The following is a 66,450-nucleotide window of genomic DNA, read 5'->3' as shown; positions in this document are numbered from 1 at the left end:
TATTACAATTTAGCGCATTGGCGTGAGTGCGCTGACTGCGCTCCCATGGACGCCGTCTGTCTGTCTGTCTGTCTGTCTGTCTGTCTGTCTGTCTGTCTGTCTGTCTGTCTGTCTGTCTGTATGTCTGTCAAGCTCTTTACTTTGCCAAAAATAGCCGATCTACAAGCTCACAATGGCGCTGCAAGGTGTTGTGAGCTTGTAGATCGGCTACTTTTGGTTCTCTCTCTCTCTCTCTCTCTCTCTCTCTCTCTCTCTCTCTCTCTCTCTCTCTCTCTCGACGCGCTGCGCTGAGCAGCGTTGCCAGATTCTGCGAGAGAATAAGCAACACTGCTAGTGGCTCCAGCGTGGGGGGGGGGGGGGGGGGGGTCCTTGTCATGCCAAGGACCCCCAAAATTTGATGTAGGTTACTTGTCTGCAGAACACAGCATTCCATGCGCTTTCTCTCTCTCTCCCTCTCTCCTCTCTGGGGTCCACGGCCAAATACATATCATTTGTGGGGTTGCTGACATGAAGGTGCCCCCTCCTCCTCTGAGTAGGCTAACATTCTTGGGGGTCTTCTTAGCGTTGTGAGCTTCTATCTATCTATCTTGATAGATAGATAGATAGATAGATAAATAGATAGATAGATAGATACAGATAGATAATCACTTATGTAGCATGCAAGTAAATCCAACGAGCGTCGAGCGTAAAGACGATGCGTAAAGTCCAGCCCCTGTGTGCAAAACTGTTCTTATATTTGAAATATACTGCTCAAGCAATTCATTATTAGTTATAAATTAAGAATGTATTATTAATGATTTAAAAGGGGGGGGGGGTGATCCTCAATGCGCACTCAACCAGGCATTTGATCTTTCACAGAAGTGATGAGAATTTGGAATCCTTCATGAATGAGTCTTTCCACCTATAACATAATAAACCTTGGGCCTATTTAGCGCATGCTGCACATCCCTGCCTGGGTGCACAGTTAGGATCAAAGGCACTTAGTTTGTAGACAGACGCGAGAGAGAGAGAGAGAGAGAGAGAGAGAGAGAGAGAGAGAGAGAGAGAGAGAGAGAGAGAGAGAGAGAGAGAGAGAGAGAGAGAGAGAGAGAGAGAGAGAGAGAGAGAGAGAGAGAGAGAGAGAGAGGGGGGAGAGGGAGGGAGGGAGGGAGGGCGAGAGAGAGAGAGAGAGATCGAAACGGAATAGATTGAAGATAGAAACGGAATAGATTGAAGAGACAGAGAGAGAGACAAGGAAACGGAATAGATTGAAGAGAAAGACATGGAAACGGAATAGATTGAAGAGAGAGAGAGAGCCATGGAAACGGAATAGATTGAGTCATGTTTTTTGCAATTCAACTTAAATGAGTGTGCATCAAGTGAGGCTTGAACCAGCAACCTTGCGGTCGTGAGGCACTCTTAGGTAGCTGCAACACTACCTATAGTGCTATAGCTTTGTCCAGGCTGATATTGTCTGTTGAGGATGACAAACGCTTGCCTTCTGTCATGACCCAAGCCCCTGTTTCACTAACACTAAGATCACTCGTTCACAAACCATTTACCAATGAAGAAATTGTACATCTCCTCAGAAGCAAAACTAGTGAAAGTAGCCGATCTACAAGCTCACAAACCATTAAAAGTTGTCAGATTGTACATCGGCTATTTTCACAATGAAGTATGTTATACATTGAAAAAACATACTCTCATTGCTATCTGAAAAGTTGTGAGATTGTAGATCAGCTGTATGTAAAAAACACTCAATTAAGTATTTCATGTTATCTTTAACAATTGCAGATGTATTCATTGATAGTCATGTTGTGTGAAATGCAACTTAGATGAAGTCTGCACCAAGTGAGGCTTGAACTGGTGACCTTCAGGTTGTGGGGCACACATTTAAGTGAGAGGCCACCAACAGACAAGAACCTGTGAAAGGAGATCACACAGATGATGCAGTTTCACGCAAATAGCTGAAAAATCCTGGGTTTAAGTGTTTTTCAAACTGCTCAAGATTGCGGACAATCTAAGGGCGGTGCTTACTGGTCAACGTGATAGATGTGTTCCTCATTAGTCAAGGCACATGTGTAAGCAGGTCTAATGGCTGTCGGCCAAACGAGGCATGACTTTTGCCTGTTTAAAGTTTGCATTTTCAAAAAATTGCTATAGCGCCCCCGTTTGACCAATTGGAGTAAGATTGGTTTCAGTGATATTTGGAATGGCCCTTTACATTTCTGCAAAGTTTCAAAGAATGGTAAGTCTGCATGTATGTGTTAGGGGCAGATGAATAATTGTCATAAAACTGCAATATTCATTGGCTCATTAAAGCTTCATTTTTTCACTTATGGAAAATATTTTGCAAACGTTTTTTGGCATAGGTCCAAAGTTCATGTGTAAAAAGTTTCGTGCAGATTACTCAAAAATCCCAGGAGGAGATAGGTTTTAACTGTTTTTCATATAATTCAAAATGGTGGGAGATCTAAAGGTCAGAGGTCAAAAGTCAGAGTGTGAAAGTTGTTCAGCATGAGGAGACGCATGTGTGCATCGAAGTTTCATGGCTGTAGGTGAAACAGGGCATGAGTTGTACCTGTTCAAAGTTGGCATTTTTCAATTGAGTGCTATAGCGCCACCTTTTGACGAAAGATTGTGAGAATTATTTCTTGATCGTTTTTCATGACCATCTATCATATGGCCGAGTTTCATAAAAAGCGACTGCACGGTTCAGCCAGAACTGCCAAAAGTGGCAGAAGAAGAAACGGAATAATCAGAATAACAATACGGGTCCATGCTGGAAGCCTGGCCCCGTAAAAATATGTTGAAGCAGCTTTCTGCTGTTATGGGCCAACGGCCTGGAACAAGCTCCCATAGACCAATTATTTGTTTACAAACATTGAGACTGGACGCACATGTAATGAATTCCCAACAGATCCCCAAACCTGCTGTTTTGGGGTTCTGCTGGTTTCAGTTCATTCAACCTCCTCTGTGTGTAGGCTAGTGAGGTGCGCCCTAGCGAGACATATGTACTTCATCGCGCACCGAGAACAGCTGACATACAAGCTCACAACCGCGTCACGGATGCGACTGCTGTGAGCTTGGAGATCTGCTATTCTCGGCCGTTCTCTGCGTGGAAGACCTTCTGGTGTCATGATCACAGAGCGCTCCCTCCGTTCTTATGACAGACACTGGAGGAGGGGTTTGGAGGACAACTGCTTTGAGTTGTTATCATTATTTACACACAACAGAAACCAAGGATTATATATTTCAAGAGGCAGAGATCACAGTAACAATCCTAAGCATTCTTCCTCCATACTGGGAGAAAAACAGCATCTGAAAGTTTGATGGGAAGCATTTTTACACGTGAGGCTGTGACCACTTTAACATTACATCTTATGAGCGGTGGGGTTCTTTTGCTGCTGACCTGTGCGCGCATACTGTTTCATATCAGTGTGACGTCGTCTGATAAGGCGTCTATTACATATAAGACAGACAACGACCACAGATAGCTTTAAAAACAAGTTCAAGACCCACTTTTTTACTCTTGCTTTTAGCTGATTACATTGTATTTGTTGTTTTGTTCCTGGTATTTTCCTGTATTGTTTTAACTCATTCAATGCCATGCTTATTTATGGCAGTTTGGCTCTGAGTGCCACAGGCAAAATTCATTGTAAAAAAAAAAAGTGCTTAGGAAGCGAGATACAGCCTTTTTAAGTTATAGGTTAAACAAGGAGTGGATGGAGCAGCACATCTTCAAATCATCATATTTTGGGTTCTGAACATGTTTTTTTTTTCTTTTTCTTTTTTCCCATGACGTCTTTGACGTCATGTGGCGCACGGGGCGTCAGGCCACGTGACGTCTTAGACGTCATGTGGCACAAAATGAGTTAATTTGATCTTTGCCTCCTTTTAATTTGTTCCTGATCATGTTTTTGGTCTGTTTTTGCTTGCATTTCTCTTTTGTCGTTTTTTTAAATATATAAAGCCCTTTGTGCTGCATGTGATGTCATGAAAGGTGCTTCCTGTATACAAATAAAGTTTATTATTATTATTATTTCCACAGACTAGTCAGGTGATGAGGATCCACCAGACATCAGTGTAAAGCAGAGACAGCAGAACTAGCAGCTGCTACAGACCTCTAACACACCACAGATCAACCAGATGAAGAAACAACCCTCTGTACCCAGAGAGGAGAGACAGCTAGACCACACCGTGTCCACATCCTACAACACATGACTCTGAGGTATACAACCTTATCAACTTGTCCAGTGGGGGGTCTGGACCCAACTAATGATTTAGGGGTTTATCTTTAATGTTGTCACTCAACAGTAAACAAACCAACATACAGTATAAGTGTTTACAGGGTATCTGTATGTTTATATTTAGATTACGTAAGAAAGATATTGTGAAAATAGTAGATCTACAAGCTCACACTGCGAGGCGTTGTGAGCTTGTAGATCTGCTATTTACCCAAATCACTACTCCCAAATACCCAAATCACTACTTTACATAACAGGTTTACAAGTGAGTGTGTAAATGTGTCCTCACTCCTCACATCTATAGGCTACACTATATATATATATATATATATATATATATATATATATATATATATATATATATATATATATATATATATATATATATATATATATATATATATATAAATAAAAAAAGACACAGACCTCACCCCACACACCCCAAAGTGAAATGGATCTTTTTTTGGACCAGAGCCTTTATCTCTCAAGATGAGTTTAACTTTATGTTCACTAACATGTATTATCTGTCTTATCCTGGTCAATCACTAGCATTTACAACTTATTACAACTGAACACAGTCTGTGTCTCTAGAATATAATCTAATGAAACATCAGTATAATATTGATCCAGAGTTAATTAATAACAAAGTGATCATTGTGTAAGAGAGTCTCTTTACATCCTGTTCACTGGTAGAGATTAAACTATAATAAATATGTTGTTTGTTCATAAAGTCTTTAATCTATGATCAGTGAAACATTATGAAAGATCTGTTTACTAAACAATGAACACAATAATATGTAGAATTATTATGTTTATGTTTATCATTAACTGTTCTATATACAGCCATCTAGTTGGAGAAATCACTTCAGTTAGACTGAGAACCTGGTCCATTATATGTTGTTAGACTGCCATCTAGTGACCAAACACAGTAATGACCTAAGTACTTTATGCACATTGAACTAGACATGTAGAGAATGTAGACATAATATAATGTACACTTTAATGATATTAAAGTGTATATTATATAGAGATGAGACATTTAAATTGTGTTCATATTGAGGAGAGACATTGTAATAGTGACAGAGCTGTCATTCAGGGTAACCAGACAGTCATTCAGTTTAATGTTAATATTTATATATGTCCTCTCTCTCTCCTCATCTCATGCAGGACGTTCCAGACCAGAGCCCTCCAGACCTTCAGGTTCTGTTACGTTGACAACACGTGTGGCTTCACCTTTCTTAAGTGTAAGACCCTTCATTTGTTGAGCATGGCACCTCAGACATGCAATGGCTTTGGCAGCTGCTCTTTCCCAACCAGAGAACTTTCTTAGGTCTAGTAATGTCCCTTCTTCCTTAGTGTTTGTGTTGTACACCTGTTCCTTTTCTTCTTTTGCCTCCGTGTTATACCCCTAGCCTGGCATTGTCCAGACTGATAACGTGGATTCACCCTCTCGTTCCTCCCCGGTATCAGTCTGGACTTCAGCCTATAGGGAGTGAGTATGAGAAATAAGAAAATGATCGGGCCAATCAGTGACTGCGTCTCAACTGCTGTCCGTACAACAGTGAAAAGCATCAAAATAATGTTCTGATTTCTCATACTCTCTCCCTATTGAATAGAACGTTTGTATAGACATGTCCTCAGAGACAGAACGTTTATATAGACATGTCCTCACAGACAGAACGAAGCGTCTCTTGTGCTCCTTGTTGTACGAGTGAAGGGACTGGAGTCTGTTTAGCGGGGCTGTTGTCGTCATAGTGTCAACAGGATATACCAGTCATGTATCTGGGCTTTCCTTTTGTCAGGTTGATGGTAAGCTGCCTCTGGCTGGAGACCGGCCGGGGAGATTCCCCACAAGGACTGACAGGTGAGACACAGGCCTCAGGCAGCCGCTTATTATCCAGAGAGCTTTGTTGATGCAGCATCAACCTTCTTTGATTGATTGATGTACTTTATTTAGTAAGACATGACAACAGTACATGGAAGTACAATTCACTATACAAGGTCTACTAAACTGGAAGACTCATTAAGCACTGAGCTTGTTTAAAATGAGTCCCCACACTACTGATGCGACGGTCAGGTTTTTCATACCCCGCCCTGCCCGCCCCGCCACGGAACCGAACCCGCCCCAACCCGCCCCGCAAAACAATATATAAATCAACGACTCGGCCCGCCCCGTGAGTGAGTGTGAGTGAACTGCGGCGTGACACCGTACATCACACATCAGTATAAACACATTAATATATGTTTTGTTTTTTACATCTCATTCACCCTGACAAGCACTTGCAATGTTGTAGTTGAGGCATTACATTTTGTTTGACTCGGTTCCCCACATAAATGTTGTGAAAATAGCAGATCTACAAGCTCACCATGCCTCACGTTGCAAGGCATTGTGAGCTTGTAGATCTGCTAAGTTCACAATTTTTGCTTCTTATAGTATTTGATGATTTGGCCAATGTTTGATTGTTTTTTATAGTATAGTTTGTTAGATACTTTTGATTCCGTAACGGTCTTTTCCCCCTTTCATTTAGGTATTAAAAAGGTCTTAAAAGTCCTTGAATTGTCACTTCACTGTGATCTGGGGAACTCCCCAAAATCATGTCGGGTCCCGACCCAGAGGTTGAGAACCACGTGCTTTGAAAGCATGGCCATAGACATATATGGGCATGGCTTCCTGCTCTGAAACCCTCTCTGCGCATCTCAACCAATCACAGCCACTTTGTGACGCGTAAACCAAGGAAGCTTTTGAACACTCCGCGGTGGCTTGAAAAACAGGATAACGGATACAGGCTTCTAAATAACCAAATTAAACCGTTAATTAAAAACGGCTAGATTAGATACAGTACATATTGTGTCATTAGCAACACAAAGGAATATAAGGCAACGCTTAGCACAAGTTAAGACATGGCTTTTTTTTAACTGTGCACTGCCTTTTATTATGTGGTTAATAGAAGTGGCTTAAACGTATTTGTGGGTGAATTTGGTTAAATGTGTGCTGTTGGCTTTAATAGCCTGTAGATCCTGTGTAGTGGAAATACTGTGACAGTCACAAGTTGACAGGCTGGGAGAGTGTGTTGTTACTGTTGTCCTCAGATTGCTGGTTTTATTGTTGTTTGAGTTAGAGGTAAAACATGCATTATTAGCCTATCTGCCTTAATAACTGCAATATAACCGTTTTGTTTTTTTTAATATTTAAGTTATAGGTAAAACATGCATTATATTAGACGTTTTTAGAGACGTTTTTAACCAGAAAAAAAACTATTAATTTCCCTTAATAACTGCAATTTAACCGAAAAATGTCATTGTAACGTGTGTTTCAGGTGGTCAGAAGAAGATGGAGGAGGATGAGAAACAGACACACATCCATGATGGAGACACCAGCTTCAGGTTGGAACACAATGTTCTCTGAGAGTCTTTTCAGAACCATGAACCTCAGCTCCAGACAAAGCTCCTGGAACACAAACATTCATTTTGTTAAAGAAGTTAAATTGTCTGAGGAGGAAAAGCATCACTTTCATTATTTTTATCAGGTGAAAACAAGTCAGTCAGCTCCATATAATAATCATAATAATAGTAATAATATCTGGAATTTATATAGTGCTTTTCTAAGTACTCAAAGACACTTTTATGGCCACAAAAGGGGGGTTATATCCTACGTGAAAGCTTCCTGTACCCCCTACTTCCTAAAGGACCCCCAGATGGACACAGGTCCATTAGGCAGCTAAACCTTGAACATGATGTGAACATACATGTTACATCATTATCAGAGCTAAAGTTACCCTTCAGTTTGTTTATCTATCACAGGTTCTGTTATAATGTAGCATTTGAAGAAATATTTGGCCTTAAATGTAATTTAGACCCTCATTTGTAAATAGAGAATTAAATATAAGATAAATAAGTATTTCAGTCAGACAACATTTGGATTGGATTAGAATATATTTAAGCAAGCTTGAGCATAGATATAGAAAGCATGAGGAAGCATAGTTTGGCGTCAGGCATCTGAATCCATTCATTCCCTGTAAGAATAACATTCTAATGAATGTTACATGCCAAATAGCATTTACAGGGAATGAATTAAACCCCCATGGGGATCTAGAAACAGAACCTACAGGTGGATGCCGGGGAGGCGGTGGGATGAGATTATTCATGGTAGCAGCATACGTAGCAAGCAAAGGCAGCAGATCCGGCAGGATCTCAGTAACAGATCAGCAGCAGGTACGGCACGTCAGCCCAGCAGAAGAGCGCAACTAGAATGAACAGGTAGGCAGAGCAATGCTTATAACCCACCGACCAGGAGAAAAATGCATGTGACTTAGTCACCTGATCGGTTGGCCCAATCCCTGAGTTGCCTGGCCTGAACTAGCTCCGTAAACTGTGCCTCATTTAATAAAATGGTGGTCAGTGTTGTCAGTGAGCCTCTATTCTGGTTAACCTCCCAGACACTGGTCTTGTCCCAACTGTCTCATCACCTGGGGTGTAATGTATATTGGTTATTGATCATGTTTGTATTCATAGACAAAGAGCTATAGGACAGTTTGTTCTCTAAACTCAAGGCTCATCAGGGCTGAAGACATGTATGAGAGAGTCCATCATGAAAGTCCATGAACAACAAACAGGCTTTTCTCACTGAGAAATGAACATGGAGGCTCTTTGGGTTCAAACATAATCTTTTACAAAAGTTTAAAAAGTGACCAGTGTTGATGATGGTCTGAGGACAAACATCTACTCTCTGTGTCACTTTATTTCACCATGTCACTGGTTGTCACTTTTGTAAGTAAAATACTATTCTTTGCATCCAAAGAGCCTTGATTTTCATTTTTCAGCGCACAAACAAAGCCTTTATGTTGTTTGTGTATTCATAGGCAGCAATGTATTTGTTGATTGATTGATTGATGTACTTTATTTAGTAAGACATGAGAACAACAGTACATGGAAGTACAAATTCACAATACAAGATCTACTAAACTGGAAGACTCATTAAGCACTGAGCTTGTTTAAGATGAGATCCCCATGCACACAAATCATGATGACATATAAGAGACAGACAGATATACACACTACTATACAGAATGTCATACAATCAGTTTACAGGTTACTGGTATGAAGAGTGAGAAATATGTACAAAAGAATAAAGAGAGAGGGGGGGGGTAGGTTAGGACTTGGACAGACAAACACTGACACACACTCTTTTTTTGCTGTGTTTTAGTTTGATGAATGAATTATGAATATATCTTCCAGTGTTTGAATTCCAGGCTCTGAGGTGCATTTCTGAAAAGACAACGTTTAATACTTCACTTGTTACTGTGTGTGTGTGTGTGTGTGTGTGTGTGTGTGTGTGTGTGTGTGTGTGTGTGTGTGTGTGTGTGTGTGTGTGTGTGTGTGTGTGTGTGTGTGTGTGTGTGTGTGTGTGTGTGTCCTCCTACAGAAGAAACAGATGGGTACATCACTACATGACTCTACTCTGACACCATACTCTGTGTGTGTGTGTGTGTGTGTGTGTGTGTGTGTGTGTGTGTGTGTGTGTGTGTGTGTGTGTGTGTGTGTGTGTGTGTGTGTGTGTGACACCATACTGCAGTAGAAAACACATTGTGAGGAACTCTGTATCATCACAGAGACACCATGGACCAGAAGACGCTGAGTTCTACTAAAAGGTGGAGTGAGATTATAAATAATAATGTTTATTTGATTTGATACTTTTAATACAATTCAACGTAGAACCTGAACTTGTTAAAACACCCTCAGAGAGTGGAATAAAAAACTAAATGAATGATAAACTGAATTCCACGAGATATCAGATAAATGTTCAACATTAACACATTCAATCCGGGAACGTGTCCCTTTAGATTTATTGGGCTATTCAAAAATAGCAGATCTACAAGGTCATAGCACAGCACCGAGTGCCACGCTGTGAGCTTGTAGATCTGCTATTTTAAGTGTTTGTGGGGCCCTTGGCACAAAAGGGTTTGAGACCTCAGGTCCTAATCAGGTCCTAAACACTTAAAATAGCAGATCTACAAGCTCACAGCGCGTCACTTTGTGCTGTGCTGTGAGCTTGTATATCTGCTATTTTAAGTGTTTAGTGGGCCTCGCCTCAAGCGCAGTGGTGGAAGAATTACATTCCATTACAGTCATTTAGCAGACGCTTTTATCCATAGTGACTTACAATAAGTGCATTCAACATAGGTAGGAGAACTACTAATCACCAGAAGTATGAAGTGCATTCTCTTCTAAAACAAGCAACTAAGAGTATACCTAGCGCTAAGGTATAAGTGACATATATCAGCTACATACTTACTAACAGATGAGACAAAATAGGAACATCAAATGAGCAAGAGATAAAACAAATAAGTGTATTGAATAAATAACATCCAATAAAACAAGAACATCAGTGAAATGAAGATGTATAAACTCTGTAGACACACCCTGGATTATAAACACTAGACCATACCAGGTAAAGTGTGCAGGCCAAAGTAGTTACAAACGTGGGGTTATCCTGTCCTAATTACTCTAACCAAACAATGTTCAAACATACATAAGTGACAACCCCTCCTTACCTAGTGTGTTAACAAAGGTTCTGCCTACAGTACATGGTGTCTATGTATAGAGGCCTCTGTGTTTCCTGTTCCAAGGCAGCAGCATATACAATACAAGAAGAAGAACAGATATATAATAAATACCTAAAGTTTGCTCTGGGAACATAAATGAGGGTTACACAACAAGGCTACACAACAAGGCTACACGACAAGGCTACACAACAAGGCTACACAACTACACAACAAGGCTACACAACAAGGCTACACAGACAGGGCTACAAACAGATGACAGGCATGACATTCTCATACATGTCTCTACTACTGTAATGTACTTAGTTCTGTCCTTAATAAGAAAAGCACTGACAGAGTCACACTACAACTTGTTCAGAGTTTTAACTAAAACCAAGATGAGAAAACACGTCACTCTAGTTTTAGTATCTTTACACTGACTCCTGGTAACTTTTAGGATTGATTTTAAATGTGTTTTAATAGTTTTTAAGGCACAATTGTTTATCACATTCATACCTTTTAGATTGCCTGTCCAAATATGTTCTAAATCCTCTCCTCAGGTCATCATGCTGACCTCCAAAAATGTATTATTAAAAACATGTTGAAGCAGCTTTCTGCTTACAGTACAGTATAAGACAGACAACCATCATAGATAGCTTTAAAAACAAGCCAAAAACCCACCGTCACTCTTCTTGTTTTTAGTTGATTCCATTGTATTTGTTATTTTGTTCTAGCTATTTTCCTGTATTGTTTTGATTTGATCTTTGTCTCCTTTTCATTTGTTTTTCATCATGTTTTTCATCTGTTTTTGTTTGCATTTCTCTTTTGTCGTTCTTTTTTTTATATAAAGCACTTTGTGATGTCATGAAAGGTCCTTCCTGTATACAAATAAACGTTATTAATATTATTTCCACAGACGATGAGGGTCCACCAGCCATCACTGCAGTGTGTTTTAGAACCACCGTCCTCTAAGTCTCACACAGCAGATGAAGAAAGACAGACCCGTAGAGGAGACAGACCACACCACTCCCAGGTCCTACAACACATGGCTCTGAGGTATACAACCTTATGAATGAATGAATTTTATTTGTATAGCGCTTTTCCAAACAAAGTTACAAAGTGCTTTACATACATGATTAAAAACCGCAAACATCAGCAAGAGAAAGAATAAAATAAGAAAACAAAGAAAAACATAAACAAAACAAAAAACGGCATTTTAAGGTCAGTCCATAAAACAATCCTTAGGAAAAACACTTTATATACAGATGTGTTTTCAGAAGCGATTTAAAAGAGGAAACTGACTCTGCCAACCTAAGGTCCAAGGGTAGGGCATTCCAGAGCACCGGTGCCCGGGCCGAAAAAGCCCGGTCCCCCCGTGTGACAAAGTGTGTTGTGGGAGGATCCAGGAGGGCCCAATCTGAGGATCTAAGCTGGCGAACTGGCTCATGGGGTTTTAGCAAGTCCACACTGTCACTGGGGGCCAGTCCATGTAGGGCTTTAAAAGTGATCAATGAAATCTTAAAATCTTTTCTGTAGCTCACGGGCAGCCAATGTAGGGCAGCCAGGATGGGTGTGATATGTTCTCTTTTCTTTGTATTGGTGAGTAACCTGGCTGCAGAGTTTTGCACCATCTGGAGACGGCATAATGTTTTTTTATTGATACCTGAGTAGAGAGAGTTACAGTAATCTAAACGGGATGAAATAAAGGCATGTATGACGGTTTCCAGGTCTGCAGTGGAGATGAATTATTTAATCTTGGCAATATTCCTAATCTGGTAGTAGCAGGACTGGACTACTCTTGTGACTGTGTGTGAAATGATATGGCTGGGTCAAAAATTACACCTAGGTTACGGGCAGTGAGGGTGATATTTGGAGCTAACGTGCCAAGTTCAGAGTGGAAGGAGTGGGTTGAATTTGGGGGGCCGAATAAAATGATTTCCGATTTTGTGTCATTGAGTTGTAGAAAGTTCTTATCAACTTGTCCAGTGGTTCCAGCTCGTCACGTTGTGCCGCGCTGTGAGCTTGTAGATCTGCTATTTTAAGTGTTTAGGGGACCTCGCCTCAAGCGGGTGCAATACGTTAGTCCGACAGCGCATTCCTCCGACAGTGCAGTGCTCCGACATTAAACAGTAAACCCGAACCAAACCCGCACCCTAACCCTAACCGCACGCGGATGCCACATAGTCGGAGAAAAGGTCTGTCGGATTAACGCATGCCTCCCGCCTCAAGCGCAGTGTTGGAAGATGTACTCAGATATTTTACTTATGCTATTTTAGAAACATCGTGAAAGTTTGTGCAAATCTTTGAATATATATTCTGCAAATGTCTTCTAAATCCTAACAGTTTATATTATCACAATATGTTGTTCCAGGGACCCCCAGAAACACAGATCTGAGTTAAAAATGTTAGCTTTAAAACGGATATATATTTTTTCAAAGATTTGCACACTGATATTTTTTTAATAGCCAAAGAAATATAAAATGACACAGATGCGAGAAGAGTTAAAAGACGCTTATGAGAAACAAATCATTACATTACATTACAGTCATTTAGCAGACACTTTTATCCAAAGAGACTTACAATAAGTGTATTCAACATAGGTAGGAAAACTACTAATCACCAGAAGTCTGAAGTGAATTTTCCTCTAAAACAAGCAAACAAGAGTATACCTAGTGCTAAGGTAAAAGTGTAATATATCAGATACATACTGTCTTAAACAGATGAGACACATAGGAAAATCAAATGAGCAAGAGATAAAACAAATAAGTGTATCAAATAAACAGGATCCAATAAAACAATAAATTCAGTGAAATGAAGATGTATAAACTCTGTAGCCACACCGTGGGTTATAAACATGAGTGTGTTACTCAGGTCATCCACAAACAGCTATAGATCTGTTTGTAACCTCAGCCTCCACCATGGCTCTGAGTTGAGGTTCAGCTTCTTAGGCTGCTGACAGAGTGTTGGACACCGTAGAGCGGTGGTCAACCTTACCGTACCCATTTATACCCTTTTCCACAGATTGTGTCTGTAAAAGCCAAATGGGTGAAACATGTCTAATGGATTTGTGTGACCGTGGGTGGTGCTGTTGTCTATATAGTCGTCAAGTTCACTGTCATGAGCAAGAGGTTTGACCCGGAAGGGCAAAGGTTTTTGACCTTAGGTTACTGCAGGTTACCGCTATTCAAACAGCCTGTGGCACAAATTAATTTATCTGATCAGTGTATGGAACCCCAAAAGATGCTGTTTGCACGGTGAAGTAAATAAATAGTTTTTTGCATGAAGAAATGCCTGCATGGTATCATTAGAACACTGAGTCACAGTGAGCGGTTTGGTATCAGATCAAACATAGTGTCGGCGCGTCAGTCAGGTCCAACCACAGGTTCATCTCCTCAGTAGCTCTGTATGAGACAGGAGCTCCTTTAATAGTATCCATAAAGTAACGCTAGTCCTCCCTGTGCTCAGATGTTTGACATTCTAGTGGTCAATAAACTTTAAGTGACGGGTTGAAACAAGCTTCTTTAGTTCTCTGCCATTTTCCCTCTGCGGACGAAACTGGATCAGTACTGACACCTGCTGGACGGAGGTTGACTGGACACAGGCTGAATAAAAAAGTGATTTAAACTCTTGTTTCACTTACATTTTATTGACCACTAACATGTCAAACATCTGAGAGCAGGAAGAAAGACCTTTACCATTTTGATATGATGTGTGTAAAAAGGTAAAATCTGTACTGTTGGTGGAGGGAGAGGTTCTGATAGGAGCTCAGACGACCACAGACCACAGCACCAGTATCTACAGACCACACTACCAGTATCTACAGACCACACTACCAGTATCTACAGCACAGACAAGAGGGTTTATCAGTGTTAGAAAGCCTGTTGGGTCTACTGTATAGGGATGGATTGGTAACATAATGAAACACAGTTTGTATAACCGGATATTGAGCAATGTTAAAGGGGCTACACCATGAATTAAAAAAAAATATATTATATATAAATATTGCCCCCTAATACGTTTTAAACAGGTTGTAAGCCTGAAAAACATCCAGATATTTTTTCTCACAATCTGACTGTCTGTCATTCCAAGCTTTTTCAGCTGCAATACCAAAACGTCCTATTGGGCAGGGGGGAGCTACTGAGCAATTCTGTCTGGCCATCGTCAATGCAAAATCAGTGCAAGTGACATCACTTGCACAGCCATTCTGAAATGGCCTGTTAAGACACGCCCATTCAGGAAATCCATGAAATGAGCATGAATGACTGAATGTTAAAAAAATATATTTTTTTGGGTACAAGAGACACTGGGGAGCCCAAACAATACTAAAAACCTAAAAAAAAATGAAATTCATGGTGTAGCCCCTTTAAACAAAAAACAACAATGTTACAATTCATACAGTGCAAAAATACCATATAAATACAAGCAGTGATGCATGCATAGCAGAACATAGTGTGGTAGAGACAATAGTTGTGGTGTAACTGTTTAACTGTGTTCAAAGGCCAGGGAAAAGAAGTAGTAGAAGTCTTTAATAGTGATTTAAACATGTCTATGGACTGAGAGGCTCTTATATTAAAAGAAAGGCTATTCCAGAGCCTCAGGGTGGCCGCAGCCAAGGCTCGGTCGCCTCTAGACCTTTTGTTAGTCGTGAGCTCAATTAGTAGCAACTGATCAGCTGACCTTAGGGGTCTGCCTACCTAACTACTCTAACCAACCAATGTTCAAACATACATAAGTGACAACCCCTCCTTACCTAGTGTGTTAACAAAGGTTCTGCCTACGTGGTGTCTATGTATAGAGGCCTCTGTGTTTCCTGTCCCAAGGCAGCAGCATATACAATACAAGAATAACAGATATATAATAAATACCTAAAGTTTGCTCTGGGAACATAAATGAGGGTTACACAACAAGGCTACAACAAGGCTACACAACAAGGTTACAACAAGGCTACACAACAAGGCTACACAACAAGGTTACACAACAAGGCTACACAACAAGGCTACACAGACAGGGCTACAAACAGATGACATGCATGTCATTCTCATATATTTCTCTACTACTGTAATGTACTTAGTTCTGTCCTTCATAAGTAAAGCACTGACAGAGTCACACTACAACTTGTTCAGAGTTTTAACTAAAACCAAGATGAGAAAACATCACTACAGTTTTAACATCTTTACACTGACTCCTGGTAACTTTTAGGATTGATTTTACATTTATTTTAACTATTTTTAAGGCACAACTGTTTATCACATTCATACCTTTTAGATTGCCTGTCCAAATATGTTACAAATCGTCCCCTCAGGTCATCATGCTGACCTCCAAAAATGTATTATTAAAAACATGTTGAAGCAGCTTTCTGCTTACAGTACAGTATAAGACAGGCAACCATCATAGATGTTTGTGTTGTTTAATGTTGTGTTCATGTTCTTTTGCTTACATTTCTCTTGTGTCGTTCTTTTTCTATATAAAGCCCTTTGTGCTGCATGTGATGTGATGAAAGGTGCTTCCTGTATACAAATAAACTTTATTATTATTATAATTATTTCCACAGACTAGTCAGGTGATGAGGATCCACCAGACATCACTGTAAAGCAGAGACAGCAGAACTAGCAGCTGCTACAGACCTCTAACACACCACAGATCAACCAGATGAACAATCAACCCTCTGTACCCAGAGAGGAGAGACAGTTAGACCACACCACTCCCAGGTCCTACAACACATCGGGTCTGAGGTATACAACTTAATCCAGTGGTTCCCAAACTGGGGGTCTGTACACCCAGGGGACCCAACTAATGATTTAGGAGGTTATCTTTAATGTGCAACATATAGTTTTCTCACTCAACAGTAAACAAACAAGTGTTTACAGGGTATCTGCATGTTTATATTTAAATCACGTAAGAAAGAGGCAAATGTTGTGTGAAAATAGTAATGTAAGTAGTTTTTCACAGAACGGGCTGCGTGATTGTAGCCTAATGTATACCGGACGTGACAAAAGAACAGATCTACAAGCGCACAACGTGATGCAGTGTGATGTGTAGTTAGTTAGTACATTTGGCACAATATTTGGAATGGAATTATACCATTCTATGCTTTATTTTTGCTACACTCTTTGGGCATTGCACATAGGAGTAAGAGACTCATTATTCCGCTGAATGATTGTTATATAGGCCTGGAAATTGGCTTAGGGGGTTCCAGGCCTATATAACAATCATTCAGCGCAATAATGAGTCTCTTACTCCTATGTGCAATGCCCAAAGAGTAATTCTCATTTATACTTTGGCTTTTCAAAAATAGCAAATCTACAAGTCTGCAAGTTGAATAAATCACAGATTGAGGCTTTAAACTTAGATGTGATGAAATCTCCCTGCAGAGCCATCAGGGTTTATTATAGAAGATGATTCTGAACATTTATTTTATTGTTACATAAACTTTAATCTGATCTAAATCACTGAAATCACTTCAGTCAGAGTGAGGACTTGGTCCATTATATGTTGTTAGACTGCCATCTAGTGACCAAACACAGTAATGACCTAAGTACCTTATCCACATTGTGAATGTAGACATAATATAATATACACTTTAATGATATTAAAGTGTATATTATTATATAGAGATGAGACATTTACATTGTGTTCATATAGAGGAGAGACATTTACATTGTGTTCATATAGAGGAGAGACATTGTAATAGTGACAGAGCTGTCATTCAGGATAACCAGACAGTCATTCAGTTTAATGACAATATTAATATATGTCCTCTCTCTCCTCATCTCATGCAGGACGTTCCAGACCAGAGCCCTCTGTCCTCCACCGTCCTCCACTGTCCTCCAGCACCGCCCTGTCTGCAGTGTGAACGTGTGAACCTATAGGATACCAGGTAAACATTTACATTACAGTCATTTATCAGACGCTTTTATCCAAAGAGACTTACAATAAGTATATTCAGCATAGGTAGGAAACAAAACTACTAATCACCAGAAGTCTTTAAGTGCATTCTCTTCTAAAACAACTAAGAGTATACCTAGTGCTAAGGTAAAAGTGTAATATATCAGCTACATAATGTCTTAAACACATGAGACACATAGCAAAATCTGAACAAAAGAAAAGAGTCCGCACAACGTCTTAATGCTCCCGGCAAATGTAATGAGTAGAGCACTAGAGCGGTCAACATAACAACGTTTGGGCCGATGTGGGCTTGGTCAGGTATACTGAGTAGTGTGAGGAGACTGGTAGAAGAAGAACAGAGGAGGGCAGGATACACTAATCACTGAGTGCAGGCACCCGGGGACAACACCCCAGTTTGTGAGTCTATGACACACAGACTGACTCACAGATCTATGACAGTTACATAGAATAGCCATTATTCTTTAGTGGCCATCGGGAAAAAGGGAAACATTTGTAGTAAATATGTGTCTATACCCTATACTAAATACCAGTCTACCACAATGTATATAAACATAGCTCCCTGAACCATAAACAGAGAAACCACACAGTCAGATATATATGAACATTAAACATTAAAAATGCAATAAAGCAAGACAAGACTAGTACAGTGGTTCTCAAACTTTTTCACGTCAAGGACCCCCAAATTGACACTTATTAGCCCGCGGACCCCCATTTGAAAAGATATGCCAAGGACCCCCATAAGAGAAGATTTTTACGGCTCTATAGCAGTGATTTTCAAGCATTTTAATTTCAAGGACCCCCAGTTTGACACGCATTAGGCTACGGACCCCCATTTAATGGCATTTCTATCTCTTGGACCCCAATCTAAATTGTAAAATCAATGTTAATTTAACTCTGAGAGTGTACAAATGGAACCAAATGGACCCGTTAGGGTCCATTTGGTTCCATTTGTACACTCTCAGAGTTACAGACCCATAAGGGTCCATTTGGTTCCTAACTACCATTTAGCTGGGTACCTCCTGGAACCCCCTCAAGTACCCCTGGGGGTCCCCGGACCCCACTTTGAGAACCAACAGACTAGTATACATGTTACAGAAAAGGTTTAATGTCGAATTCCTCGTTTAACCCATGAGGAGCCATAGTATTTAGAGAGTAAATGTGAAACATTTCACGTTGTAACAGGCGGCGTTCTAAATTGCCTCCTCTAGGGGGCTGTGACACCTTTTCAATGCCTGTGTAACAGAAAGTACTAATACTGTGGCCTGCTTGTCTAAAGTGTAGAGCCACAGGATTGCGTTCGTCCTCGCATCTAATGTTAGGGCGGTGCTCGCTGATGCGAGTACGTAGGGGTCTGTTGGTCTTTCCTACATACCCCAAGTCACAGGGACATTTAATAAGATACACCACATGTTTGGTACTACAGGTAATCACACCGCGTATCTTAACGGTTTTACCACTGTGGGGATGTGTGTAAGTTTTGCACTTAGTCGTAAAGCCACACTGGGAGTTGCCCACACCTGTAGTTCCCGTCGGGAATGTCATCCAAAAAGGAGCTTTGTTTTAGTTCGGGCGTATAAGATCTCACCAACTGGTCCCTCAAATTAGGAGGCTGTTTAAAAACAACAGCTGGGGCTTCTTTAAAGACAGTATTGAGTCTGTGGTCCGATTTAATTATTTGCCAATGTTTTGCACTTATTTTTTTTTAAATCAAAGCCCATGGGTGAGTATCTGAGGACACAGAAAGGAGAATTTGCCTTTTGAGGTCTGATTTTAGGTATGAGACATTCCCCTTGCGTCATGGTTTTAAAACGATCAACAGCGACATCAACCCATTCCTGTTTATACCCTCTATCTCTAAATCTGTTGGTCAAGTCAGTGGCCTGTACACTATAGCCAGCATCAGTGCTGCAGACCCTGGTGCCATATGAAACTGACTAATGGGCAGGCTTCTAATCAAATGTGTGGGGTGAAAACTATCCCCTCGAAGTAGAGTATTCCTATCAGTAGGTTTTCGATGCAGGTCTGTCTGTATGGAGTTGTCATTTTTTCATGACCAACACATCCAGAAAACTAATGCTTGTGTCACTGAACTCGATGGTAAATTGCAAATGTTCGTTGGCCGGATTTAAATAGGCATGAAACGATTTAAGAGTTTCTGCCAACCCATCCATAAAATGAACAGGTCATCGATATTAACGCTGATAAAGTAGAATATTGGAATAGTAAGGATTAACAGTAGAGTCTAGAACAAAATGTTGCTCAAAATAACCCATATATAAATGTGCGTAGTTGGGGGCCATTGTGCTGCCCATGGCTGTCCCCTTAGTTTGTAAGAAGTCATTTTTGTAGAGAAAGTCATTTGTAGTCAATACTAATTTGGTGAGCTCAGTGACACAGGCTGTGCTAGGTTTAATAAGAGGATCTCTTTGCCTCAGAAAATGTTGGTGTAAAGGCTGCTAACATCCAACGTGACCAACAGACACTCTGTGGTGGGTACTGTAGGCGCACAGACTTTAATTTGCTAATAAAATCAATCAAATCCCTGGTATAAGAGGGGAGAGAAGTAACCCATGGTTTAAGGCAATAATCAACAAAGGTAGAGACATTAGCACATATCAAAATCAAATGAGCAAGAGCTAAAACAAATAAGTGTATCAAATAAACAAGATCCAATATAACAATAAAACAAGAGCTTGTACAACTAGTTAACAACAAGTAGGCAAGGCGTACTGTGTCTTTTATAGCGCCAGGAGGCCTGATCTGTCCTAACTGTCCTCATGGTGTGTTCTTCATGTTCAGTCTGTGTGAGGTTATGTTGTCCTAACTGTCCTCATGGTGTGTTCTTCAGATAACACCGGGGCAGATGACACCGATGGTGATGATGAAATCTTCCATCTTGTCTTTGGTAAGCATGACAAGAATCCTGACTTTGGAAAGATTTGAACGTTTCAGTCATATCTAACTATTGTACTCAATCCAGTAAACCTCACCCATGATTAACACATTGACCGCCAGAGGTTAATCTCATAATGTACTCACCAGTGCCAACGTTTTATTGTTGTTTGTTGTTTTTTTCACGTCGCCATAGACCTTGTTAAAATCCTTAAAATTGAGCTGCGCACAGTGATCGACGAGGAGAAGAAAACAACAAGGAGAAAATTGAGTTTCAGTTTCGTCATTAGAACAACAAGACACTTTACATGTAGAGCAGAGACCCCACAGTCCATCCTGAACAACAAGACACTTTACATGTAGAGCAGAGACCCCACAGTCCATCCTGAACAACAAGACAATTTACATGTAGAGCAGAGACCCCACAGTCCATCCTGAACAAAAAGACACTTTACATGTAGAACAGAGACCCCACAGTCCATCCTGAACAACAAGACACTTTACATGTAGAGCAGAGACCCCACAGTCCATCCTGAACAACAAGACACTTTACATGTAGAACAGAGACCCCACAGTCCATCCTGAACAACAAGACACTTTACATGTAGAGCAGAGACCCCACAGTCCATCCTGAACAACAAGACACTTTACATGTAGAACAGAGACCCCACAGTCCATCCTGAACAACAAGACACTTTACATGTAGAGCAGAGACCCCACAGTCCATCCTGAACAACAAGACACTTTACATGTAGAACAGAGACCCCACAGTCCATCCTGAACAACAAGACACTTTACATGTAGAGCAGAGACCCCACAGTCCATCCTGAACAACAAGACACTTTACATGTAGAGCAGAGACCCCACAGTCCATCCTGAACAACAAGACACTTTACATGTAGAGCAGAGACCCCACAGTCCATCCTGAACAACAAGACACTTTACATGTAGAGCAGAGACCCCACAGTCCACCCTGAACAACAAGACACTTTACATGTAGAGCAGAGACCCCACAGTCCACCCTGAACAACAAGACACTTCACATGTAGAGCAGAGACCCCACAGTCCATCCTGAACAACAAGACACTTTACATGTAGAGCAGAAACCCCACAGTCCATCCTGAACAACAAGACACTTTACATGTAGAGTAGAGATCCCACAGTCCATCCTGAGCAAGCAATGTTGCGACAGTGGCAACGAAAAACTCCCTCTTTACTGGAAGAAACGTCAGGCAGACCCTAGGCTCTAGGGTGGGGGCCTTCTGCCTCGACTGTGTGGCCACAGACCACACCACCAGTATCTACAGCACAGACAAGAGGGTTTATCATCATCTTCTTCTCATGTCTCTACTACTGTAATGTACTTAGTTCTGTCCTTCATAAGTAAAGCACTGATAGAGTCACACTACAACTTGTTCAGAGTTTTAACTAAAACCAAGATGAGAAAACATATCACTCCTGTTGGAGCATCTTTACACTGACTCCTGGTAACTTTTAGGATTGATTTTAAATGTGTTTTAAATGTTTTTAAGGCACAATTGTTTATCACATTCATACCTTTCAGATTGCCTGCCCAGATATGTTCTAAATCGTCCCCTGAGGTCATCATGCTGACCTCCAAAAATGTTTTTTTTTTTAAAAACATGTTGAAGCAGCTTTCTGCTTTTATGGGCCAACGGCCTGGAACAAGCTCCTATTACATATAAGACCATAGCAACCCATTGCATGTATATTCCATTACATATAAGACCATAGCAACCCATTGTTTATTCCATTACATATAAGACCATAGCAACCCATTGCATGTATATTCCATTACATATAAGACCATAGCAACCCATTGTTTATTCCATTACATATAAGACCATAGCAACCCATTGCATGTATATTCCATTACATATAAGATCATAGCAACCCATTGCATGTATATTCCATTACATATAAGACCATAGCAACCCATTGCATGTATATTCCATTACATATAAGACCATAGCAACCCATTGCATGTTTATTCCATTACATATAAGACCATAGCAACCCATTGCATGTATATTCCATTACATATAAGACCATAGCAACCCATTGCATGTATATTCCATTACATATAAGACCATAGCAACCCATTGCATGTATATTCCATTACATATAAGACCATAGCAACCCATTGCATGTATATTCCATTACATATAAGACCGGCAACGACCATAGATAGATTTAAAGACCCACTTTTTCACTCTTGTTTTTAGTTGATTCCATTGTATGTGTTGTTTTGTTCTTGTTATTTTCCTGTATTGTTTTAATTAGATCTTTGCCTCCTTTTAATTTGTTCTTCATCATGTTTTTCATCTGAATGTTTGTGTTTAATGTTGTGTTCATTTTATTTTGCTTGCATTTCTCTTGTGTTGTTCTTTGTATATAACATGAAAGGTGCTGCCTGTACACAAATGAAGTTTATTAGTATTATTATTATTATTTCCACAGGTGAGGACAATGAGGGTCCACCAGACATCACTGCAAAGCAGAGACAGCAGTGTTTTAAAGGGCGGCCATAGCTGAATGGTTAGTGAACCCGTGAATGGTTAGTGGCTGAATGGTTAGTGAGCCCGCCTAGGGAGCCAGAGGCCCTGGTTGCCCCAGGTTCGATTCCTGGCCAGGTCAGCATATGTGTCGATGAAATGAAATTTGTCCCTGAGCAAGACTCTTAACCCCTAATTGCTCACAGGTTCTCATTGGAAACAAGACCGCAAGGACTTTCATGAACGACCTGTTAAAAGGAATTATACTTATCCTATAGAACACCAGCCGCTGCCGGGCTCTGACACACCAGATGAAGAAAGATAGACCCGTAGAGGCAGCTAGACCACACCACTCCCAGGTCCTACAACACATGGGCTCTGAGGTATACAACCTTATCAACTTGTCCAGTGGTTCCCAAACTGGGGGTCGGTACACCCAGGGGACCCCCCAAATGCTTTTGGGGGTTATCTTTAATATGCAACACAGTTTTCTCACTCAACAGTAAACAAACCAACATACAGTATAAGTGTTTACAGGGTATCTGCACCTTTATATTTAGATTACGTAAGAAAGAGGCAAACGTTGTGAAAATAGCCGATTTACAAGCTCACAACACCTCGCAGTGCGAGGCGTTGTGAGCTTGCAGATCTGCTATTTTAAGTGTTTAGGGGGCGTCGCCTCAAGCGCAGTGGTGGAAGAAGTACTCAGATATTTTCCTTAAGTAAAAGTAGCAATACCATGATATAAAAATACTCTTGTTACAAGTAAAAGGCCTGTGTTCAAAATGTTACTGTTGAGTAAAAGTACTAAAGTAGATCTGCTATTTTAGAAAAATCGTGAAAATGTGTGCAAATCTTTGAATATCTAAATCCTAACAGTTTATATTATCATAATATGTTGTTCCAGGGACCCCCAGAAACACAGATCTGAATGAAAAAAAATGTCAGCTTTAAAATATATATACAAAGATTTACACACTGATATTTTTGAATAGCCAAATAAATCTAAAATGACACAGATGCGTTCGCGGTCTTCAAGGGTTGTATCAAATAAACAAGATCCAATATAACAATAAAACAAGAGCTTGTACAACTAGTTAACAACAAGTAGGCAAGGCGTACTGTGTCTTTTATAGCGTCCACCAGGAGGCCTGATCTGTCCTAACTGTCCTCATGGTGTGTTCTTCATGTTCAGTCTGTGTGAGGTTATGTTGTCCTAACTGTCCTCATGGTGTGTTCTTCAGATAACACCGGGGCAGATGACACCGATGGTGATGATGAAATCTTCCATCTTGTCTTTGGTAAGCATGACAAGAATCCTGACTTTGGAAAGATTTGAACGTTTCAGTCATATCTAACTATTGTACTCAATCCAGTAAACCTCACCCATGATTAACACATTGACCGCCAGAGGTTAATCTCATAATGTACTCACCAGTGCCAACGTTTTATTGTTGTTTGTTGTTTTTTTCACGTCGCCATAGACCTTGTTAAAATCCTTAAAATTGAGCTGCGCACAGTGATCGACGAGGAGAAGAAAACAACAAGGAGAAAATTGAGTTTCAGTTTCGTCATTAGAACAACAAGACACTTTACATGTAGAGCAGAGACCCCACAGTCCATCCTGAACAACAAGACACTTTACATGTAGAGCAGAGACCCCACAGTCCATCCTGAACAACAAGACAATTTACATGTAGAGCAGAGACCCCACAGTCCATCCTGAACAACAAGACACTTTACATGTAGAACAGAGACCCCACAGTCCATCCTGAACAACAAGACACTTTACATGTAGAGTAGAGACCCCACAGTCCATCCTGAACAACAAGACACTTTACATGTAGAACAGAGACCCCACAGTCCATCCTGAACAACAAGACACTTTACATGTAGAGCAGAGACCCCACGGTCCATCCTGAACAACAAGACACTTTACATGTAGAGCAGAGACCCCACAGTCCATCCTGAACAACAAGACAATTTACATGTAGAGCAGAGACCCCACAGTCCATCCTGAACAACAAGACACTTTACATGTAGAACAGAGACCCCACAGTCCATCCTGAACAACAAGACACTTTACATGTAGAGCAGAGACCCCACAGTCCATCCTGAACAACAAGACACTTTACATGTAGAACAGAGACCCCACAGTCCATCCTGAACAACAAGACACTTTACATGTAGAGCAGAGACCCCACAGTCCATCCTGAACAACAAGACACTTTACATGTAGAGCAGAGACCCCACAGTCCATCCTGAACAACAAGACACTTTACATGTAGAGCAGAGACCCCACAGTCCACCCTGAACAACAAGACACTTTACATGTAGAGCAGAGACCCCACAGTCCACCCTGAACAACAAGACACTTTACATGTAGAGCAGAGACCCCACAGTCCATCCTGAACAACAAGACACTTTACATGTAGAGCAGAAACCCCACAGTCCATCCTGAACAACAAGACACTTTACCTGTAGAGTAGAGATCCCACAGTCCATCCTGAGCAAGCAATGTTGCGACAGTGGCAACGAAAAACTCCCTCTTTACTGGAAGAAACGTCAGGCAGACCCTAGGCTCTAGGGTGGGGGCCTTCTGCCTCGACTGTGTGGCCACAGACCACACCACCAGTATCTACAGCACAGACAAGAGGGTTTATCATCATCTTCTCATGTCTCTACTACTGTAATGTACTTAGTTCTGTCCTTCATAAGTAAAGCACTGATAGAGTCACACTACAACTTGTTCAGAGTTTTAACTAAAACCAAGATGAGAAAACATATCACTCCTGTTGGAGCATCTTTACACTGACTCCTGGTAACTTTTAGGATTGATTTTAAATGTGTTTTAAATGTTTTTAAGGCACAATTGTTTATCACATTCATACCTTTCAGATTGCCTGCCCAGATATGTTCTAAATCGTCCCCTGAGGTCATCTTGCTGACCTCCAAAAATGTTTTTTTTTTAAAAAACATGTTGAAGCAGCTTTCTGCTTTTATGGGCCAACGGCCTGGAACAAGCTCCTATTACATATAAGACCATAGCAACCCATTGCATGTATATTCCATTACATATAAGACCATAGCAACCCATTGTTTATTCCATTACATATAAGACCATAGCAACCCATTGCATGTATATTCCATTACATATAAGACCATAGCAACCCATTGTTTATTCCATTACATATAAGACCATAGCAACCCATTGCATGTATATTCCATTACATATAAGACCATAGCAACCCATTGCATGTATATTCCATTACATATAAGACCATAGCAACCCATTGCATGTATATTCCATTACATATAAGACCATAGCAACCCATTGCATGTTTATTCCATTACATATAAGATCATAGCAACCCATTGCATGTATATTCCATTACATATAAGACCGGCAACGACCATAGATAGATTTAAAGACCCACTTTTTCACTCTTGTTTTTAGTTGATTCCATTGTATGTGTTGTTTTGTTCTTGTTATTTTCCTGTATTGTTTTAATTAGATCTTTGCCTCCTTTTAATTTGTTCTTCATCATGTTTTTCATCTGAATGTTTGTGTTTAATGTTGTGTTCATTTTATTTTGCTTGCATTTCTCTTGTGTTGTTCTTTGTATATAACATGAAAGGTGCTGCCTGTACACAAATGAAGTTTATTAGTATTATTATTATTATTTCCACAGGTGAGGACAATGAGGGTCCACCAGACATCACTGCAAAGCAGAGACAGCAGTGTTTTAAAGGGCGGCCATAGCTGAATGGTTAGTGAACCCGTGAATGGTTAGTGGCTGAATGGTTAGTGAGCCCGCCTAGGGAGCCAGAGGCCCTGGTTGCCCCAGGTTCGATTCCTGGCCAGGTCAGCATATGTGTCGATGAAATGAAATTTGTCCCTGAGCAAGACTCTTAACCCCTAATTGCTCACAGGTTCTCATTGGAAACAAGACCGCAAGGACTTTCATGAACGACCTGTTAAAAGGAATTATACTTATCCTATAGAACACCAGCCGCTGCCGGGCTCTGACACACCAGATGAAGAAAGACAGACCCGTAGAGGCAGCTAGACCACACCACTCCCAGGTCCTACAACACATGGGCTCTGAGGTATACAACCTTATCAACTTGTCCAGTGGTTCCCAAACTGGGGGTCGGTACACCCAGGGGACCCCCCAAATGCTTTTGGGGGTTATCTTTAATATGCAACACAGTTTTCTCACTCAACAGTAAACAAACCAACATACAGTATAAGTGTTTACAGGGTATCTGCACCTTTATATTTAGATTACGTAAGAAAGAGGCAAACGTTGTGAAAATAGCCGATTTACAAGCTCACAACACCTCGCAGTGCGAGGCGTTGTGAGCTTGCAGATCTGCTATTTTAAGTGTTTAGGGGGCCTCGCCTCAAGCGCAGTGGTGGAAGAAGTACTCAGATATTTTCCTTAAGTAAAAGTAGCAATACCATGATATAAAAATACTCTTGTTACAAGTAAAAGGCCTGTGTTCAAAATGTTACTGTTGAGTAAAAGTACTAAAGTAGATCTGCTATTTTAGAAAAATCGTGAAAATGTGTGCAAATCTTTGAATATCTAAATCCTAACAGTTTATATTATCATAATATGTTGTTCCAGGGACCCCCAGAAACACAGATCTGAATGAAAAAAAATGTCAGCTTTAAAATATATATTCAAAGATTTACACACTGATATTTTTGAATAGCCAAATAAATCTAAAATGACACAGATGCGTTCGCGGTCTTCAAGGGTTAAAAGACTCTTATGAGAAACAAATCATTACATTTACATCACATTACATTATTACACGGCTTGGTTGAATGCTCGATTCTGATTGGTCAGTCATCGGTCATTATTTCTGGATAATGACCGATGAGCTCCATAACGGACCGCTGTGTAATCAGAGACTTAGAACACCTGCTCGTGCCAACCTGCGCTGCTTGGTTTTACCCTTCTTCGCCTCGGTGCATACCCTGCCGGGCTTCAAATTTCAATAATGACCACCTCCCCATGCATTATCCCTTGCTTACATTACATTACATTACATTACAGTCATTAATCAGACGCTTTTATCCAAAGAGACTTACAATAAGTGCATTCAACATAGGTAGGGAACTAAACTACTAATCACCAGAAGTCTGAAGTGCATTTTCTTCTAAAACAAGCAACTAAGAATATACCTAGTGCTAAGGTAAAAGTGTAATATATCAGATACATACTTTCTAACAGATGAGACACATAGGAACATCAAATGAGCACGAGATAAAACACATAAGTGTATCGACTAAACAAGATCCAATAAAACAATAAAATCAGTGAAATGAAGATGTATAAACTCTGTAGCCACACCCTGGATTATAAACATGAATGTGTGTTTACTCCTGGACATTCACAGACAGCCATAGACCTGTTTGGAACCTCAGCCTCCATGATGGATCTGAGTTGAGGTTCAGCTTCATAGGCTGCTGGCAGAGTGTTGGACACCGTAGAGCGGTGGCCAACCTTACCGTACCCATTTATACCCAACACTCCCTGCTGACAGGTTCTGTAGGATTACGTTCACCCTCCCCCCGAACATGGGCCAATAGGCTCTATGCACAGCAGCCATATGACATTCACAGGTGTTACCAATGATACTAATGAAGGCTCTGGTCAAACTGGTCAAACAGAGTCAGGGTGCTGACTCACTGGAAACACTCTGCTACACCAGGGGGTCTAAAATGTGGGGTCCAGGGACCCTCATGGTTCCTTAAGGGGTTTCCAAATAGTCCCTTACAGGTTTGTAACTCTGAGAGTGTACAAATGGACCCGTAAGGGTGCATTTGTACACTCAGAGTTCTGGGGGTTGTCGGAATTGAAACATCAGAGAACCACTGTGCTCCACTAAATGGAACAGAGCCTTCATTAGAACCACTGTGTTACACTAAATGGAACAGAGCCTTCATTAGAACCACTGTGTTACACTAAATGGAACAGAGCCTTCAATAGAACCACTGTGCTACACTAAATGGAACAGAGCCTTCATTAGAACCACTGTGCTACACTAAATGGAACAGAGCCTTCATTAGTACCACTGTGCTACACTAAATGGAACAGAGCCTTCATTAGAACCACTGTGTTACACTAAATGGAACAGAGCCTTCATTAGAACCACTGTGCTACACTAAATGGAACAGAGCCTTCATTAGTACCACTGTGCTACACTAAATGGAACAGAGCCTTCATTAGAACCACTGTGCTACACTAAATGGAACAGAGCCTTCATTAGTACCACTGTGCTACACTAAATGGAACAGAGCCTTCATTAGAACCACTGTGCTACACTAAATGGAACAGAGCCTTCATTAGAACCACTGTGCTACACTAAATGGAACAGAGCCTTCATTAGTACCACTGTGCTATACTAAATGGAACAGAGCCTTCATTAGAACCACTGTGTTACACTAAATGGAACAGAGCCTTCATTAGAACCACTGTGCTATACTAAATGGAACAGAGCCTTCATTAGAACCACTGTGCTACACTAAATGGAACAGAGCCTTCATTAGAACCACTGTGTTACACTAAATGGAACAGAGCCTTCATTATAGTAGGGCAGTTTCGAGGCTCCGTGAGCACCCCAAAAACACATCTCTTAAACCTGTTTTTTTAGGACCCTAAAGGTGTCTAGTTATGATTTCTGCTTGTTGCCCATGTCAAATAATGTCCCATGGGGTTTATTTTTAACCCTTTCTGACACCTACCCCCAACCCAAACCTTAACATGGAGATAACAGAGAATACCATAACTCTTGAAGTAAACAACATACAGCAACAAATGAACACATTTTTCTATATCTTTTTGACCCAAGGAATGCATTAAAGTAGTTTTTATTAAGATTCAAACACATATTGACTCTATTTCAGGGCAGAAACAGCCAAAAACAAGCAGAAAATGTTGAAATCATAATTATCACATCTATATTTCTCTTTGTACTAAACCTTTAAGGTGTATTCTTTTTTACCATATGTTTTTTAGGACCTTTATGGTGTCTAGTTAAGATGTATTCTTGTTGCCCTGGTCAAATAATGGCCCATGGGGTTCATTTTAACCCTTTCTGACACCTATTCCCAATCAAACCATAAAATGGAGATAACAGAAAATACCATAACTCTTGAAGTAAACAACATACAGCGACAAATGAACACATTTTTCTATATCATTTGGACCCAAGGAATTCATTCTTAATATTAAGATTCAAGCACATTTTGACTCTATTTCAGGACAGAAACAGCAAAAGATAGCAGAATATTTTGAAATCACATTTATATTTCTCTTTGTACTACATTTTTAAGGTGTATTATTTTCTACCATATGTCTTTTAGGACCCTAAAGGTGTCTAGTTAAATTTTAATCTTGTTGCCCTGGTCAAATAAGGTCCCATGGGGTTTATTTTAACCCTTTGTTACACCTATTTCCATCCCGAACCATACAATGGAGACAATAGAAAATACCATAACTCTTGAAGTAAACATATAGAGACAAATTAACACATTTCTGTATATAATTTTGACCCAAGGAATTCATTAAAGTGGTTATTATTAAGATTCAAGCAGGTCTTGACTCTATTTCAGGACAGAAACTGCAAAAAAACTAACAGAAAATGTTCAAATCACATCTATATTAATCCTTGTATTAAATACTTAAGGTGTATTCTACTTTACCCCATGTTTTTAGGACCCTTATGGTGTCTAGTTAAGATTTCTTAATTCTTGTTGCCCAGGTCAACTAATATCCCATGGGGTTCATTTGGTGACCATTTTAAATCGATGTCCACAGGAGTGGCGTTTTCATATCTGAACCAGACAACGTACAAAGACAAATAAACCCACTTTTTCATAGAATGTTTACACCAGGAATCTAATGGAAAGGTCACTGACATGGTACAACCATTCTTTATTGGTGAAAAACACACAAATATCAAATTCTGGCTTATATCAAAACACAATTTCACTGATCAGTATCATCCATCTCATCATCAAACTCCTCCTCTTCCCTCACATCATCACTGATGACACCAGCAGCCAAGAGGTCAATGAGAGATAGGGGCAGAATTGGCCCACAAGACCAGACAGGCTCCAAAATCCCTCCTTCTGTCTTCTGCCACCCCTGACCATCATAGGATTTAGGCCTCCAAAAGATTGGCTCAGCTGCTCGCTTGTAACAGGTCACTCTATAGTTCACCCACTGGATGTGGGGGATGAGTGTGTCCTGGCATGGGGGCAAGCGAGCTGGTCCACGCCTCAGCCTCTACTGCGCCTTGATGGAATCAAGACCACTCTTGATTCCATCAAGGGCGCAATAGAGGCTGAGGCGTGGACTTTCTGAGAAATTCATAGTGCAAGGTCAAGCCACCAGGAAACCCCAGGACTTTAAGTTCTTTCTGGGCAATGCGGAAAATATGCGACAGCTCTGCCAGTTGATGCTCAAGGTCTGGAGGAGTAAGGAGGCAGCATCCCGGCTGGCAAAATGTGAAACAGCTACTCTCATCGTGGAAGGAACAGCTCATAAACTTGTGGCATTAGATTGAGAAGTGAGTTGATTGATCAATACCTATATAACTTTGGTGAGTTCTTGTGTTAGCAGATTTGAATGATTGTTGATGTTAATGACGACATCAACCTGCTCATCTACCTTGACACTGGCACAGGCAGGCACCGTCAGCTGGTAAATGTCACGGAGCTAGCAACCTCTCTTGGGCAGCCATACTGTAGCACCCTGCTTGGGTACCATACATGTATTCAGTGATCAGGGCTGTACTAGTTCCTTCAAGGGCAAGGTGGCACCACTCAAAAAGCTCCATAAGAACCCCAAATTTCAAAAGGCTTTCAGGTTGGTGTATGATCATCCTAACAATATTTAATGATGATGATGATGATGATGATGATGATGATGATGATAAGAGGGAAGAGGTTGAGATGGATGATATCGATCAGTGACATTATGTTTTGATTATTCAAGAAAGTTATATTATGCCTAAATATAAGCCAGAATTTGATATTTGTGTGTTTTTCACCAATAAAGAATGGTTGGACCATGTCAGTGACCTTTCCATTAGGTTCCTGGTGTAAACATTCTATGAAAAATCACACCCTGTGTGAAGGTAGCGGCGCCTTTGAATACATTATGTCATCGATATGTGTTTATAATGTGTTTATAGCCATGTGTCATGTGAAGCTTGACCAATCACTTTGTTGACGGGTCTGACCAATCAGAGCGTCGACGACAGATAAAGTTAAATTGAGGATCTAACTTTAAATAACTTACCTAGAAGGAGACTTTAGCCAAATAAAAATATATACAAAAAAAAACATGAGGAAATAAAAAATAAACCTTGACATCATAGTGATGTCATGAATAGTCCCCTTGCCTGACAAATCACAACCTTGACGGGCCTGACCAATCAGAACCTTGACGGGCCTGACCAATCAGAACCTTAACGGACTCTTGGATTCTCGATCGTCTCTATCAAACCATTCTGTCATAACGGATGACTGGGTCCCGAACTCAGACTTTCTATACATTCACCCTTCATCTGTTCTTGTATCTTTCTCTTTCTATTCGTCATATTAACTTTAAATAACTTACCTAGACGGAGACTTTAGCCAAATGAATAATAAGATGAAGTCATTGTCATCGTTTATATAGACATCGAATTCTATATTCATGACATCATAGTGATGTCATGAATAGTGACCAATCACAACTTTGGCGCACCTGACCAATCAGAACGTTGACGCACCTGACCAATCAGAACGTTGACGCACCTGACCAATCAGAACGTTGACGCACCTGACCAATCAGAACGTTGGCGCACCTGACCAATCAGAACGTTGACGCAAAAGCCAGGCATAGAGGGCTAATATCCGCTCTATACCTAAAGGTATAGAGCGGCTAGCGCCGCTAAAAAGTGGGTTTATTTGTCTTTGTACGTTGTCTGGTTCAGATATGAAAACGCCTCTCCTGTGGACATCGATTTAAAATGGTCACCAAATGAACCCCATGGGACATTAGCTGACCTGGGCAACAAGAAGAAATCTTAACTAGACACCATAAGGGTCCAAAAAAACATGGGGTAAAGTAGAATACACCTTAAGTATTTAATACAAGGATTAATATAGATGTGATTTGAACATTTTCTGTTAGTTTTTTGCAGTTTCTGTCCTGAAATAGAGTCAAGACCTGCTTGAATCTTAATAATAACCACTTTAATGAATTCCTTGGGTCAAAATTATATATAGAAATGTGTTAATTTGTCTATGTATGTTTACTTCAAGAGTTATGGTATTTTCTATTGTCTCCATTGTATGGTTCGGGTTGGGAATAGGTGTAACAAAGGGTTAAAATGAACCCCATGGGACCTTATTTGACCAGGGCAACAAGATTAAAACTTAACTAGACACCTTTAGGGTCCGAAAAGACATATGGTAAAAAAGAATACACCTTAAAATGTAGTAAAAAGAGAAATATAGATGTGATTTGAGTGTTTTCTGCTTGTTTTTGGCTGTTTATGTCCTGAAATAGTCAAGATGAGCTTGAATCTTTATAATAACCACTTCAATGAATTCCTTGGGTCAAAATGATATAGAAAAATGTGTTCATTTGTCGCTGTATGTTGTTTACTTCAAGAGTTATGGTATTTTCTGTTATCTCCATTTTATGGTTTGATTGGGAATAGGTGTCAGAAAGGGTTAAAATGAACCCCATGGGCCATTATTTGACCAGGGCAACAAGAATACATCTTAACTAGACACCATAAAGGTCCTAAAAAACATATGGTAAAAAAGAATACACCTTAAAAGTTTAGTACAAAGAGAAATATAGATGTGATAATTGTGATTTGAACGTTTTCTGCTTGTTTTTGGCTGTTTCTGCCCTGAAATAGAGTCAAGATGTGTTTGAATCTTAATAAAAACTACTTTAATGAATTCCTTGGGTCAAAATGATATAGAAAAATGTGTTCATTTGTTGCTGTATGTTGTTTACTTCAAGAGTTATGGTATTCTCTGTTATCTTCATGTTATGGTTTGGGTTGGGGGTAGGTGTCAGAAAGGGTTAAAAATAAACCCCATGGGACATTAGTTGACATGGGCAACAAGCAGAAATCATAACTAGACACCTTTAGGGTCCTAAAAAAACAGGTTTAAGAGATGTGTTTTTGGGGTGCTCACGGAGCCTCGAAACTGCCCTACTATTAGAACCACTGTGCTACACGGAATGGAACAGAGCCTTCATTAGAACCACTGTGCTACACTAAATGGAACAGAGCCTTCATTAGAACCACTGTGCTACACTAAATGGAACAGAGCCTTCATTAGAACCACTGTGTTACACTAAATGGATCAGAGCCTTCATTAGAACCACTGTGCTACACTAAATGGAACAGAGCCTTCATTAGAACCACTGTGTTACACTAAATGGAACAGAGCCTTCATTATAACCACTGTGTTACACTAAATGGATCAGAGCCTTCATTAGAACCACTGTGTTACACTAAATGGATCAGAGCCTTCATTAGAACCACTGTGTTACACTAAATGGAACAGAGCCTTCATTATAACCACTGTGTTACACTAAATGGAACAGAGCCTTCATTAGAACCACTGTGCTACACTAAATGGAACAGAGCCTTCATTAGAACCACTGTGTTACACTAAATGGAACAGAGCCTTCATTAGAACCACTGTGCTACACTAAATGGAACAGAGCCTTCATTAGAACCACTGTGTTACACTAAATGGAACATAGCCTTCATTAGAACCACTGTGCTACACTAAATGGAACAGAGCCTTCATTAGAACCACTGTGTTACACTAAATGGATCAGAGCCTTCATTAGAACCACTGTGTTACACTAAATGGAACATAGCCTTCATTATAACCACTGTGTTACACTAAATGGAACAGAGCCTTCATTAGAACCACTGTGCTACACTAAATGGAACAGAGCCTTCATTAGAACCACTGTGTTACACTAAATGGAACAGAGCCTTCATTAGAACCACTGTGTTACACTAAATGGAACAGAGCCTTCATTAGAACCACTGTGTTACACTAAATGGAACAGAGCCTTCATTAGAACCACTGTGTTACACTAAATGGAACAGAGCCTTCATTAGAACCACTGTGTTACACTAAATGGAACAGAGCCTTCATTAGAACCACTGTGCTCCACTAAATGGAACAGAGCCTTCATTAGTATCATTGGTAACACGTGTGAAGGAAGTGATAATTTGGCTGCTGTGCATAGAGCCTATATTGTGCTCGTGTTGGCGCTGGACAAAACCGGATGCACCACGGGGGTGGATTCGAACCCACAACCTCCGCGGGGGAGTTGGGCCGGCACTTTTCCACTGCTGCACCCCAGAGCCTGTTGCAGCATTTGTGACTATAATGCCTAATATATAGAATAGAATAGAATAGACTTTATTTGCACAAGTGCATAGGACATTTTGGAGCTCAGCTCCCAGGGTCAGCATTTTAAAAAGAAGAGAAAACATACAGTACATCCTACAATCCTACATATATCCTACCACACTCCCTAAAGACAAATATCAAATATAATAAATAAGCACTTCATAGTCTAAAAACAACTCATATAATGTAATGTAATGTAATGTATCACTACCCTTTTGATGAACGTCTACCTTTGCTTACCTTTGTCCAGAGATAACAGAGGGTGTACTGTATAATTAAATGTACTTAAACCCCCGAGTCCCACAGATGTGTCTGGAACAACCTCCCATCACATATAAGACAGACAACGACCAAAGAAAGCTTTAATAACAAGCTCAAGACTCACTGTTTCACTCTTGTTTTCAGTTGATTCCATTGTATTTGTTGTTTTATTCTTGTTATTTTCCTGTATTGTTTTAATTAGATCTTTGTCTCCTTTTGATTTGTTCTTCATCATGTTTTCATCTTAATGTTTGTGTTGTTTAATGTTGTGTTCATTTTATTTTGCTTGCATTTCTCTTTTGTTGTTCTTTTTATATATAAAGCCCTTTGTGCTGCATGTGATGTGATGAAAGGTGCTTCCTGTATACTAATAAACTTTATTATTATAATCATTATTTCCACAGATGATGAGGATCCACCAGACATCACTGTAAAGCAGAGACAGTAGAACTACCAGCTGCTACAGGCCTCTAACACACCACAGATCAACCAGATGAAGAAACAACCGACCCGCAGAGGAGACAGTTAGACCACACCACTCCCAGGTCCTACAACACATCGGGTCTGAGGTATACAACTTAATCAAGTGGTTCCCAAACTGGGGGTCTGTACACCCAGGGGGCCCAACTAATGATTTAGGGGTTTATCTTTAATGTTGTCACTCAACAGTAAACAAACCAACATACAGTATAAGTGTTTACAGGGTATCTGCACCTTTATATTTAGATTACGTAAGAAAGAGGCAAATGTTGTGAAAATAGCAGATCTACAAGCTCACAACGCCTCGCAGTGTGAGGCGTTGTGAGCTTGTAGATCTGCTATTTTCACAATGTTTATCTGTGGAACCGAGTCAAGTATAATGCCTCAACTCCCCAGTTCAAATATGATTATTTATCGTCGTGTCCTGAAACAGTATGTGAACCCTTGGAGTACACTAGAGGTTTCTCTCCTATCTAAAGGTTTATCATTTGTATCGTTCTCCAGAGATAACTCGTTTAACAACGAGAACCGTGATAATGTCCCATTCAATAGTCTGTAAAACGTGAAAATGTCTCATTCAATGCATTGATAGCATTAGAAGCCGGTGCCAGGCTATGAACCAGAGATAATATACACACAGCAATGTCTCAGCCACCGTCTAAGAGAAAGACTCATTCAAAGCAAACTTTTAGTTTCAGCTCCTATGATTCATGGCATTCCTTGAATTTGTATTAGTTTAAAAAGACTAAAACTAAGCTAAAAAACATTTCCTATACAAACATGTTTCCTACTTCAAGGTAAAATAAAATGTGCGCTGTGTGCGTGTGCAGTGTGCGGTGTGTGTGTGACGTCATTAACATGCTGTTCTGCCGGGGAAAAAAATCACCAATACATCCTCTGTGGATATTGTCCAGAGACTGAACTAACTAACACTAACTAACACTAACTAAGTGACTAACAGAGTGTTAGTTATTAGTGATGCTTCATCATGTGGATGTTGTCCAGAGACTGAACTAACACTAACTAACACTAACTAAGTGACTGAGTGTTAGTTATTAGTGATGCTTCATCATGTGGATGTTGTCCAGAGACTGAACTAACACTAACTAAGTGACTGAGTGTTAGTTATTAGTGATGCTTCATCATGTGGATGTTGTCCAGAGACTGAACTAACACTAACTAAGTGACTGAGTGTTAGTTATTAGTGATGCTTCATCATGTGGATGTTGTCCAGAGACTGAACTAACACTAACTAAGTGACTGAGTGTTAGTTATTAGTGATGCTTCATCATGTGGATGTTGTCCAGAGACTGAACTAACACTAACTAAGTGACTAACAGAGTGTTAGTTATTAGTGATGCTTCATCATGTGGATGTTGTCCAGAGACTGAACTAACACTAACTAAGTGACTGAGTGTTAGTTATTAGTGATGCTTCATCATGTGGATGTTGTCCAGAGACTGAAGACCAAGAGTTTATTTGTCCTGTTTTTAACCCTTGTGTTGCCATGTTCTGCAGAATGCAATTATAGAGCAAGATGATCCATTCCACACAATAATGTGTCGGTTAATACAAAACACCTTTTTGTTATAGAGTTTTAACCAAAACCAAGATGAGAGAACATGTTACTCTAGTTTTATCATCATTAAACTGGCTCCAGGTTACTTTTAGGATAGATTTTAAAATAGTACAACAAGCTACCATCACATATAAGACAGACAACAACCATAGATATCTTATAAGACCCACTGTTTCACTCTTTCTTTTAGTCCATTACATTTTATGTGTTGTTTTGTTCTTGTTATTTTCCTTTTATATTCCATATATTTGAGTACTTTTTCCACTATTGGTGTATATCAGGGGTGTCAATTGAGTATAGCAAGGCTCCATGGGGAGCCTTGGGGAATAAAATCATGAATGTATCTATGTCTACAGCATTGATTATTATGTTATTGAATTACTGTAAAATAACTACAAATGCAAATTAGAACAAAATGATGGCTTTCACATGGTATTATATTCTCCGCAAAACTTGTATTCCCCCTATCTTGACAAATGGTATATTCCCCGGTTCAGTAGGTCAGCACAGGTGCAATGCATTATTGTTAATTAGCAGCAGTAGAAGGTTTTTCTAGTCAGTGGCAGACAGTTGTACCACTGTTTGACAGTTCATCTTAAGGTAAGACGGCACTTGTCTTTCTTATTTGTTTTGCTTCCTTGTTGTGTATGTCTGTGTGCCATCAGATGTGTATATGATCACTTTTAAGGCATTATAGGCTTAGGTTACTGCTGGCTTATTCTCTTATATGATTTGTATTTGGTGCGTTTGGAGTGAAACTGCTCTGGTCTGTCACTGGTCTGTTCATGTGATACTGTTGTGTTTTGTTGTTGCATAGTAGGCTAATGCATTGGTTCTCAAAGTGGGGTCCGGGGACCCCCAGGGGTACTTGGAGGGGGTTCCAGGGGGTCCCCAGCTAAATGATGGATAGGAACCAAATGGACCCTTATGGGTCTGTAACTCTGAGAGTGAAATCAACATTGATTTTACTATATAAATTGGGGTCCCAGAGATAGAAATGCCATTAAATGGGGGTCCGTAGCCTAATGTATGTGAAACTGGGGGTCCTTGAAATTAAAATGGTTGAGAATCACTGTTAGAGAGCCGTAGAAATCTTCTCTTATGGGGGTCCCTTGGCTTATCTTTTCAAATGGGGGTCCGCGGGCTAAAATTTGGGGGTCCTTGACATGAAAAAGTTTGAGAACCACTGGGCTACATACTCAGGTTCAGAAGTACATTATGTGACTGTGTTCTCGTTCACACATTAATGAGCTCAAACTCGGGAGACTTGGGCGCACGGCGACACTAATCGTCCACACATGCACGCCCAACCAACCACGCACGCACAACCACGCACGCACAGGCACTTGCCTGGAAGGCCTTGTATTGAATGAGAATCTGACATGGAAGATACCGTAAATCCTCTAATAGTGACCTCTATTCCAGTGGTTCTCAAACTTTTTCATGTCAAGGACCCCCAAATTGACTCTTATTAGCCCGCGGACCCCCATTTCAAAAGATAAGCCAGGGACCCCAATAAGAGAAGGTTTATACGGCTTTCTAGCAGTGATTCTCAACCATTTTAATGTCAAGGACCCCCAGTTTGACATGCATTAGGCTACGGACCCCCATTTAATGGCATTTATATCTCTGGGACCCCAATTTATATTATAAAAATCAATGTTAATTTAACTCTGAGAGTGTACAAATGGAACGGGTCCATTTGGTTCCATTTGTACACTCTCTGAGTTACAGCACCAAGGGTCCATTTGGTTCCTATCCATCATTTAGCTGGGGGCCCCCTGGAACCGCCTCAAGTACCCCTGGGGGTCCCCGGACACCACTTTGAGAACCAATGCTCTATTCAATTAAAAAACGTTTCTATTAATGACTAATGTTAATTAATCACTTAATTATTTAGGGGTGACTTAGCAGGATGCATTAAGGTTTAATGCATCCTGCAGCAGCTATATTAATTCATGACCAACTGAAAATAATTGATGCGTCAAATTATTTTACACTCCCCCAGGTGCTGATAGCCTCCCACCTGCCCTCCTATGAGCTCAGGCACAACCAGGTGGCCTACACTTGACGGACAGCACTTCAAACTCAGGGTGGAGCGACAGCACTCATAGGTATGGTATGAGCTCAAGCATGTGGGCGACCTCAATCACTCTGCTGGGACAGATTTGACAAATTTAAGTGAAGGCCTCACCCAAGTAATGCCATCTTTTTAACTTTAAAGGGTCTACACCATGAATTTTAACTTTTTCTTCATTTTTGTGTGTTTTTGGTCTCCCCCACCTCTCTTCTGTTCCAACAAATACCCGACTTCGAGCATGCAGGCTTTCATAGGCTATCTGTGTTTTTTATGTAAAGTGGTCTGAAAACAGTCCGTCAGATTTGTTCCCCCACCCTACGTCACGTCTGGGAACAATTCCTCCCGTTTTTCAGTTCTAACCAAAAAAAAAAAATCCCCCCAAAAAAAAAACATTTTTTTTTTCATTTTTTTTTTTTTTTTCATTTTTTTCTTATTTTTGTTTTTTACTTTTTCCACACAGAACCAGGACATAACATGCATACAAACTGGCTCAATAGCGCCCCGTGCCAAACAGGACAATGTGGTATTGCAGGTGAAAGTGCTTTATAAGCCAGAGAGAAGTTAGTTGGAATGAGTATATCTGAGGCTTGATTTAGGCTCAAACCTTTTGAAAAACGTTTGAGGGACATAAACAATATGATATCAAATATTATTATTATTTTTTAAATTCATGGTGTAGCTCCTTTAACCTGGTTACTAAAAGTTTTATGAGATTGCAATTTCATTTGCGATAAACCAATGGTATGTTGTAATGCAAATGAGCTGAAAGTAGTGGCAGTATAACTATGATCTATGGTCTCTTCACTTGACTCTACAGATGTACAGATATTTCCAGACATTCTGACATTCTGCATTTGGGCAAGGCCCGTTCTCCCGCTCTGCAATACAGACACGACACCCGGCCAGGCGTTTGGAGCAGGAGGACAGCATGGGCTGTGTCATTGGTTCTATTTAGAAAAAGAAAGAAAAAATACACGCAAGAAAAACACACATTTTATCATTTATCATTGATATTATACACACATTTTTCAGTGTCCACACCAGCCATAACTGGTGTGGACTACTCTAGGTGGACAAATGTCCGTCTTGTGACATGATGTCATCAATAGATACAATTTTGGTTTGATAAAAAGTTGGGTTTGAAAATCAGACATTTATCTATGCTAGTATGGATAGCTGACTCCATTCATATTTGTTGAATGATTTTTGATTCTCTTTGTTTTATTTCCTGAAAAGCAAAGTCTTAACATTTTATTTACTTGTCTCTCAATCCATATTTTTTTCTTTTACGTCAAAATTTTATATACGGTCAATATATTTTAACCGTTCAAGCCAGTTGTCACAACACTAATTCCAATAGTATATTGGATTATTACTGTGTTACCGATGCAAAATGGAAACAATACCTCTGCAGAGTAGGCAGGCATTTTGCCTGTGGTTCCACCAGCTCCTGGGTAGCAGACACTACACCTTGAATTTTCTGTGTGACCTATTGCAGGCCTTGAGCTTCATCTAGAAGGTCGCCCACATGCTGCCTCAGGGACTGCAGTTCGGACGGCTCAGTTCTGGAACTGAGACATTTCACAAATCATTAGCAGATCAAGTTTAAGCTTTGAGAACAAACATTCTGGAGTGAAAAACAGGTGAAGCAGGATTATAGTGCATACTTAAGCACTTGACAGACTTAATGCTGCTGTGAAAAAACTGAAAATACAATCTTAGGCCTACTGCATGCCTTATGGTTTAAGTTGCATTGCACAGCCATCAGTTTGTAAGCAAGAAATATCCCTGATATTAGACATAGAGGAACAATTTCTCTTATTGATGGAGTGATTCAAATTCAACAGCTAAAAACTCACTCAACAGTAGCTCTCACTCTCGATAAAGCAACTGTTAATTAAAAAAAAAAGATATTTTGTTTTACAATACCCGACTCTGTCTTTCGCACCACTACCTGAAGGCCGTTTCATCCACAGCCAGCACCTTCCTGGCATTTTTGCTTCCAGTAGCTGGACCCTACATTGAGAATAATGCAGAGTCAAGCTAGCACATTTAAGAAGGTGCTCATTTACTAATGACACTAATTTCAGATCATTTTAATTACAACATTCAGCAATGCATATATGAGCACAAATGACATGAGGATTGACCTGTAAAACAAACAATAGTTAAGTAAGCCAAGCTAAGACAACATGTAGTCTACACTGCAGTGAATCATGTTGTCTAGCGACAGACCAAAGTGAGACTTATGCACTTGACAGACTTTATGCTGCAGTGACAAACATGGGATTAAACTAACGCATTAAAGTAACTGTTTTCCTGTTCTCTGTTATACATTATAGTTCCTAAGTACAGTAACCAGGTTAAAGTTACTAAAGTTTAAAAAATGGCATTACTTGGATGAGGCCTTCACTGAAATCTGTCATGCACGTCCCAGCAGAGTGATTCAAATTCAACAGCTAAGAAGTATCAAAGTAGCTCTCTCACTCGATAAAGCATATGTTAATTCCAAATATTAACACCTCAGTCTACAGTCTTTCTATGCTTATGTGTTCACTAATGATTATTTGTCCTAGTGTCTATGCTGACCTGGTCTTGGCTAGACACCTGTCACTCCCCTTCTCTAGATTAGAGCCTGACACTATAAAGAGGAGCTGTAGCCAGCTCTCGGCTATTCCCCCCCAGCACCCCAGCAGAGCACAAGAGTTTATTGGTTCCCTTGACTATTTGTACTTTCTTTATTTCAGTTACGATGGGCTGATTGTAATAATAATAATAATAAACTTTATTTGTATAGCACCTTTCATGACATGAAATGCAGCGCAAAGTGCTTTACAGAGCAAGAATACAGTTACAGTTACAACCAATTTAACAATAAAGCAAACAAAAATAAAATGAAATAAAAGCAAAAGCATAAAACAACATTAAAATAGGCAATACAGTGAGGACTTAAAAATCAACCAAAGAATCAGCTAAAAGCAAGAGTGAAGAAATAGGTCTTGAGCTGTGCTTTAAAGCTATCGACAGAGGCTGCCTGTCTTAGGTGTAATGGGAGTTTATTCCACACTGTTGGTCCGTAAAAGCAGAATGCTGCTTCACCGTATTTTTTATGTCATTGTAGGCACCTCGAGCAGGTCAGCACTTGAAGACCTGAGGGGCCGGTTTGGAACATATCTCTCTAGGCAGTCATAGAGGTAGGAAGGTGCCAGACAAAAGCTATATAAGTGTTTTTAATGTTTGGTATGATTTTCGTTATTGGTTACTTTGTACTTTGTCTTTTGGTAGTTCATGGGAGTCTGGTGAAAGGACACAATTGTAACTTTAATTAGAAATATAAATAAAGATTCTTTATTTAACTGCTGTCCCTTCAGACTCAGTGATTTCATTTCCCATAGAGTGTGAGGACGTAGTCTTCTTCGTTTGCCACCTTCACCTTCTTGACGATGACAGGGAGTACTGCTTCTGCTTCGACAAAAGATTAACATGTATTTGTCCACAGACCCCCATCTGATAAGATTTGGTTTTAAATATACTTATTTTCAGGTTTGTGTGTGATTGTGTGCTAACAATGTGTGTTAACATAATTTATACACTAGTCTTGACTTTCTGTTCTGATTCAGATTACACAAACTAGGTATACCACCTGTTTGATGAATGTAACCGATATAGGGTGATGAGTTAAACAAAGGGGCTTTGAGGAATGTTCAGGATGATCTTATACAAGACCATAGATGTAATATAGTTGGATGATTACATTATATGATAAGATGGCGGACAAGTTTCAAATAACTTGATCATTGAGAGACAAATCCTTTAAGGTGTGCATCTTTTTTGGAAGCATATATTCATTCTGTAGATTTATTATTCACTGTAACACCTAATTCAAGGGCACAGAAATGTGGCAGTCATAGGGGTCTTAAACGTTTTCAGGCCAGGGACCCCCGTTGGGGGGTGGTACAGCATATATTGTATAATGCAGGGGTCTTCAACGTTTTCAGGCGTTTTCAGATATACTTTTGCTGCTCTTTTCTCCCTCTACACCTATAACTCTTTGCCAAAAATAGCCGATCTACAAGCTCACAACGCCTCGCACTGCGAGGCGTTGTGAGCTTGTAGATCTGCTATTTTTGGCTAAAGTTCTCCTCAGAAAAGGGATGCTAGGGTTCAAGTGGTTAATATAAAAAAAGAAAAATCATATCACACAAAGATTTGGCGGACCCCTGTAGTAACTCTGAGGACCCCCTAGGGGTCCTGGACCCCCTGTTGAAGATCCCTGGTATAATGTATAACATTGTGTTTCATATGTATAGACATACGTACCATGTTGTGCATTCAAGCTATTCAAATAATAGATTAATATATTCATTCATATCCACTGCCATTAGTAAACATACTTTACTAACTGAGAAGAATGTAATACTATCAACAATCTACCACACTTTAAGTATATTTTGATGCCGATACTTTTGTACTTTTACTCAAGTAAATTTTCATTACCAGACTTGTACTTGTAACAGAGTGTTTCTACAATTGCAGTATTGATATAATTGATTCATTGATATTCATTGTTAAATAAATATTACAATGTATGTCTATTATTATTATTATTATTATTATTATTATTATTATTATTATTACCCTTATTATTATTATTGCTGTTATATATTTCGCTAACTTCTTCTCTTTAACTTTTAAATGAGTGAAATGACGTTTGCATTGAAAACAAATGTATCTATTTTTGGTTCGTGCACATGTGCGTGCTTGTAATAGTGTGTGTGTGTGTGTGTGTGTGTGTGTGTGTGTGTGTGTGTGTGTGTGTGTGTGGAGGGGGGGGGCTTGTGTCGTGTTCGTGTCGTGTTTGTGTGTGCACGTCATAGAGCTGTTTGGGTTACGCGAGAGGGCATTCCCGGGGATGCCCTCTTGCATGTACGCATGTCTGCTTGTCAGACCAATCACAGCCCTTGCTGTGTTGTCCCTCCCTTTAACTACGCTGCTCTTGCAGAGCTCGGCGCAGTTCTCAAGGTTTCCAGCGGATGCAAGGTCCCTCGATACTAGGTCTCTCCGGTCGATGATAGATTACTATTGGAAACTGTTCTACTTGATTTCGGTTCATATATCACGGATCTACTTTAATTTCGTCGTCTTTTGTCTAAGGTGAGTAATATTACTTGATATATACTTTTCTCCCGCCTTTATTACTTTATTTTTATTTTTTCCCGCCTTTTTTGGACTACATGAACGTTCAGATTTCAAACACAGTTTTTAATCCATGGCCACGGATGTTATAATTATGTACGGGCCCTCAGAAGTAGCTGTATCTTCCGTATTGTTCAATAAAAACGCATCTTAATCCGATCGGTGGCCATTTGCTCATAGCTGGCTCCACTCTATCAGAGTGCAGTACACCTACCAACCGATGGGTAATGCAGTTGAAAGCATGGCGGACATGCTGAGAAAATGGCCACCGATCGGATTAAAATGCTTTTTATTGAACAATACTGAAGATACAGTTACTTCTGAGGGCTCGAACAGAATCGTCACATCCGTGGCCGTGAGGTGAGAACTTTATATTTGAAATTTGAACGTTTATGTACATGTACGGGCCTTAAATGAATTAAGTGCAAACGCCAGGTTACGTTTGTTTCAGGCCCCAGGACTCTGTTGGTTTGTTTATAAACGTACGTCACAATCGACCTGTCCATAACAATTCATTATACAACGCAGAATGCCAGCTTTTAATCAACATTGCATTTGTTATATCTTGTCTGTTAAAAATTGAGCTTGTAGATCTGCTAAAACTAACTTTAAGCAGCAACGATTGCTCTGAAACTGGGTTAAAAACAAAAGGGACTAGTCAGCTAGGCTAACCAGTGCTAACGGCTATAAAAGTATGCTTACAACTTCCGCATGGCAGTGACGTAAATGATTACATTATCAACAGTATTGCTATCATGTTTATGTATTTACCAGGGACACAGTGCACATTAATCAACATGTTGGTTTTCACATCCGTGTAATGAACCAGAGTTAGCCAGAAGCTAGCTTTCATCTGTAGTCCCTGAGCAGGCTGTTAAAAGTGGTGACATAATAACTATCCATACAAAAACGGTTGTATTAATAATACCATACAAGACCAGTAGACATAGTACAGGAGACAGAACAATTATATTGTATATGTTGGTGGACTTTACTGAGACAATGGCAAACAACGTGGCTTTGACTCAGTATAGAGTAACATGAGTTTAACTCTAGAAGGAGATGCTGTTGTAATTTGACTGTTTTACTAGCAGTAAATAGACATTCATTTGACGCACTGTTTGGTTCAACAAGTGTTTATCTGTACCGAGCATTGTACTGGGTTGACTAATGTTAGAGGACGCCGTGGCTTTGGGGTTGTTTAAATTAACCTGGTTGCTTGTTTCTCTCGCTGAACCTGGCAACTGCCATGTCAATAGCAGATCTACAAGCTCACAACGCGTCGCGCTGCGAGCTTGTAGATCGGCTATTTTCAAATAGACTATGTATAAAATAAGGCTAAAGTGGTTAAGGTATGTTTTATAATGTAATAATTTATATCTTAAAAGTAACTAGTAACTAAAGTTTTCAAATAATTGTAGTGGAGTAAAAGTACAATATTTGCCTCTGAGATGTAGTGGAGTAGAAGTAAAAGTATTGGAAAAGGCCGCGGACCCCCATCAAAATATTTTGTTCCAGGGACCCCCCAGAAGCAACGATTTGAGTTAAAAATGTTCGCTTTAAAAATATATGTATTCAAAGATTTGCACACATTTTCACGATTTTTCAAAAATAGCAGATCTACAAGCTCATAGCGCGGCACTCGGTGCCGCGCTATGAGCTTGTATATCTGCTATTTTTGAATAGCCCAAAGTGTAAAATAATGCTTTTTAGCTCAAATCTAAAAATGACACAGTTCCAGGTCTCAATGGGTTAACCAATTCAACCACATGAATCCTAGCGTCCCTATTCAGGGCTTGTCGTAATAGGCAAACATTCAGTGAAAACAAAAATCGTCTCACTACACGTCACGAGGCATTGTGTGAGCTTGTAGATCGGCAGAGATTGATGAGTGATAGAAAAGGACGGGGCCAATTACAGACCCCCTTGCGCACCCATCTAAGTATATAGGGTTTAAGTCATTGAACCCCTATATGTACTTCACACAATGAATAAAGAAAACGACTTCCATTTTCACTTTAAAAATTATAAAACATTTTTTTGCACTCAAAGGCTACATGCCAATGTCTGGATAAGTCTCTGCCACCTTGTGTAGTGATGGACGGCGACCAGGCGTGTGTTTCCAAACCTAACATTTCTTGAAGTTCTGTGCCTTGTAGAATAACAAGTGTATAACCTAGTTTAACCATGCAGTCAAATGGCCAATAGTTCACTCCTGGCCCTTGCAAATGGAAACGGTCATTGTTTTCCTTTTTTTTTTTATTATTGTGATTTATTGCATTTGTATATTGTACATTAGTCAAAGCATCTGTGGACTAGTGACTCCTCAGTAAAATGTAAAATGGAATGTCACAGTTTTAAGTAAACCAATACTAAAAATCTTTGAATGGGATTGTGTGTTAATAGTGATGTTTTGTTTGTTTTTGCATGATCAAAATTTTGATTTGCAAATTCTTATCTGTATTTACGATTAGAGGTTGGGTGTTCACTAATGTCTATGGTAAGTTTACGGTAACTTTTGATTGAAAAATAAGGCCCTGCTACAAATAATAACTTCTCTAGCTGTGGTCTTTTGGAGCAGTAAGGATGAAGTCATTAGTAGACACAATTTCGGGTTTTATCGTATTTGTTGGCTATTCACTAAATCCAATGCCATCTGCAAACTCACAACACCTTGCATCGCCTATTTTCGCCACTAAATAGGCAATTTATGAAATATTGGAAGAGGGTTTGTGCCCAATAGCAATGGTCTGAGACTAAAGAACCCTACCTCCCCCTTCGCCCCTTGCAGGAGGAAACAAACTGCAGACCACGGCGAAAGCGGATGAGATGAAGGCGGCGGAGATATCCAAGCCAACGCCACCCTCCATGGCTGCCCCAGAGACCAAGAATGATATCTCTGATTGGCTGTCTGCGGCGGCGCTAGCTGCACTGCAGAACGACGTGTTGGACACGACTACGTTGAAGAGGTATTCTGACAGTTCACTTGGGTGTTGCTTGCCAAAAATAACTGATCTACATGCTAACACGTCGCATCACGACACATTGTTAGCTTGTAGATCAGTTATTTTTGTGAGTATAGATTATATTGTTAAATTGTCCTTTTTTTTAGTAAGGCAAAAAAGTGTGCACACCTGCAGCAGCCCAAATAGGGAGACAGCTGTTTTTTGTTTAACAAACCCCACTGGCCATGAACCAGAGGGGAAGGCCAGTGCTGTGGATGTGGGGATGTAATCGTTCTATATTGCACTCCATCAAACACAAGTATAAAAGAGTTAAAATGAAGACTGGCTCTGAGTCTGCCGTACAATTGTATTTTTACGGCGTTGCTCGGCAACACCCTACCTGTCTATGAGAGGGTCTGTGTGTCACAAACCACAGGACCGATCAGTGCTAAACTTTGCATGCACGCTACACAGAATTAACTCCACATTGGAGCCATGCTGTTGGATCCTATAAGAGTTCAAGTTAAAAACCACTGCTATAGAGGGAATTGAACATTTTGTGTTACCCATCTCCTTAGGTCCGCAACGATGAAGGCAAAGTCATCCGCTTCCACTGCAAGCTGTGTGAATGCAGTTTCAACCATCCCAACGCGAAGGAGATGCATCTGAAGGGAAGGAGGCATCGACTGCAGTACAAGGTTGGTACATTTTCATAGGTGCAGGCACAAGTGTTATTATGCCTAATGTATTATCTTTGGCTGATGTCGCTTGCTGATAAGAACTGATCTTCAAGTCATGTTTTAGCTGGGACAACGTTATTTTTAGCATGACAGATTTTTAGACCGAAGCGAGTAATCTACACGACCCAGGACACTAGACTGAACTATTTTGAATGGTTAAACAATAAGTCATAAGTTGATCATGCCGTCATCTGTCCTGACATTTCCTCTTCACCTGGTCTTCCTCATATGATTGAATTTTCTGTGGCTATTTTAATCCATTTTATGACACATTAATACAAATTAAATCAATTGCACAACAGATTTATCAATAAGCTTGTGCAATCTTGTTTTGTCTTCATTTGCCAAGAAATTTGAAATTCCTAGTACCTCAGACTTAAAAGTCTATGATGACTTGAACACTGAAGTTGACGAGGAGGCGTTTCAGTTTTTTATAAAGAAACCAGACCTTGGTGTGTTGGAGATTTGTTCACCCCAAGACCCAAATCCTGAAGGTGAGTTCTGTTGCTTATCAACATGGAGCCTTATAGCCTCATCCATACAGTCCTGGCTAACCTAAAATGTCACACAGGTATATTGTTGTACTTTGAAATGATCTTTGTTTCTATACGCCCAATGTAAGTAAAAGAGAGAAAGTGTCTGAGGAAGAACTTTGTTGGTGTGTGGATCCTTCCGTATCTAATGTGAGCTTTTTACATTACACTTGCCACAAACATTCCTCTCTTGCTAATCACACTTGTTATGTCAACATTATTGCTAGATTCAGTGAGCCCCTCTGCAAGCAATTCCATTGCCAGCAGCAGCAGCTCCTTTCTCAGCTCTGGTGCAGACAATGACGGGGACTCGGATGACACCATCAGTCCTGCTCCAAGAAACAGAGCTGACCTGACTCGTCTCGCTCAGGTAAGCGTTGCTTTTTTGGGGGGGGGGGGGGGGGGGGGCGGTCATGGTTTACATTTTTGTCACCTTAAATATACTTGGCCACCAAATGTAGTGGCCTGTACAACCAGTGCTTTAAAATATTACTGTCTATCCCTGTGTTTCCCCTCCCTTTTTTTTACTTCCACTTAGATGGTTGAAAAAATTCTGAAGGACAGACCTGGCGGAGAGAGGATCCTTACCGAGTATGCTCGGACAAAAAGCCTAACGGATACCAGAAGACGCGACATGGTGAAGATATTGGTTGCACACATGGCAAGTGAACATGGGTATGTTGTCATCTAAAAATTATGCACCCAATGCGCAATTTTGGTTGTACTTGGTGCAGGCCAAAATCCTCCTTTTTGCAGAAGGCAGCGGCACAGCAATACTTTTGTTTGGATCTCATACGTGTGTGTGTGTGTGTGTGTGTGTGTGTGTGTGTGTGTGTGTGTGTGTGTGTGTGTGTGTGTGTGTGTGTGTGTGTACTGTAGGACGAGTCCTTCAAGGCGTGTTAAAGAGGACTATGCACAGGGCATCACTGCCTTATTCCCATACCTGGCCGATCCCCAGGGAAATATGGGCTATGTAAGTACATAAAACACCAGTCTAACGCACATTTACACATGCTCATTAAAACCAAATGACACTTTTCCCCCCTCTTTTCGTCTTGTGTTTTAGGAACAGTATTACAATCCAGTAGATGGGAGTGGGTTTCTGGCATGGCGAGTGAAATCCCTTCAAAAAGAAGCATCAGACGGACAAAAAAAGAGCAGAAATGTTCAGCCACTGACGGGTGTGTGATTTTGATTGTAGCTAGAATTTAAGGGGGAAGTCACATGTTCACACACACACACACACACACACACACACACACACACACACACACACACACAGACACACACAGACACACACACACACACACACACACACACACACACACACACACACACACACACACACACACACACACACACACACAGGAAGAACCAGTGCAACATGTCATGTTTCCCCCAGTCCACTGTCTAGCAACTGTGAAGATGGATCCTTATAGTAAATGCATATCACTGGAAAGTATTGCAGCAGTATATGTTGTTTCTACACTGTTACAGGTGGTCCAAATGCTGGCGACAGAGCTCCCGTCTGTGAGGAAAACCAGCTAACCACAGAAACCCAGTGTTGTGAGGCCATTGTATATGTGTCTGTATGTATGTATGTATGTGGCTCTTCAACTGCCTTGCATTAACCCACTAAGACCTGAGGAAGCGTCTGTGTCACTTTTTCATTTGAGCTAAAAAGCATTATTTTACACGTTGACTATTCAAAAATAGCAGATATACAAGCTCATAGCGCGGCACCGAGTGCCGTGCTATGAGCTTGTAGATCTGCTATTTTTTTAAAATATATATTCTTTTAAAGCGAACAATAACTCAAATCTTTGCTTCTGGGGGTCCATGGAACAAAATATTTTGAGATGGGGGTCCGCGACCAAATTCATATCATTTTGGGGGGTCCTTTACATTTAGTCTGCCTGTAGATAGTGCTTTTGTAATAGTTTCTAATTGTAACACTCCTCATACTGCATGAGTTGTTGTAGCCTATATCGTCTTAGTAACATTATTATGTTTTCTCCATCAAAGCATGCATGCTGTACGTGTGAAACATCTTGACCGGCAGAAATACATCTGCTTTGAGGGACTGACTGTCTTTTACATCATTTCTGGAGTGTGGTGAGTGAAACATTGTTCCACAGCATGCCCTATGCCATTGATGGTGTACAAATGATTGGGGTCCATTTGGTTCCATTTTTACACTGTCTTAACATTGATTTTACAATATAAATTGGGGTCCCAGAGATAGACATGCCATTAAATGGGGGTCCTTGATATTAAAATGGTTGAGAATCACTGCTAGAGCCGTAAAAGTCTTATTATGGGGGTCCCTGGCATATCTTTTCAAATGGGGGCCTGTGGGCTAATTGTCAATTTGGGGGGTCCTTGACATGAAAAATTGAGAACCACTGTCATATGCAACAACATGCTGGGTGTACAGTACAAGGCACAATCCATTTTATTTAGGATAGAGTGATTCAATGTCTTCAGTAGGGCTGTCAATCTTCCTCATATGATTGAATTTTCTGTGGCTATTTTAATCCATTTTTATGACACATTAATACAAATTAAATCAATTGCACAACAGATTTATCAATAAGCTTGTGCAATCTTGTTTTGTCTTCAGTTGCCAAGAAATTTGAAATTCCTAGTACCTCAGACTTAAAAGTCTATGATGACTTGAACACTGAAGTTGACGAGGAGGCGTTTCAGTTTTTTATGAAGAAACCAGACCTTGGTGTGTTGGAGATTTGTTCACCCCAAGACCCAAATCCTGAAGGTGAGTTCTGTTGCTTATCAACATGGAGCCTTATAGCCTCATCCATACAGTCCTGGCTAACCTAAAATGTCACACAGGTATATTTTTGTACTTTGAAATGATCTTTGTTTCTATACGCCCAATGTAAGTAAAAGAGAGAAAGTGTCTGAGGAAGAACTTTGTTGGTGTGTGGATCCTTCCGTATCTAATGTGAGCTTTTTACATTACACTTGCCACAAACATTCCTCTCTTGCTAATCACACTTGTTATGTCAACATTATTGCTAGATTCAGTGAGCCCCTCTGCAAGCAATTCCATTGCCAGCAGCAGCAGCTCCTTTCTCAGCTCTGGTGCAGACAATGACGGGGACTCGGATGACACCATCAGTCCTGCTCCAAGAAACAGAGCTGACCTGACTCGTCTCGCTCAGGTAAGCGTTGCTTTTTTTTGGGGGGGGGGGGCGGTCATGGTTTACATTTTTGTCACCTTAAATATACTTGGCCACCAAATGTAGTGGCCTGTAGGACCAGTGCTTTAAAATATTACTGTCTATCCCTGTGTTTCCCCTCCCTTTTTTTTACTTCCACTTAGATGGTTGAAAAAATTCTGAAGGACAGACCTGGCGGAGAGAGGATCATTACCGAGTATGCTCGGATAAAAAGCCTAACGGATACCAGAAGACGCGACATGGTGAAGATATTGGTTGCACACATGGCAAGTGAACATGGGTATGTTGTCATCTAAAAATTATGCACCCAATGCGCAATTTTGGTTGTACTTGGTGCAGGCCAAAATCCTCCTTTTTGCAGAAGGCAGGGGCACAGCAATACTTTTGTTTGGATCTCATACGTGTGTGTGTGTGTGTGTGTGTGTGTGTGTGTGTGTGTGTGTGTGTGTACTGTAGGACGAGTCCTTCAAGGCGTGTTAAAGAGGACTATGCACAGGGCATCACTGCCTTATTCCCATACCTGGCCGATCCCCAGGGAAATATGGGCTATGTAAGTACATAAAACACCAGTCAAACGCACATTTACACATGCTCATTAAAACCAAATGACACTTTTCCCCCCTCTTTTCGTCTTGTGTTTTAGGAACAGTATTACAATCCAGTAGATGGGAGTGGGTTTCTGGCATGGCGAGTGAAATCACTTCAAAAAGAAGCATCAGACGGACAAAAAAAGAGCAGAAATGTTCAGCCACTGACGGGTGTGTGATTTTGATTGTAGCTAGAATTTAAGGGGGAAGTCACATGTTCACACACACACACACACACACACACACACGAAGAACCAGTGCAACATGTCATGTTTCCCCCAGTCCACTGTCTAGCAACTGTGAAGATGGATCCTTATAGTAAATGCATATCACTGGAAAGTATTGCAGCAGTATATGTGGTTTCTACACTGTTACAGGTGGTCCAAATGCTGGCGACAGAGCTCCCGTCTGTGAGGAAAACCAGCTAACCACAGAAACCCAGTGTCGTGAGGCCATTGTATATGTGGCTGTATGTATGTATGTATGTGGCTCTTCAACTGCCTTGCATTAACCCACTAAGACCTGAGGAAGCGTCTGTGTCACTTTTTCATTTGAGCTAAAAAGCATTATTTTACACGTTGACTATTCAAAAATAGCAGATATACAAGCTCATAGCGCGGCACCGAGTGCCGTGCTATGAGCTTGTAGATCTGCTATTTTTTGAAAATATATATTCTTTTAAAGCGAACAATAACTCAAATCTTTGCTTCTGGGGGTCCATGGAACAAAATATTTTGAGATGGGGGTCCGCGACCAAATTCATCGTGATAATATCGTAATCGTGATATTTTTGGCCACCATTATCGTGATATGACATTTTCATATCGTCCCATCCCTAGCTGAGGCATCTGGTGGGATATAAACGACAGACAGGATGATAGAAGAGAACTCTCTCGGCCGATAGAAGGGCTTACACATGAGCATCAGACACTCCAACTCCGGTGTGCAGGTTCGTGACGTTAAAGTATTTTAACGTCAGAACACCATCTCGTGTTGATATAACAACAATCACCGCCCCCGCATTGTTTGCGCGAGTCTACTTTGGAGCGGTCGGCTCGGTGTAGCGTGAAGCCAGCCTGTTGCACCGAGGAATCCGGAATCTCCTCATCCAGCCATGTTTCTGTGAGGCATATAGCTGCGGCGTCCTTATAGTCCCTCTGAGTACGGATGAGCATAGCAAGTTCTTCTGCAAGGGAAAGTGCGACATTGTATCATATTGGTCCCTGAATATGAACAAAGCAAACGCACTACTGGTTTGAAAACACACTTAATGCGTTACTTTTGAGCGTCCTGTGTATCACAAAAACCTTAACGTTATCGGTCTCTCCACTCTCGCCACTTCTAACATTATCTGTCCTTCCATTGTCATGTCCTCCTCTCATCCAGGGCTATGAGTGGCTGCAGTGTGGAGGTGTTTAAGAGGATGGGCACGCTGTACTCTGAAATGAGCGTCCACGAGCGCTCTCTGGACTACTTCATCGACCTGCTGCACAAAGACCAGCTGGATGAGACCATTCAAGTGGAGCCACTCACCAAGGCCATCAAATACTACCAGGTAACAACAATACAGGACCTCTAGGCTGCCATCTAGCATTTAAAACATGCACACATTTGTGTGTGTGTGTGTGTGTGTGTGTGTGTGTGTGTGTGTGTGTGTGTGTGTGTGTGTGTGTGTGTGTGTGTGTGTTTGTGTGTGTGTCTCTCTCCATGGAAAAACTGTGCATGTGCCTGTTCTGCATTAATACGCATTCAACGTATTCATGCTTGTTACTTGTCTGTAAGTTACTCACTACTGTCACCCAACGTTTCCCCCCCTGAGAGAACATTTGGCAACAGTGGCAAGGAAAAAACTCTCCTTTTAACCACTTAAACCCTATACTTAGTTGACTGGATTCCCAAGAACTCTATTCTAGATCCACTCCTGTTTTCGCTCTACACTGAAATACATCGTCATCAAATGTTTGCGATAGGGTTCATGTGATTATTGGGAAGAAACCTTGGGCAGAACCAGGCTCTACAGGGTGGGCGCCCCTGAGATACAGGGGAATGGAGAGAGAGAATAAGTGCCTGGTGTGCATGGATTCAAGTTCTCGCCACGACTGATTTCAGTCATTTGTATTCCATAGAAGCCAGCATGTCTTCTATGGCATCATGTTGCGCACCTATGCTCTCAATGCGCCTGCGACTGTTTCACAAATCACACATTACGACTTGGTCATACAAACCTTTTTCAGTCGTGAGATTGTATTTTGCTTTAATCCATGGGTGTGTCTCAGTTCATCCAGAGTGGCCTGGACTGTGTGGCAGTGGCGTCGGCTCGCCTGCGGGCCTTCCTGACCGCCGGTCAGGAGAGCTCCAGCCTCTGCATCCTGCTGAAGGACCTGGACACCTCCTGCTCCGACATCAGACAGTTCTGCAAGAAGATCCGTCGCCGCATGCCCGGAACGGACGTGATGGGAGCACCCGCCGCTGTCATGTTTGGACCACAGGTACACATACACCCATTCTACTGTCTGTACGGGTCAGTGATTCTCAAACCTTTGAATTTCAACGACCCCCCCCCCCCCCCCTAATTTCTATGTGCACTAGGCCACAGACCCCCATTTGATGCAATTCATCTCTGGGGTCAATTCTTCATCTCTGGGAACCCCAATCTACCCTGTACAATATTTTTTCAATTAAACAAAAAGCAACTTTTTGATATAATCTTTCACTGATATATTTTTCACAATGACCATTCCACATACAGCTTCTCTTAGAGTGTTTGCCGTTGACAACCGGGAATGTATTTCTTTGTGTACTTTTACAGTTAATAACAGGATTCCCACTGTCATGAATTTCCTGGATATATTTTGAAATGAGAAAAACTGTCTGCCAGGCCTGGAAAATGTTTGGAATTCATCAAATGTTTTGGAAGATGTTTGGATATACATAGTTTTTGGCTATTGATTTTGTTCATAAAAAACATGTCTAACATTTCATGAAATATGTAACATGGTAAAATGCAGTGCTGCGTGAGAGCTGCCTATTATACAGAACATCACGTAACAAAAATAATACATCTACAAGCTAAGAACAAACGTTGTTAGCTTGTAGATCTGTTCTGTCATGTGACGCCTTTGCTCGAGGTCTGTCTTGGGGCATTGATGGAGTAAGAGCCTCATTATTGCCACCATACGATTGATATAGGCCTGGAAATAGGGTGAAAAAGTTATGGAAAAGTTTTGAAAATGACCAGGTAAAAATGTGTGGGAACCCTGACCAGTGCTTTAAAATATTACTGTCTATCCCTGTGTCTCCCTTTTTTTTACTTCCACTTAGATGGTTGAAAAAATTCTGAAGGACAGACCTGGCGGAGAGAGGATCCTTACCGAGTATGCTCGGACAAAAAGCCGGATACCAGAAGACGCGTCATCTAAAAATTATGCACCCAATACACAATTTTGGTTGTACTTGGTGCAGGCCAAAATCCTCCTTTTTGCAGAACGCAGCGGCACAGCAATACTTTTGTTTGGATCTCATACGTGTGTGTGTGTGTGTGTGTGTGTGTGTGTGTGTGTGTGTGTACTGTAGGACGAGTCCTTCAAGGCGTGTTAAAGAGGACTATGCAAAGGGCATCACTGCCTTATTCCCATACCTGGCCGATCCCCAGGGAAATTTGGGCTATGTAAGTACATAAAACACCAGTCTAACGCACATTTACACATGCTCATTAAAACCAAATGACACTTTTCCCACCTCTTTTCTTCTTGTGTTTTGATTCCAAACATGCAAACATGACCCGCTTTAATGACTTCAGTCTATATTAGTAGCTTAATGACTAGTATTAACATTCTATTGTCTTTTTTATGTCCAATGTATTTGTATTTAAGTTCATAAAGTTAACATAAGTATAACTAAATGCATTTGAAATGAAATAAAAATGATACTTTTCAGGATTCCAATAGCAAACATTAGGTCATCAAAGTTGCATCACCCCTGGTCTAGATAAAGAGCATCTGATAAGTGACTACATTGTCCTGTGTTTCCTCAGGTTGTAAACACAGACAGGGTGACGATGGACCTCGCTCTGAGCCCCCTGAGACAAGACCACCTGAATAACAACAGCACACACCCCTCTGTGAGTACACACACACACACACACACACACACACACACACACACACACACACACACCTGTGTTGTCAAGCAAGCATGTAGGAGCTCGCCAATCAGAGGCAGTACCGTAGGACCATAGAGGTATGCGTAGGACGCGCAGCTTGTCAGTCACCGCGGGGAGGCGGGACATGGGAAGTGGAGCAGAGTGTGAGAGAGGAGCTTAAGTTTTACTAAATTATTAAAAATGTTAAACGGCATCGCCGATCCGAGCGCATTAATGCAGATTAACCGCGCGCTAGTATTGCTTTTTTTGGTACCTTTGAGAAATCTCTGCAACTTCTAAGCGACGAGCTATTAGCCCGAGACGAGACAGTGGTACCCGCGACTACGAGAGAGAGTGCTTTAACCGACAAGGGACCCTGGATACCGCCTTCCCAAATACAAAAAAGGTAAACAGGGGCTAGTGTAACCCTATGAGTCATGAGCCAAATTGCAATACCGAAAATCTCGGCCACTCGCTCACTCCCACTCGGTCACTCCGACTTCGAACCGGAAGTAGTCGCGGTCCAATTGTTCATGTGCGTCTTGGAGGAGGCGAGTGGAGTCGAGTGGAGGAGGCTCTCCACTTCCGCATTGAGCGAGTGTACATCAAGTGTATCCTCGACCACTCTCAACAGCTCCTCCGCGGCAGATTTCCGCATCACGTGTACACTTGTTTTTGTTTTTTTCCCCTTCTCCCGTGACGTATACATGGTCCGCCTCCTCCACATGTGCCGAAAACACCGCCCCCCCCCCCCCCCCCCCCCCCCCCCTTGCCCCCGCCGCATCTCTCACACACACACACACACACACACACACACACACATTCTGGGGGGAACATTAGCCGAAAATTGCAGATCTACAAGCTGAAGGACATTTTGTGTCAAATCTTCATTATCATGGCTGTGACCAGACGAGGTGCCATTAGCACTGTCTTGATTAAAAATGTTTACTCTTGCAGTGTAACGACGAGGCTCTCTTTGCAATTTCACTGCTATCTTTAAGCTGGCGCCCATTATAAGCTGATATGGACATTAACCTCAGATACAGTATGAAATTCTCATTTACTGAGCGATGCCCACATTTATTGCACTCAATAAATGTCATGATCCAATTTAGCAGGTATCACTTGTTACAACAGTGTCTGCAAATTCTGCATGTTTGATATGGATCCCTTAACTCGATTGAACCGAGAACTTTCCAGTTCCAAGACAGCTGCTCTACCCCTAGAGCCACTGCCTGATTGTTGGCATTGTTAAGGATGAAGAATTTAACAGTGTTCAATTTCTTGCTAGAAGTGGTTTAGCAGTTCAATAGGATCTGGTAAATCCTGGTAGTAATCTTTGGCCTTTTCCCGTCTTTGCTCTTGACAGCATTGGATGCCCGCCTGGAAGTGGGGCTGGAACAGCAAGCAGAGCTGATGCTCAAAATGATGGCCACTCTGCAGGCCGACTCCATCCTACAAGCCCTCACTTCAACTTCACCTACAGGTACACACACATACGGAGCAGGGAAGCAGCAGCAAATATTAAAATCTTAATACATTAATTGATTGGTTTGTAACTTGTTTTTAACGGATAATAAAGTAAATCTTGAATCATAGGACAAAAAAATCTACATTAATCACCCTTTTCTTATCAGTGTTTTACACTACGAAATAACTTGCACCTTTTTGATTTAGGTTCAGAATAGGTACTATTGGTGTACAACATTAGCGATCAATGATAGTCATTGTAGGTTCTTCCTGGTAGTCAAACCAGATGACATGACGTGTGTGTGTCTCTTCTCTCCACCCCCTGTCCCCAGTGGCCCAGGCCTCCAACGGGACAGATGACTCCCTGCTGAGGGGGCTGCAAGGGGGAGGATCCTCTCCTCCAGTCAGCAGCTTGATGGTGCAGGCCTCTTCTATCCCCATGCTGAGCGCTTGCTTCAACAAACTGTTCTCCATGCTGCAGGTCCACCATGTGCAGGTCAGAATGCAGTACCACTACCTAGTTAGAAAAAATCACACCCTGTGTGAAGAGAGTGGTGCCTTTGATGAGCCCCGTATTGATGTTGTCATCAATGTTTGTTTATTGGACACACACCCGGACAGACACACACCCGGACACACGGACACACAGACAAAGTCAGATATAGGAGTGGTTGGCACCACTCAAAAATCACACCCTGTGTGAAGGAAGCGGTGCCTTTGATGAGCCCGGTATTGATGTTGTCATCAATGTTTGTTTATTGGACACACACCCCGACAGACACACGGACACCCGGACACACGGACACACAGACAAAGTCAGATATAGAGCGGTTGGCACCGCTAAAAACTAAACAATAAATACAAGTTGAACCTGGTTTCAGGGCAGGAGGAGACGGAACAAATATCAATCTTTGCCATTCAGCATGGCTACATTACAGCAGATACTGTGCAATCAAAACACACATGCAAAAGGTTAGAGAGTTATGATGCGTTACGGCATGTCACTCTGTCCTTGTCCACCCATTCCCTTTCGACACTCCACAGCTTGGTATTTGGGAAACAGTGGCGGTAATGTAATGTGCCCCTTACCCTATGTGTCTGTGTTTTTCCATGGGTTCATGAAACCTTCGTCCGTTTTCAATTAGCTGTACTATAAACTCCCTGAATTCAATACCACTTCTACAGGCTTAGATTAAAACTGACTTCAAAGGCTTACAAGGTCACCATCAGTTGCATTTATTTACACATTTGGTGTGTTTCCATCCCACTGATGAGGTGTTTTGTGCTTTAGTTGGAGTCCCTTCTGCAGCTGTGGCTGACCCTCAGCCTCAACTCCTGCTCCAATGGCACAGAAGAGAGCGGCTCTGACATATTCATGTTCAATGCCAGCCGAGTGCCCGCCATCCCACTCAACCAAGGTCAGTGTTCATCATAATGCTGTATGTACTTTTCTGAGGGTGCCTGGTGACTCAGCCAGTTAGTGCAGGATAATTATGCTCCTAGGGAGCGTGAGGATATGGGTTTGAATCTGAATCCCCCATCTTGTCTTGCATTTCTCTCCTCCCTGTCTGCCTCTGAAATAAAGCATAAAATGAAAAAAAAAGAGAGAAAATAATCTATTCAAACGTGTAAAGTTTTGACCTACAGTGATTCCTCTAGTGGAAAAAAAAAATAAAGTACTGTGTGGAAACAGGTTTTATCTTCTCCGGCTTGCTAGTGAAAAAACTGATTTATGGGAGAGACGAGAAAAGGCTTTCAGTGTTAGAAAGCATGCTGTGTAGCAAGATGACTTAACCCCCAGCAGTAAATCTTGATTTGGCAAGCTGGCCGTCTTTAATACACGCACAACATACTATTCTTTGAATATTGTATTATTATTCGGGAAAAATGTACTGAAAGACCATAAAAGCTATCTTAATTTTAAAGGCAAAAAACATTTGTACACTATCAGAGTAATATTAACAACCAGGATTTTACTGCATGTGTATGTGTATTCAGCCTCCATCAGCAGTTTCCTTACCGTGCTGGCTTGGTATCCCAACACTTCCCTGAGGACCTGGTGTCTGGTTCTTCACTCGCTCACCCTCATGACGAACATGCCGGCCTGTGGTCAGTACTCAACACTTGGTATGTTTTTTTTAGAAAGAGGTTTATATATATCTAATCTGAATTAAGTCAGTGTTGTTGTTTTCAACCTTACCATTTTGTATGTGTATGATGAATGAATTAATAAATTACCCCCTTGGTTCCCTACGTAAGATACTGCTGACTTCCTTGGTTTTTTGCAGCCTCCAGCAATGGGCTGGGTGGTCAGGAAAGCACGGCTCAGCAGATGGTGTCCGACCCCACACTGGTGCATGTCCTGGTTCGCTTCCTCTCCGGCAGCAACCCCCACGGAACCAGCCAGCACAGCTCCCAGGTGGGCCCCACTGCCACCCAGGCCATGCAGGAGTTCCTCACCCGACTGCAGGTGCACCTGTCATCCACCTGCCCGCAGATGTTCAGCGAGTTCCTGCTCAAGCTCATGCACATCCTGTCCAATGAGAGGTACGAGTGTCTTGTCATGGTGTTCTGTGTAGTGACAACTTATGTGTTTCACTGCCATCATCCATGGACATACTTTGGTCCATGGAGTAAGTGCTTGTAATCCTAGGGTCTCTGTTTTGAAGCAGGAGTCGTCTTTACCACAAGTATTAACACCATCCACATAAAGCCTAGACATTGTTTTTGTGTCCATATATAAAGTATTTAAAATGGTCCTGGATCTGGCCCCTCCTGGATACCTGGCCCCTTTATGCGGAAAGTGTTATGCCATTTGTCCTGCCCTAAGACTCCATAAAACAATTATTATAATTATACCACTAGCCACAAGCTAGGCCATTAACCGGCTGATGGAATGCATTGGCATAAATAAGGAATACTAATAAGCCTTTAAGGTGAACCCAAGTGTAGAAACCCTGTTACAATGTGACAAGTGTCTTTTGTCAAAGTCAATTATTTATTTTTCCATCTGACTGCATTGCTTCCGGTTTGAAATGATGAACTTTCTAGTTACGCGTTAACAAGCTGAAGAAAAGCAAGACAACTCTGTGAGGACTTAACTTGATCATGTTGCTGCCTTCTGTATCGGAAACCATTACTGCATGTGTTCAAATCTCATTAATAAACTGGCTCAGTTGATGGTGGTTGTTTTCCCTCTGTAGGAGCCAGTGGTCTTCACCTGACCAAACACGAGAACTTCCACGGTGGTCTAGATGCCATCTCCGTGGGCGACGGCCTGTTCACCATCCTCACAACTCTCAGCAAGAGGGCCACCTCGGTCCAGGTCATGTTGCAGCCCATACTCACATACATGGCCTGTGGCTACATGGGCAGACAGGTGAGGAAAGAGCACACGTTGAAGGCAGCTTGGGGTTTACATGCATCACAGATGCTCTGGAAAATAGTTTGCACTTTCTGATAAACGTTCCTTGTGGTTTGTCAAAATGACAAATGACATTGACCTGTTTTACCTAATCTCAGGGGTAAAACGTGTTTAGCTTCATGAGTGTTAAGTGGGACATTGCAGGAAAAAAGAACATGCATGCTCAACACATTTTCCTAGCACATGCTAATTCATGGAGGTTAAAATTGAATTTATGACAAATTCAGTGGGTTTTGGCTGTATTAAAAAGTGGTGTATTTCATTTTCCATTTTCCTAGGGTTCTCTTTCCACCTGTCAGCTCTCTGAACCTCTACTTTGGTTCATCCTCCGAGTGTTGGACACCAGCGAAGCTCTCAAGGCCTTCCATGACATGGGTGCATATGCGCGCGCACACACAAACACACATACACATTTCTATTAGGACACATATTCGTATGTGCGGTCTACAGCCCCGGCTGTCGCTTATGACCCCAAGCAATACTACCAGCAGCCCATCGCTACATCAGCTGTGGCCGCAGCACAGCCCCAGCCCACAGTGGCAGAGTCCTACTATCAGACAGGTACGTTCAACTCGCCACTGACTGGACTCGTCATGGTGAAGAAAAGTCCTCCGAGAGCTGTCATTCTCAAAGCTTTTTAAAAACTTTGATGACCTCCAGTTTGGTGTGCATTAGGCCAGTGGTGCTCAAACTTTTTAATTTCAATGACCCCTCATAACTCTGAGAGTGTACAAATGGAACCAAATGGACCTGTACGGGTCCATTTGGTTCCATTTGTACACTCTCAAAAGTTCCAGACCTGTATGTGTCTATTTGGAACCACCTCAAGGAACCCTGAGGGTCCCTGGACCCCACCACTGCATTAGGGTCCATTTGGATACAAGCTCACAGCTTGTCTTATGAAGTTTTATACATTGACTATTTTTCAAAATTTGAGAACTTTGATAAATATATTTTTTAAGTCTTTAAACCTTTGGCTATAATGGCATGCCCAAAATGGGTAAGCCAGGATTAATGTGGTTAACTACATTAATCTACAATCTTTCAACGTGTCGCACTGTGAGATTGTAGATATTTGTAAAGGGGTAAAAAAGGAGGGGGCCCATTATAGACCCCTGGCTGACACCGATAAACACATTATTTAGGAACATAATGGATTGTAAACGGTCACAAAAGATATTAACCCTCATTCAATATACACACGCCCACACACAGGCAGGCTTACTGGACGTTGTGTACTTGTCTCTATACTGTGTATATTTGGCACAGATGTATGCATATTTGACCGGTACGCAAGTTCTATGCTTGGTTCAGGTGTTTGGAAGGACAAAAAAAACAGAACATATTTGCATATCTGGTTTAATAAAGACATAAGCCAATCCTTTTACAGCTTCATAAGTCATAAGGGGAACTTTAGCTTTGACGTGTTTTGGCAATTATAACAAAGATGTCAACATGTGTGTTCCCAAATATGAGATTTATGATATGAGAGCATTGTTGTTTGGAAAACAAACCCTCAAACGTGTTGCTCTGCTCCGTTCCCCAGGTGGTGAAGCTTCACACCAAGCTGGGGAAACCCATCCCTTCACCCAGACCTCCTCCTCCTCCAGTAAGACCCCCTCCTCTGGCCTGGGCAGCTCCAGCACCACCTCTTCGTCCCTGGGCACCTCCTCCTCCAATGCTTCTGCCTCCACCCACAACTCCTCCTACCTGAAGCCGGTCAACATAGTGAGCGGTGGCGGGGGGACCAACTCTGTCGGTCAGTAGGTCAGTAGGTCAGTAGGTCAGTAGGTCCCCTTTGAATGTTGACGTCTCCTGGCGGTATTTGACAATGACTTCATTCTTCACCTTGTTGCCATTATGCTCTGTTCTGTGTTTTTGCTGTATTCCTGTTTGATTAGTATAGCTCTGCATTTAGCCAGTTCAACCACATGAATCCTAGCGTCCCTATTCGGGGCTTGTCGTAATAGGCAAACATTCAGTGAAAACAAAAATCGTCTCACTACACGTCACGAGGCATTGTGTGAGCTTGTAGATCGGCAGAGATTGATGAGTGATAGAAAAGGACGGGGCCAATTACAGACCCCTTGCACACCCATCTAAGTATATAGGGTTTAAGTCATTGAACCCCTATGTACTTATCACACAATGAATAAAGAAAACGACTTCCATTTTCACTTTAAAAATTATAAATCATTTTTTTTTGACAATTTGCACCTATAATGACGTGCCCAAAATAGGGACACCAGGTTGAAAGTGGTTCAAACACTCATCACTAATAAAGAGTGAAGCTGGTTTCACAGAGCGTGTTTTGCACTCAAAGGCTACATGCCAATGTCTGGATAAGTCTCTGCCAACTTGTGTAGTGATGGACAGCGACCAGGCGTGCGTTTCCAAACCTAACATTTCTTGAAGTTCTGTGCCTTGTAGAATAACAAGTGTATAACCTAGTTTAACCATGCAGTCAAATGGCCAATAGTTCACTCCTGGCCCTTGCAAATGGAAACGGTCATTGTTTTCCTTTTTTTTTAAATTATTATTGTGATTTATTGCATTTGTATGCTGTCCATTAGTCAAAGCATCTGTGGACTAGTGACTAGTGACTACTGATTATAAATATCACTGTGTGCATCAGTTTGTGACCCATGTCCTTTGTGTTTGACCTCAGTGTGGATCCATTCTTGAGGGAGTGGATCAGGATCCTGATGCAGGGAACTCCACCTTCTATAGACCATGCACACCCTGATTGAATGCTACCAGAGGGTAAGAATTTAACCCTAGCACCACAAGAATATATACCCTGACACCACCCTAACACCACAAAAATATACCCTGACACCACCCTAACACTAGCATGGCATTGGCCAGACTGATAACGTGGATTCACTCTCACGTTCCTCCCTGCATCAGTCTGGACTTCGGGAGCGAGTATGAGAAATCAGAAAATGATCGGGCCAATCAGTGACTGCGTTTCAACTGCTGTCCGTACAACAGTGAAAAGCATCAAAATCATTTTCTGATTTCTCCTACTCGCTCCCTATGGGCCGAAGTTCAGACTGATACCGGGGAGGAACGTTAGAGTAAAGATACTAGGTTCTTTGTTTACCTGGTATCCTATAGTTTCAATGTACAGATAAAATTGTGTGGCAGATCAAACTTTCACAGATAGCTTCATAGACTTGTTTGACAGCACTGTCATCAGTGTTTTGTTGCATTCATGTTAATGTATTAGTGTATTTTCAGACATTTAACCACTTAAACTCTCAATACTTACAAAACTTGACAGTTTGGCTCTGTGCTGTTCATTTTACCCTCTACACCAAATGTCTGGGATGCGTTGTGAGCTTGTAGATCAGCTATTTTACGGTGAATGTTTCGACCAGAATAGGGATGCTAAATAGGGTTCAAGTGGTTAACCCATTAAAACCGTGAAAAGCATATGTGTCATTTTAGATGTTGCTAGTCTGCACTTCCAATGTTCCGTCATAATCTGAAGACTCACCTCTTCAGACTGAGCCTCAGCCCTTCAAGCACTTCACTTTCCCCATACTCCTTCAGTCATTATTTCCACCATAACCAGCTTACATTAGTAACTACAAAGTGGGCTGTGGCTGGTCGACTAACACAGTGGTTCTCGGGGTCCCCAGCTAGTTTAATACCTGCAAAAAAAGAAAGAAAGAAAAAGACCATTACTCCATCAAAAACAAACTATACTATGAAAACTTGTCAAACATTGGCCAAATTGTCAAATAATATAAGAAAGAAGTAACTCCTACAATTCCAAAGGGTGGGGGTCCCCAGAAATATTATTATTTTGGGGGGTCACGGGCTGAAAAGGTTGAGAACCACTGGACTAACACTCTAGCCTGGAGGAGAAAAGAGCGTGAGACCCTTCACATTCTGCTCCATTGATGCTACAGTATAGTGACTGACCTAGATATGACGACCATGCAGACACACCCTGGTCATTTGTTCTCATGTGTTTGTTACTTAGGCTTGTTTTTTCTTGACCACAATGTTAAAAATGTTAATTTAGATAGCATGATATTTAGACAGATACAAGGTTCATTGTTTACCTGGAATCCTATAGTTTCAATGTACAGATAACATTGTGTGGCAGATCAAACCTTCTCATAGATTTCACAGATAGCTTCATAGCCTTGTTTGACAGCACTGTCATCAGTGTTGTGTTGCATTCATGTTAATGTGTATTTTCAGACATTTAACCACTTAAACCCTCAATACTTAGAAAACTTGACC

At 41.0% G+C, this 66,450-nt stretch overlaps 1 protein-coding gene across 1 annotated transcript; it reads left to right on the top strand.

Moving 5' to 3' along the window:
- Window positions 1-19,387: 19,387 nt before the first annotated feature.
- Window positions 19,388-61,946, top strand: LOC311037312 (uncharacterized protein; the record flags this gene model as incomplete). The annotated part of the gene is made up of 19 exons (XM_084046432.1): window positions 19,388-19,391; window positions 20,520-20,576; window positions 24,324-24,380; window positions 47,939-48,090; window positions 48,671-48,790; window positions 49,182-49,326; window positions 49,593-49,735; window positions 49,904-50,040; window positions 50,245-50,338; window positions 51,428-51,480; window positions 52,445-52,550; window positions 55,432-55,644; window positions 57,189-57,279; window positions 58,666-58,782; window positions 59,099-59,262; window positions 60,058-60,184; window positions 60,765-60,875; window positions 61,055-61,313; window positions 61,943-61,946. The coding sequence occupies 19 exons, from the start codon at window positions 19,388-19,390 to the stop codon at window positions 61,944-61,946; spliced, it is 2,154 nt and encodes a 717-aa protein (XP_083902558.1).
- Between the last annotated feature and the right edge of the window lie 4,504 nt (window positions 61,947-66,450).

This window comes from Gymnoscopelus microlampas (assembly GCF_963454915.1).
Source record: "Gymnoscopelus microlampas genome assembly, chromosome: 21".
NCBI classification, from domain to species: domain Eukaryota; kingdom Metazoa; phylum Chordata; class Actinopteri; order Myctophiformes; family Myctophidae; genus Gymnoscopelus; species Gymnoscopelus microlampas.
This window is presented reverse-complemented; position numbering and strand designations above follow the sequence as displayed.